The 72,089-nt window shown below is 34.9% G+C and overlaps 1 protein-coding gene across 4 annotated transcripts; it reads left to right on the top strand.

Moving 5' to 3' along the window:
• Positions 1-35,653: 35,653 nt before the first annotated feature.
• LOC124960571 (caspase-1-like) lies at positions 35,654-63,070 on the top strand. Of its 4 annotated transcripts, none has more exons than XM_047519425.1 (9): positions 35,654-35,685; positions 36,331-36,597; positions 40,466-40,572; positions 41,666-41,839; positions 45,791-45,863; positions 47,136-47,279; positions 48,697-48,803; positions 57,056-57,159; positions 61,297-63,070. In XM_047519425.1, exons 1-8 carry the CDS (start codon positions 35,679-35,681, stop codon positions 57,152-57,154), a joined length of 978 nt encoding a protein of 325 aa, XP_047375381.1. In that variant the 5' UTR covers positions 35,654-35,678; the 3' UTR covers positions 57,155-57,159; positions 61,297-63,070. The 4 variants fall into 4 exon arrangements, with proteins under 4 accessions (XP_047375381.1, XP_047375380.1, XP_047375379.1 ...); XM_047519424.1 differs by having other exon boundaries at positions 45,629-45,863; positions 57,056-57,080; XM_047519423.1 differs by having other exon boundaries at positions 45,629-45,863.
• The last annotated feature ends 9,019 nt before the right edge of the window (positions 63,071-72,089 follow it).

Genomic DNA, 72,089 nt, shown 5'->3' with positions numbered 1-72,089 from the left:
CTCTGCACTCTATGTGATTGTATCATCTCTCTTTGAAATATATTAAATATTAAATATATTAAATGGTACATATATGTATATTTTTCCCCTGTATGTGTGTTGTGCTACAGTCCTTGAAAAGTTTGTTCTCTGTCATGTAAAATGTATGCTGGTGAAGAATAATAGAAATATCCAAACTGTTACCATCTGAATGTGTCCCCACAAATTCGTATTTTAAAAGGTAATTGTCTGGCATTTGCAGGCTAATGGATGAAACTGGAGAATATCATGCTAAGTGAGATAAGCCAATCTCAAAAAACCAAAGGAAGAATGATATCACTAATAAGTGGATGATGACACACAATGGGGGGTGGGAGGGGTTAGTGTTGGGGTTGGAGTTGGGTTTAGGGAGGGGGGCAGGAATGGAGGAAGGAAGGACTGTATAGAGGGAGGGGAGGGGTGGGAGGGGTGAGGGGGGAAGGGAAAAAATGGCAGAATGAATCAAACAACATTACCCTATGTAAATTTATGATTACACAAATGGTATGCCTTTACGCCATGTACAGGCAGAGAAACAACATGTATCCCATTTGTTTACAATAAAAAAAAAAAAGGTAATTGTCACTGTGTGAGTATCTAGAATTGGGACCCTTAGGAGGTACTTAGGTCACAAAGTCCACCCTCAGGAATAGAAATAAAGTCCTTATAAAAGAAAAAAAATAAAAATATAATCAGAATCTACTTTATCAGGCTTATAGCAAACTTAGCAGGAACCATCTCAACTTTTTTCTAAGTAGCTGATGAACCAAAGAGAATTTCCAGTATTATTTTTCATCTTAATAATCCTCTTGCTCTTTTCCAAGAAGAAACGTCGAAGTGACTTACTTTAGCGTATAGTGAAACTGTACATTGGTAATAAGTGATCTTTCAATTGTAACAAGGCACCAGATGTTCATAATAATGTGACTTTGAATTGGTGCATATCAAATGGGTTCAAAGATGATGTAGCAATGCCTGCATTTTTTATTATAGATGCCTTTTTAACCTTTGCTCTCTTCAATTGCTCTGGAACTTTACTCTGTGTATGTGTGTGTGTGTGTGTGTGTGTGTGTGTGTGTGTGTGAGTGAAGGAACAAAACCTCCAAAAATTAGGAATGCTTTTGATAGGAATGTAGGCAGGAAAGAAAAATTAAATTATTATTATTATTCTCCTTTTTTTTGCTCATTGTACTTTTTTTTGCTTTATAGCTTAATTCTAAAAAAAGCAGTATAGATATTATACTCATTTCCTAGTATTGCCCTTAAAAAAAAATAACAAGGAAATTGATTGCTTAAAATACCATAAACTTGGGACTGGGATTGTGGCTTAGTGGTATAGCACTTGCCTAGCATGTATGAGGTATTGAGTTCGTTTCTCAGCACCACATAAAAATAAATATTCATCAAAAACTAATAAAAATATTTTTAAAATATCATAAATTTATTATATCACAGTTCTAAAGGTCAGAAGTCCAAAATCTAGGAGTTGGTAGCTCATACTTCCTCTGAAGACGCTAGGGTGGAATCCTTTCTTGCCTCCAGGCACTCTTTAACCTGTGCATTACCTCAACCTCTATTCCCATCTCCCTATGGCCACCTTCTCCTCTGCACCATATGTTTTCCACATCAGTTTTTTTATAAGGCCATTGATCATTGGACATAGGGACTACCTGGATAATCCCATGATGGCATCTCAAAATCTTTAACTTAATTAAAACCTTCCTTGTTTTTCCAAATATAATCATGTTCAAAGGTTCTGATATTAGGTTGTGGATAGATCTTTTGAGGAATGCCATCATTGGATAATCTTTTAATCAGATTGACAGCTCAAGTATATGGCTAGAGGAAAATATTTTCTACTTCTCTGGGTCTGGTAACCAAGTTCTCTATGAATGTCCTTGCATGACAGAGGTCATGGATAATTCTCTGATCACTCAAGAAAATCTCAATTAAAAATGTAATCAAGAATCAATAAATGGGGGACTGGGGATATAGCTCAGTTGGTAGAGTGCCCGCCTCGCAAGCACAAGGCCCTGGGTTCAATCCCCGGCACCGTAAAAAAAAAAAAAAAAAAAAAAAAAAAAAAATCAATAAATGGGATGGACTCAAACTAAAAAGCTTTTTCTCAGCAAAGGATACAATGAAGAATATGAAGAGAGAACATCTTTTCCACTTGCACTTCAGATACAGCACTTATCTCCAAAATTTATAAAGAACTTACAAAACTTTACAACAAAAATACAAAGAACCCAATCAGTAAATAGGCCAAGGAACTGGACAGACAGTTTACAGAAGAAGACATACAGGTAATTAATAAATATATAAAACAGTGTTCAACATCTCTAGTAATTAGAGAAATGCAAATTAAAACAACTCTAAGATTTCATCTTACTCCAATTAGAATGGCTAATGTTGGTGTGGATGTGGGGAAAAAGGCACACTTTTACATTGCTGGTGGAGTTTCAGATTGGTGCAATCACTCTGGAAAGCAATGTGGAGAATCCTCAGAAAATTTGGAACGGACCCACCTTTTTATCCAGTTATTCCACTCCCTGGTTTATACCCAAGGGACTTAAAATCATCATACTACAGTAACACAGCCTCATCAATATTTATGGCAGCTCAGTTCACAATAACTAGATTGTGGAACCAATCTAGATGCCCTTCAACAGATGAATGGATAAAGAAACTGTGGTATATATACACAATGGAATATTATTCAACCATAAAGAAGAATATTATGGCATTTGCAGGTAAATGGATGGAATTGAGAATATCATGCTAAGTGAAATAAGAAACCCAAAAAACCAAAGGCTGAATGTTTTCCCTGATAAGTGGAGAATGATATATAATGGGGGTGGAGAGGGAGAGAAGAATGGGGGAACTTTAGAATATGCAGAAGGAAATGAAAGGGAGGGGGGTATAAAAATGGTGGAATGAGACAGACCTCATTACCCTATGTACATGTATGATTACATGAAAGGTATGAATCTGCTTTATGTACAACCATAGAAAAGAAATGATGTACCCCATTTGTGTATAATGAATCAAAATGCAGTCTGCAAAAAACTAAAAGATAAATTAAAAAAATGTAATCAACTGCTGCTTATCTTCCATTGCTCTGATGCACTAAATGTCTTGATCATTCTGTTTTCTTAATGTGTACAAATACTTTCACTATATTTTGTCTTTTTTATGTCTTTCTCTTTGCTTCATTATTCTCTTTCTTATATTTTCTCATAGACTTTAAGGTTACCGTAGCTAGAGAGAAGAAGACTAAAATTTCAATTGCATGAATATTATCTCCTGCTTCAAATCTAAGTCAAAATGTAGTCACCTTTCAAAGAGAGAAGGAGGTTAATAATGTGCTGGTATGTATGTGCACAGAGAAGTCAAGAGGAATTAATAGAGAAATGAATTGACAGATACTAAAGGTGCAAAATGCATGTATAAATTCTTGTTTGAAAATTGCATGACCTAAGAAGACAGATTTGTGTCAGAGAGGAATTATGTGAGTGCTAGAACTGTTGATAAGGATAATTAATGGAAAGGGAAATCAAGTGAGAATGAATCATTTGACAATACTCTTCCAAATGATCTGAAGAAATCCAAGAGGAACTGAGAAGTTCATAAATTAATCTATCTCAACTTTCACTGGAAAATTTATATGTAGAATTTTGCACTTCTGTAAACATTTGTGGGGTGCCTGCTGTGTGCCCACTTCACTTTAATACATTAAATCTGTCTCACAGAGAAACCATTACATTATATTCTAGATATGTGTGTAGTAACCTGAATGAAGCAAGATGGGTTACTGACACTAATTCCAGACCCCACCTCACCTCCTCACCTTGGTCAGCTGAGTTGACATGAACCTAAAGACCTCCCTTTCATCCTGTCCCATTGCTGTTGACAGAGGAACTAACTTCCCAAAAGTGTAAACTATATCCTATTGTTCAAAATATTGCCCCCAAATTTGACCTAGAAACCTAAGAAAGGAAAAGACCCTGTTTAAGACTGCATATTACTTCCATCTCATACATCTGATTTAAAACCTGAGAATGAGCATTTGGACACATGCCCAATTAGCATTATGCCACATGGATCTGTCTATCACCCCTCACTTAGCATAAACAAAAAGCCTAGTAGCAAAAAAACTGGCAAAGGTGAACAAAGAATTCAGAAGTGCATGTTATCCTAAAAGCCCTCTGAGTCTGTGGACAGACATCTTTGTCTTGTCTCCACTGCACCTTAGCAGTGTGTCTCCCACCAACAAACTCTCTTAACTGCTTCTCCTTATCTTGGTGAATTCTTCTCAACACCCGCATATCACTATTACCCAGGTTCTGCAACAGAATCTGCAAATTCCCAGTTCCTTAGCTTACACAATAGAATATAGCATATAATAGAAAACAAATATTTAAAAAATTGAAACAAACATGTATACAAAGAACTCTAAAGTGAGTATTGCAAAAGTTGTACTAAATTGAATGTATACTTGGATTGTTCAGGATGTTTGAAAATCACATAAATGTCAGATCTGTGTTTTTTCTCTTTTCAAAATAGTTTTTTCTTCACAGTGCACTTTTTATAGAGGTTAGATAACAGTAGCAGTGCTGTTGGGGACCAATAAATGGACTTTAATCATGGAATATAAGGTGGTTGTATACACATTTTGAAGTATGGAAAAAGAATGCTGTGATTAAGAAGACACTATTTCTTGTCATGGATGTTAGGTAGAAACAATTTTCAGAATGTATTAAAACTTCAACAATATAAAGTATTTCTAAATGGTTCTCACTCACATTTTTAATTTTTATTAAATGGATAGGTAATTTCAGCTTAAACCTGAAGTCTGCATTTTAGCTCAAGTGATAAGCACATAAAAGTCGTTATTTTCCCAAAGAGGTAAAAAAATTCAAATCAAGGATTAATGTATGTATTTTCTATCATTATTGTTTTTCTCTGTGCCTTAAATTTTGTTCTGTTTTAATCATGGTACTTTCTCATCTCACTGTTCCTGACACTTTAATTCTTCTTCCACATTAGGCTCTTCCTTTCGGTGCATTTAATCAAGTTTCCAAGGCAATTAACTCTCCTGATCCCTACCACCATAAGTATAAATGTTCTAACTTCTAAATCATAAACACACTTGCTAAATCTTCACTCTGGGCACTAAGATTAAATCTTATGAAAAGCAAGCTTTTATCTGAAAAGTAATTTCAATGTCAACTAGCATCATAACAGCCCAATTTACCCTTCTCTTTCGGCTCAGAACAGTCTGAAAGCCATAACTGGTGAAGTTTGTTACTTATGTTCAGAGTTAAATGATCTCTGGGAAGCATACTGGGTAAATTCCCATAAGACCAGGAGCCTGACAAGTTCCTGTTCATTGGTTTTGGTTCCGTTTGATCATAAGCTGAAGAAATATAAACTTCTATAATACATACTTCCCCAGTGATCTTAACAAGCAGTCTTAATGTCATGTCCCTGTACTACAGGAGACTATTGTTTTGCTGGAAAATCTTTTTGCTGTTTAACATGGAAAATAAACTGGAAGATAATGATAGTATGATGGGCTTTAGATAGATCACTGAATGATAATAAATAAATGAAAAGAAGCAGTGTGTATTTTTAGAAACATGTTTTAAAACAAGTTAAAAATATTGCATAGTTTTCCACTTCCATATGGCTCATTGAAATCTCAATACTGCCTATTGTCTGCTAGAGACTATACTTCTTTAGTTCTTTATAAGATTCAGAGCTATTTCTGGATCTCAGTTATGAGGCAGAGGCTGAATCATTCACATTCTTTCTGAAATTGAGGTTGGCCCAAGGCCAAGTCCTTCAGGGGAATTTCCATTAATCTTATTTTGGTCCTATCTTCATAAAAGGTGATGAATTATCTTAATGGAATATCTGCTAAAGAATAGTTAGGTGAGATCTTAGCTTTTACTTTAATAACCCACTTGAAAGAAAATACAAGTGTAAAGATGCACTCTTTTGAAGTGGTTCAGATCTTAGGCTCTGGATTCAGACCTGCATTGGAAGTCTCACTTTGGCAATTGTGACTTTAATAAACCTACATGACCTTGGTCACAGATTAGTTTTTTTTTTTTTTTTTCATTTATAAAATGAAGATATGGAAGCTCACAATCACACACAGCTATTTTGACCATTAAACAAGATCATGTCTATGGAACCCTTAAGTAAATTGCTTGATGCAGTGTACAAATAGGTATTAATTAACATTAAAAATCAAGTCCTTACAAGAATCACATTTTTTGAGAAGACTTCTTTTTAGTCTTTGACATAACGTGACTTGCTGTATGTTTAGATAACCAGTTTTAAGAGATGAGCAAATAAAGAAACTGTGGCAAAACTGCTAGAAAGGGATATGCACAGACCCTCTCTCTTTGGTTAACGACTCCTACCAACAAGAGCAGAAGATTTTTTCCAGAAAAATCTGGTGGCACAGCTATTATGTTGTATTTTTACTATAAGTATTATTTATTTCACTTTTAAAATAAGCACATTTCTAAAAGAAGGAAACAAAACTAGCAGAGATGGCTGATGTGAAGGTGATTTTAACAATTAAAAAATGTAAAACCCTGCAAGAACATACATACCACTTCGCTGATATTTCCCTGGATGTGTTCTTGACCTACCTCTTTTTCCTATTTCACTCCAACTAGGTTATTCTGGACAGACCGCTAACATGATAAATGTGTAGTATGAGTAATTTACTATTTGTAGGACTAACTGAACAAAGACCAAAGACTTAAAAAAAGTAACCAGCTGCTTTTGGGGTGTTTCATGTCCCTAAACTTGAAATATTAATGAATACCTTAAAGAGTTACTCTTTATTTCTACTCCTACACAAGCATAGGAGCAATATAGTTCTGGGGATATAAGTCTGATTTTCAATAATACATAATTTAATTCTGTTCATACAGTTATGCTCTTCACATTTTGTGAAATTTACCAGTAAATGCACAATCATCAATTTCAATAGGCTCTGAGAGGTGCACAGAATTGATCTGATTCTGATAAAAAGAACACCAATAACCTACTGGCCTAAAGGAACTGCATGAATAGTAGGAAGCAGAGTTCAAATATTGAACTTTTATAAAATTGACTAAATAATTCCTTCCCTACATTATTACAATAAATGTGAAAGTCATTACAGAAATCACCCGAAGTGTCATATCCCTTTCTTTAAATATTATTTTGACATTGAATATATCATATGGTTTTTATTTTACTTTCCTAGAGTTTTATTGGTTTCATATGAGCATAAATATCCTGAGATACTCATGAAATTATGTCTGAGACAAACATTTTTAAAAGGGCCTATAAATTCTTATAAAATAATGAAACTAGGTGTAATGTTTTGGATAAGAGCTTAAAAATGTGTCATTTGTGGATAAATCAATAGGGATAAAATCTTCAATTTAAATATTGAAGTAGAAAAACTTATTTATAGACAAAACTAGTATGCACATTACTATTCCTTGAATTACATTTAATATATTATAGACATATATTCAATATATTGAAATCCCTTAATTAATTAATGTTAGGTAGATAGATTGATAAATAGTATGTTTTTATCTTTTAGGTACTTTGCAATTCTTTTTGTTTGATGCATTATAATATACATAACAATGGGATTCATTATGTCACATATGTGTATGCACATAACATAATATCAACTAATGTCATTTCCCAGTACCTACTCTTTCCCTGCCTTTATCCTCTCCCTGATCTACTTGCTCAAATCTACTGATTTCCCACTATTATTACTATTATTATCATTATTATTATTATTATTTTAATTATAAAGTCAGGATTCAATGTGCATCTACACTTTTTTAAAATTTATTTTTATTGTAAACAAATGGGATATATCTTGTTTCTCTGTTTGTACATGAAGTAGAGGCATACCATTTGTGCAATCATACATTTACACAGGGTAATAGTTTTTGATTCATTCTGTTATTTTTTCATTCCCCCCACCCTTTCCACCACTCTTTTCCCTCTATACAGTCCATCCTTCCTTCATTCTTGCCCCTCTTTTACCCCCCATTATGTGTCATCATCCACTTGTCAACGAGATCATTCGTCCTTTGGTTTTTTGAGATTGGCTTATCTCACTTAGCATGATGTTCTCCAATTTCATCCGTTTGCCTGCAAATGCCATAATTTTATTATTCTTTATGACTGAGTAATATTCCATTGTATATATATATATATACACCACAGTTTCTTTATCCATTCATCCATTGAAGGGCATCTAGGTTGGTTCCACAATCTGGCTATTGTGAATTGAGCAGCTATGAATATTGATGTAGCTGTATCTCTGTAGTATGCTGATTTTAAGTCTTTTGGGTTAGGAAAAAGAGGCTGAGACAATTAGCTCTTTCTCTCTTTGTAACTTTAGGATTGTGTCTTAAATCCGAAATACATTGATGGAACTATCAGGCTCCTCTCCAAATGTTACCTGTCTGTAAGAAGTTAATCTACCATCTCTTCTACTCCTTTCACCTAAAAAGAATTATTATACATTATTTGGTCACATATTAAATGGTAAGAAAGAATGAAGAAAATTTCCCATTCAGGTCAGGGTAATAGGCCAGAGAGTTCTCTTCAAGGCAGAAGGGTTTCAGTGCACAGATCCCAGCACATAGCCTTGTCTTCTGCTCCTTGCTTCGGTCTCACCCAATGGTTTGCCAACCTTACAATGCATAAGAATCACTAGGAAAATATACACTGTGCTGTACATATTCAACTTCACACACAATTTTATAGGATATTCAAATATAATTATGACTAGCAATATGTTTTTTGCCTTTTCAAGGAAAACTTAGCTTCTAGTCTCAGAATTGTGACACCTTTCTAATTGTAGAATGATAGAGAAATGTTTATTATACCATCTTCATTGCAGATTCCAGTTGCAACTTTTCAGCCCAATCTGTTCATGTAACTGAAAGCAAGTAAAAAGTACTATGTGTGATCTCTACAAACAACTATAAGTCATTAGGTCTCACGAAAAATAAAGCTTCTATCTCTGTTAGGGTTCCAACTTTAAGACCGAGTTTAGCAAAAAGCCAATCAACAGATGCCAACATGCAGGTGACACAGATGTCAGAATTACACAACAAGGATTTAAAGGTGTCCATCATAAAAATGCTTCAACAAGCAAGTAGGAACATGACTGAAACAAGTGAAAATATAAGCATGAAATGGACAAAATGTGAAAAATGAAATTAAAAGTGAAATGCTGTGTACAACCATAGAAGTGAAAAGTTGAATCCCATTTGTGTACAATGAATCAAAGTGCAGTCTGTAAAAATAAAAAGCAAATAAAAAAAACTAAATGAATAAATAAATAATGAATAACAAAGGGGAAAAAAGTAAAATGTAATTTGAATTTACTCAACGAGAATGAATAGTTCTAAATCTGTCAAAACATGAACAGGAATTTGGATGCTAATACATAAACTACAACCCACTGATGGGAGAAATAAAAGAAGGTCTAAATAAATGAAAACATATACTTGGTTATTGATTGGAAGATTCTAATAAAAAGGTATTAAATCTCTCCACATTTTTATATATCCATATAGGAATATGTTCATATACCTACATATTGATACAGATATAGTTTTATGCCATTCTAGTGAAATCCCCAGAAAGATTTTGTGGTAGATGTTGATAACAGTTATTCTTAAATTTATTTGGAAAGATAAATGAACTAAAATAGCTAAAACAATTCTGAAGATGATGGAAAATTGGGGTAGGAATAACTACCATATTCAAGGCTTAGTACATAGTTATAGTAATCAAGATTGTGTAATAATGACAGAGATAGAAGCAGAAAACAAAGGAACCAAATAAAAATAAGATCTAGCTCTCATGTAAGTAGAAGCATCTGATTTATTTTTACAAAGGTGTAAAAACAATTTAACGGAAGAAGGATTGTGTTTTCACTAAAGGGTACTGAAATAATTGACATTCATAGACAAAATAAGTAAATAATAAGGATTTACTAAACTTTAAAACTTATAAAAATTATTCTAAATGGATCCCATCATTAACCATTAATTATGACTTTGTAAAACCTTTTGAAGATAACAGGAGAAAAATTTTAGGATGTGGATTTTGGGAAGAATTCTTAGACATAAATTCAAAAGCATGATCTAAACGAGGAAGAAATTGATCGAATAGATTTCACTGAATTTAGGAAAATAATTTACCATGCAAGACTCTATTCAAGAGCATAAAAAGACAAGTTATAGACTATGCAAAAATATTTGCAAAACACACATTTGTCAAAGGATATAAAAAGAACTCTGAAAATTCTACAGTAAAACCCAAAATTCCAATTTATAAAATAAGCAACAATCATGAAAACATATTTCCACAAAGAGTGTATTTAAATGGAAAAATAAGAAAATAAAAATATATTTAACATTACTGGTCATTGCAGGAAATGTAAATTAAGATCATCCTGATATATAATTATGTACCTAGCAAAATAGCTAAAATGAAAAACATGGACAACACAAATATTGGCAAAGATATGAGATAGCCATATCTCTCATATGTTGCTGATGGTAATATAAAATGGAACAGCTAGCCTAGAAAATATCTGCAAGCTTCTGAAAAATCAAACTTACATTTACTATAGAATCCAATAATAGCACTATTGAACTTTTATTTCAGAAAAATTAAAATTATGTCTATGTAGAAATAAAACATTTCATTATATATCCCTAATACAGAATACTACACAGCAGTAAAAAGGAACAAACTATTGATAAATATTACTTAGATTCATCTCAAGGGCATTGAACTGTGTGAACAAATTTTCAACAGATTAGAAAAAAAGTCAATTTCAAACACAAATGACTAATAGTAGTATTTGCCAGGGTTTAGGAAAAGGAAGGTTTGTGTGAGAATTTGAGGTGATAGAGGAGTTTGTATCTTGATTGCTGTGATGATTATAGGTTCTGCATATGATGGATTCATCCATACACCCCCTCACAGGCTGTACAATGCCCGTTTCTAGACTTTAATAAAATTATAATTTTGCAAAATGTAACCATTTGGGGCAACTAGGTAAAAGATATAGAGAAGTCTTAGTACTATCAATGCAACTTTCTAAGAATCTATATTTTCTTTAAAATAAACTTATAAACATTTTAAAGCATGTTGTATGAAATAAAAATGGTAAGGTAGTATTGTATACTGTAGTCTAGCTCCAAGAGTCAAATATCTATTAATAATTATTATTAAATTAAGTAAGAAAAAATTTGTGAAAGAAATTTTTGTAAAGAAAAAATATTTTAATTAACTTCAGATTTCTAAACATCTTTCATTAAAGAAAACAAATTTTTAATTTCTTCTATAAGAAGAAAATGGTGACTAACATGCAAAATCCAAGTATGAAGGGAGCAAAATTTGGCTAGCCAAAAAATTTCCTTTGTTTCTTTTCTTTTCTTTTTTCTTTTTTTCTTTTCTTTTTTTCTTTTTATTTTTTTCTTTTAATTTTTTTGTGGCATTAGAGATTGAACACAGGGGCACTTTACCACTGAGCTGTATCTCCAGTCCTTTTTATTTTTGTTATGATGTAGGGTCTCACTAAGTTGCTGTGGGCCTTGCTAAGTTGCTAGGTTGACCTCAAATTGTGATCCTCCTGCCTCGGCCTCCCAAGTTACTGGGATTATAGGCATGCACCCCTGTGCTGGGTTTAGTCAAAGCTTCATTTATTTGGTACTAGAAAAATGTATAAGGAAATTACACATTAAAAATGTCAGTAATATATATATATTTAATAAACAAAGTTGAATAGACATGGGAGAAAAATAAAACTTTGAACCATTTTTTAAAATTTAAAATTGCCAATAGATAAAAGTTAAAATGATTTTCCAAACTAGACTTAAAAAAACAAATGATCCAAGCCTTGGAGAACATGCAAAGATAAATAAATATACTCTATCTCTCCATGTAACAGTCACTTATGTTATCCTGTTTTCTAGAAGTGAGCATTAGTTTTGTTTTGGATAATACACAGTGCTTGTTGAACAAACTGGTTTTCTACATTGCCATTTTTGTAATAAAATAAGTTCTTTTGAGGCCTCATTTCCTTTTCTTATATTAAAAGACATATTTTCTTCCACTTTCAAACCCATTGTTTTAAAAACAGAGGTTTCCATTTAGACAAATAAACAATTGTTCTGACTACATAACTGACACAATTTTACAATAAATTCACTTTAAAAGTTTAGACAAGATATTTCCAAAATTTGGAGATAACTAAATTTTTATGCATAACTAATTGTTTGAAATTAAAAAAAAAAACTATCTCAAGTAATAATTAGAATGAGTTTTTTGTTTGTTTTATGGAACTGGTATAAAGACAGAGTAAATACTTTTAGGTAAAATATAGAGTCTGTACATTTGCTGTTAAATGGATGGAACTGGAGAATATTATGCTAAGCAAAATAAGCCAGTTCCAAAGAACTGAAGATCAAATATCTTCTCTGACATGCAGATGCTAATTCACAATAAAGGGGAAGGGAGGGGAGAATAGAGGTACTTTGAACTAGACAGAGGGGAGTGAAGAGAGGGTAGTGAGTATAAGGGTAGGAAAGACAGTAGAATGAATCAAACTTTATTAACCTACATGCATATATGACTACATGACCCATGTGACCCTACATCATGTACAACCAGAAGAATGAGAAGTTATACTCCATTTATGTATGATGTGTCAAAATGCAATCTATTGCCATATACCTAATTAGACCAAATAAGAAAATTAAATTAAAAAATATAAAAAGTACAAAGCTACTCTAGAAAATCTACACTATTTATATTTAATCCTTCTTTTATAACTAGAATTTATCTTCTAGAGCAGTTTTAGGCTCCTGGCAAAATTGAGCACTGACATACCACATGTCCAGTCTCCCCCTTTATCAACACTCCCCACCAGAGTAATGTATCCTTGAAAGTGATGAACCTACATTGACACTTCATGGTCAGCCAAAGTTGCTAGTTTGCATTAGGTTCACTCTTGGTATTGTTCATGCAATAGGTCTTGATGAATGCATGACATTTATGCATCCTTATATTATTATGTGGAATGCTTTCACAGCCACAGAAATCTCTATTTTGCATATTCATCCCTTTTCCCTCTACTCCATCACCATTCCCTAGTAATCACTGACTTTTACCAGTCTCCAAAGTTTTGTTTTAACCAGAATGGCATAAAAGTGGAATGGTGTAATATTTAGTATTTTCAGAGTGGCTTCTTTCACTTAGTATTAGAGATTTGTTTCCTCCATGTTTATTATGGCTTAATAGCTCACTTCTTTTTAGTGCTGAATATCTTTTCATTGAATACACTACTGTTTATTATTAATGCTTAATTCACCTAATGATGGAACATCTTGGTTGCTCATGCATTTGGGAAATTATGATTAACACTGCTATAAATATCTGTGCACAGAACTTCATGTTGATATAAATTTGTAACTCCTTTAAATGAACACCAAGGTATGTGATTGTGACAATGTATGTTAAGACTGTATTTAGTTCTGTAAGAAATTACCAAAACATTTTTCCAAGTAGCTGTACAATTTTGCATTCACATGGGTAATGAATGAGAGTTCTTATTGCTCATATCATTATCAGCATTTAGTATTGCTAGTGTTTTAAATTGTAGCCATTCTAAAATGTATGTAATGGTATTTTATTATGGTTTCGATTTGTAATTTTCAAATAACATGTGACATGAAGCATCTTTTCATAAGCTTATTTGTGATCTGGATGCCTTCTGTTGTGAGCTGTCTCTTCAGGTTTTTGCCAGTTTTTAGTTGTGTTGTCCATTTTCTTAATCTTGAGCTTGCATAGGTATTTTTGAGAACAATCCTTTAGCAGATATGTCTTTCACAAACAGTTTCTTTCAGTCTGTAGCTTCTGATTCTCCTGACCACTATTTTAGAAATATTCTCTTCATATTTCTTTAAAATTTGAAATACTAATATTTAAGAAATAAGTCTTCCTATACCAAGCATAATATCTACAATTACTTAAAAAAGCACTTCAATTTCCATGGTATAACATTTTCATACATGAGTTTTCTACAAAATTGTTCATTAAAAACATCAACAAGGAAAATCCTTGGCGTTTTATTATGTCTAAGACATTCAATTTGCTCTTTCTTTTTCTGTCCTTGCTTCCTTTCTTCTCTCCTTTCTACCTTCTTTACTTTTATCTTTAAAAAGTATGCTTTATTTCTTTTGTAGTTTTCATAAAATGACTTTTAATCTTCAAAATATTAGTAATCTTAGAACTTTTCCCATGGTTTCCCTCTGCCAGTAAAGTTTTACTTAGAAAAAGTTATTTGTCCTAAATTTTATTTTCCATTGATTTTAATGATAGTTTGAAAACTTTTTATTCTTGTATGTGTTCTAATATTTTAATAGTTTAATTTTTCACTATCTTTGATTTTCAATTTTTAAATGATTTTTCTTCTGGATAAATTCGAGTATCACCTTATTTGATTACTCTAAAATTTTCCTGGGGTATCATTAGAATTGTAGCAGTTCTATACTTTAATTTGGGAGGAATTAACACACCTCTGTACTTACTTTTTAAATCATTATAGAGGAAGATAGCCAATGTTAAAAAATAATAATGAATATCATGTAAACATACTTGCTTCCAAATATACAGTAAATATTACTTAATACAATAAGACAAGAAAAAGAAGTAAAAGTTACAAAGATTGGGCAGGAAGAATGAAATTGCATCTGTTCAAAGGTGATGATCATCCATATAGAAAATTAATAAAAATCAACAAAACAAACAAATAAGCAAAAATCATGACAACAACAAAAAGAGAAACCTCCTGGAACAAAATAGCAATCACGGAAAGTTTGCAGGATACTAATTAATAATATTTAAGATTAATTCACTTTCCTGGATAAAAATAAAACCAACAATGAACAAGAAGAAATTTTAACTAAGTGCAATATTACTTGTATCACTGCATCCCAAGTGAAATGCTTTGCTATAAAGCTAATAAAATATGTATAGCATATTTACATGCTGGAAAACTCTAAAACTCATATGAATGAAATCAAAGAATTAAACAAACGGAGACATACCCATGCTCACCGATAGGAAGTCTCAGTATTATCAAGATGTCTATTCTTTCCAATTAGACATACAGATTCAATGAAATTCATATCAAAATTCCAGCTAATTATTTAATAAATATTTAAAAAGGCTAACATATATGGTGAGGTGAAGGATCCAAAATAGATAACACAATATTGAAGGACAAAGTTAGGGGAATATCACTACTGACTTCAAGACCAACTATAGAGCTACATAAATCAAGACAGTGTGGTATTTGTAAAACAAGAAACAGAAAAATGGAACAGAATAGAAAGCCCAGAAATAAAGCCACATTTAAATAGCCATCTGATCTTTGATGAAGGGGTAAAAACAATATGATGGGAAAAGGGCAGTCTGTTTTCAACCAATGATGCTAGAACAACTAGATATCCACAAGTAAACAAAATAATTTAGACACAGACCCTAAGCCCTTAACAGAAATTAACTCCTAATGGATGTAGAACCAAGCATAAAATACAAAATCATAAAATATTTATAAAATTGCATAGGAAAGTACTACAAAACCTAAAATAATGTGATGACATTTTAGATATAACCAAAGGCACCATCAATGAAAGAAATAAAGTTGTGTCATTAAAATTAGAACCTCAGTTCTGCCAAAGACAATGACAAAGAAGGACACATGCCACAGGCTGGAACAAATATATGCAAAACACATATCTGATAAAAGACTGTTATCCAAAGGGTACATAGACCTCTGTTATGGTTTGAATGTGAGGTGTCCCCAAAATGGTATGTGTGAGAAAATGAAAGAAGGTTTAGAGGACAGATGATTGGGTTATGAGAGCCTTAACCCAATCAGTGAATGAGTCCCCTGATGGGATTAACATAGTAGTTCCCTGATGCGATTAAGGGTGTGGCCAGAGGAAATGGGTCATTGGGGTTATGCCCTTGGGGCATCTGCTTGGAATCTGGTCAGTGGTGTTGATCTTTGCTTTCTGATCATCATGTGAGCCACTTCCCTCTGCCACACTCTTCCACCCTAATGTTCAGCCTCACCCAGAGCCCAGAGGGATGTAGCCAGTTATCTATGAACAGAGACCTCTGAAACCATGAGCCCCCAAATAAAGTTTTCCTCCTCTAAAATTGCTCTTGTCAAGTCTTTTAGTCACAGCAGTGAAAAAACTGACTAAAACATCCTCTTCAAACTCAACAATAAGAAAACAAATGACCTAAACAAACTGTTATATCTTAGAGTACCCTCTTGTCGAAGAGGAGCAAAACAGTGAGTTATAGTGCCTGGCATATCAGGCAATTTTAAAAAAAGGTTTAAATGAAATCTCAAGATGAATGAACACTGTTTATAAAAATATAGTAATACACCCCTTCTGAAAATGTCTAATTATCTGTCTCCTTATGCATCCACAAGTAATGTTGAAGGAAAGACAGAGCTTTAAGAGAATGACCCTACATTCTCATTAGATGCTAATTACTTTCTCTCTTTCTCATAATGAGTGTTAAAAAATCCAGAAGTCAGAAAGAAAATATCCCTTCTCTGTTTCATCACAAAATTAAATTCACTGTGATGTTCATTATCGCTATGGGACCCTGACCTATGAATTTGTTCCTTGGGACGACTTTTATATTAATAAGAACAATACAGAAAGACATCTCAGGACAACAAGATACACACACACACACACACACACACACACACACATATTTACTTTATGATGTAAAATTACATTCATTACAATATCTATGTTATATATGTTTCTTATCACGATTGAAATTGTTTGAACCATATCTCTATCTAAAAATATCAGAGATATTTCTGATATTTTACTTTTAAGGAGAAGAGAAAAATAGGCTCCATATTCTTCTTTCAGTATGTTACAATTAATTGAAAGAATTGTTTAAATTTTATATCTTTGTCAAAATATTGCCTCTAATCCAAACTTCCCTTTCTCCATCATTGCTGTGAACACTGAATCCTGAGGGCCATTAACTTCAGACCCATGCTGAGATTTAACAATGGAAATCGCTGGTCATCTGGTCTGGCCAGCCACCTTTTTGGTCAATAACATGACCCATTTGCTTCTAGTAATAGTTAGCAATTACTCACAGAGCTGCAGCTTGCATTTTTTTTTTTTTTTTTAGTTCCGATGGAACAGAATCAGGAGAGGAAAAGTGCTGCTAAAAACTGCCTACAGTTCAGAATGTCCTTTTCTAATGAAGAAATGTTAGTTACCTCATCTGCCTTTTAATCTTTGACAGTGCTTCTTAGAGACTCAGAAGATTAAGATTAAATACCAAAATTAAAGTGTCTTTTGCAGTTTTCAAAGTGGGAATTATCACATATGTTTTTATTTCTTTTAATGAGCATTACCTATTAATTAAAATTAATAACTTTAGACAGATGATTGGTTATTTTGGGGATGTGGATATTCTGTATTACTGAGTGAAAGCAGAGTTGAAATTTTAACACAACTGAAGGAACAGTGAGTCTGTTTAAAATGAACTGGGAAAGTCAGCAGGGAAAACTTTTTTTCTCTTATTAGCCAAATAATCAAACGATTAATGCCATTCATTTGTTTAGAGAGTCATTTGTCCAACAAATATGCATGGGTGTTAATTATATGACAACATCAAACTTTCTCTCAAGATTAAAATCCAGTGAACAATCCATTGAACTATGATAGGTATTCTTTCTTTTTTCTTTTCTTTTCTTTCTTTTTTTTTTCTTAACTATGCTGGGGAATGTGGACAGAGGTCAGAAAGTGATGGAAAGGGAAGGAGGGAGTGAGTATCTGTGTCCTGTGAAGGCTATTCTCACCCACCTTCCTATCTTCTCCCCCTCCTTCCTCCATATGCAGAATAGGATCATGTTCCTAAATATATCTGGTTGCACAGTAACCTTTCACTTACCTGGAGATTAGAATTCCAGCAACTTTTATACGGAGTCAATAGTAATCAACAAAGTACAAGAATTCTTATAGGTCACGACCAAGAATCCCCCACACAAAGCTCCGTTAAACCAAGATTGAAAGGTAAAGTAATCTGAACATCTACAGTTTTTAGTCAACTCAAAAGGAGGGAAAAGAAATTGTACTTCCACAATAGTTCAGATGTACATTCCGTGTATTTAATTACATGATTAGAGGTATTCGGTACTTCAGTGAGGCCAAGTATTGTCACTGTGTTGATATCGGATACTGAAAGCCTCAGAAATGGTAAGGTGAAACTGAATCTGAACTTGTGTGTGAGCTAGATTATCTTTAGATGATTGCACTATGACATTACCTGTACATATTTATGCAATTGATTATGGGAACCCTTTTCATATAACTTGAATATTGAATCAAATTATGGAAAAGAGCAATCAATGCTGAGGAGGAAATTGGAGATTTAAAACCTAACTTGAAAAAGAGAAATAAAAGTGAGTTTAACAAATTCAGCTGTTGAAAATTGCTTTCAAGTCTTCACAATTTTTGTTTTAGTATGGAGCACATTTTTTCAAGGAACACGGAGCTACTTATATAGCCAGGGCCTCTCGCCGGCCCGGCCTTCTCTTTTTCACTTTATTTGTAATGAGTTTAGAATGCTGGAGTCAGTGCCTTGTTCCTGAACAGGACAGGAAAGTGTCAGTTCAAGATAATCCCAGTGTGTGGCCTACACATATTTCTTAACCTCCTGAAATAGGCACACAGGAAGGTTTAGAGGACATCTTAGTATCTTTCTCTATTACTTAATTTTAACTATATATTTTTCCTATTATAGTATTATCGTTTTGTGTTATGTTTATAGAATCTTTTGCATATAAAACAAGAAGAGGATAGGAAAATGTCAATCATTATTTTTATTTTTCTATCAGATGCCAAACCCTACGTGGGATATCAACTATAAGAATATGCTCCTCTTGGTCCTTAGTACTTTTTTCTAGCTGCTCTTTGCGATTCTGAGCTTCTGTTATATCTTTCTTCCTCTTCCTTGGAAGTAGTTTTACAATGTGCCTATTGATTTCTCTGACTAGCAGGGTATGTTTTATCATATTAATTTAAAATCTTTTTCATTTCTGTAGAGTTAATATTGTCTATTTGATCTATTTCATTATTTTAGATTTTGCCCAAGGTCACATTGCAAATCTAGAGGCCATAGACATGCAAAATGTTATTTCCATATTATAGTTATGTCATGTAAACCAATACATTTTTCTTATGTGCTGTGAAGATAAAATTGAAATGACAAAGTGATAGAGAGATGGCTATGTTCGACTTGGTCTGGATTATAGGACCATCAACTTTGTTTTGCTTTTTGTGGGTTCAGGCAAGTTTTCATTCAACTTAAGTGATTCCTTCTGTTTCTTTCATTCACTTAAAAAAGCAAATCTTAGTATTTTCGTAAAACAATAAGACCATGGTCTAAACATATTAGAAGTCAGGTAAATCAAAGAAGAAAATCTAGGTTACTAATTTCAGTTCAAATCAAATTAACACAGCTAAGAGGAATTAAAATGTCATTTAATACTCTGTCTTTAGCACCTCAAAAATCATTATAATTTCTGGGTGATTGTTGCATAAAACTTCTGTGGTAGGCAAATGTCTAGTTTAACTTATGGAAGGAAAGCAAAAGAAAATGAGAAGATCAGCCTGAACCACTGAAAAAATAAAAACAAATGTGTTTCCATTTTCTTCATGTTTCTTTAGTTTTAATTTTACAACATTGAATTTCTACTATGTATTATTGTTTTCTGACTACTATTTTCATATGATTTCACTTATTCAACCATGGAGAAGTCTCCACACAGTATGTATAAAAAGAATGCAGTGAATATGTTTTGGTAAGTTTCTAATTTTGGAACTGCTGCATATATGTGCTTAGAACTGATGTATCATTAGTATAACAGTCCTTACAATAAAAATTAAATGCAGCTTTATTGTGACATGCAGGAAAAATAACTATAAAGCAAACATATATGTGCACATTTTGGAAATGCAGGTTGTCTTTCTTTTCTATTTAAAACTTCTCCATACTTGTTCAGTGCTTGAGTGTAATAAAAATTTCATGATCATAATATCATTCTTTGTGTTAAAATTCTTGCTAGAAATTATCTACTATAATAAACATAACTAACAATAAATATATAGATCATATTAAAATTTAAAAAGAATTTTATATTTCTAAACTTTTAATTTGAAATTTTATCCAGACTCTCTCTGTATTATTCACTATAAAAGTGTTTTTAATTTAAAAAAGCACACAGTAAAAGGTTAAGGTACAGACTTGCTGAGAAATTCGGGCAGATAAGAGAACATTAAGAGTCAAGTCACTACATCTGAGTAGACAAGACAAGGATGAGGTATTTGTCACCCAAAGGATTTAATTTCCTGACTTCTGAATATATTGTTGAGAAGCAGAAAGAAACAAAATCTGGTTGCCAGACATGCTGCTTAAGTTGCCATCCAGAGCCTTGAGACCCACAATCTCAATTGCTTTTTAAGGGAACATCCTGTTCAAATAATGATTATGTGTTTCAAATCCATCCTCCTTCAGGAAGAAGTTTCTTATGACTCATTTATTTTCTTGGAAAAAAAAGTCTATTAACATCTCAACTATATTACACTGAAATGAATTAAGAAATAAAAAAAAAAATGTCTGTAATACAAAAGGTCCTGCAGTAGCACAGTGTTTGCAAACAAACAGTTTAACCAATTTTTCTGCTAGGAAATATTAATGGGTTTTCAGACCAATTCTGCTCCAGCACCCACAGCATGAATCTTTATGCTCTCAATTAGTTAAAATTGAGTAAATATGTTAGTGGGGTCACTGAAACACATGGACAACATTCACATCTTTCTTTTCTAATTAATGTTAAGTTCTAACACAAGCCACGCAAGCAAAGATGGAATTTCTGTCTAATTCCTGGACTTCTTCTTAATCTACATGGTATTCACACAATAACTGAAGTGATTATCAGATTTGCCACTTAAATTTTCCCTCTAGCTCTGTAACTCCTGAGATAAATTCAATTCATAGGTCTACCATGATGTACTGATCAATCATCTTTTATCAAACCTGTTTTTCTTTCTGTGCATAAAAGCTAAAGTCAGGTACTGTTTTCTTATCTCTTATAATTCTTAACTCAGCTCTCTCTCATGTGTCAGGTTAATTAATTAGCTTCTAACCCCAGCCTCTTGGATTGTATTCCTGGCCCTCTGCCTTCTCTCTCATTGGGACCCAGGGAGTGGTCTCCTTCCACCACTTACACATATCAGGGAAAATGATTCTGAAAAACTAAATCTAAGAGAGTTTCTGGTATGCCAGTTTGCAGAACCGGTTCGTCCTTTCCAAAGGACAATGTTATCCTACATAAGATTGAGCCTGGGGAGAGAGAAGGAGCATGCTGAATGTAATTAAGAAGTAGGTATGAATTTGCTTAATTTTCTATTCCACAGGAGGCCTAGAGTAAAAGGGTAAGAATATATAAACACTCTGATCAAAAAGAAAGGGAAAATACTCTTTTCCTTAATTTCTCCTTTACTTTTCAAAGAGCTGTGAGCAGAGTCACAAATGTGAGCCTTTACTTTCTAAAACAGCTGGTATTCAAGAATATCCTTGAGAAAGTTAATGTCTGCTTTCAAAATCACTACTCCTGGTAAGCTGCTGAGAGCTGGGAAGAGGGAGGGAAATTGAGAGTAACTAAGATATGGAAGTAGGAATGCCCTCACCAGCAGAAGCTTATCAGACCAGCTTTGCTTCTGGCTCTTGAGGTTCTGCGTACCCTGGCTAATGAGGGAGAACAGGGTGATGAACCAAGTATCCTACTGTGCTTTTGAATAGGATGACAATGTCTGGAAGGATCTGAATTTCACCTCCTCCCTGGTTCTTCGAGTTCTTGGATGCCTCATATTTTACCAAAGTCAATTCTTTTGCATGGCAAGAACACCATGGAAGGCAACCTCATATGGAAGTCCTTGGGAATTTATTCCTCTTCTATATGAGATCAGGAGTAGGTCTCATGAACCCAAGGACTCTGTGAGGTAGAGAGTTAGTGAAGCATCCTGAAATATGAATCAGATGATGAGGAGGATCAAAGAGAGGGTTAAACACATTCGTGCAAATCCAGCTGCCCAGTTCTGACATTATTAGAATACAAGGAACAAGTTTGCAAGAAAAAAGGAAATGAGAAAGGGGAGAGTCCAATTGCAAGTGGGTTATTCTTGCTTGCCTCTGAAGTATGATAAGAGACTAGACAATGCCTCTCATCATGTACATGACTTAAGGCAATTTATTGCTTTCAGCAATGGTTTCTTTTATTGAGTTAATGGGTAAGAACATAATCCATAGCCTGTTAGAGGTCATAGCACTAAATTAGCAGGAGATATAAAAAGGTGGAGTTAAAAATTATACAGCAATGGACCTAATTGACCTTTACCTCTAATTGACACTAATTTGCAAAGGGTACCAGGTCAGCCAAATTTTTATCAACTAAGGTATTTCGGGAAATGTCAATGTCTTGCTAATAACCTAGAATTCTCTTCAAATATATTTCATTATATTCCTTAAAAGTGGGAGGCAGTTGTCACAGTTCCTTGGACCCCAAAATCCAGTTCCTATATTATCTCAGTGAGCTTACAGACCACTCAGTTCCCTGGTTCACCCACCATCTCTTACTATCAGACTCCAGTTTCTACACCTACCACTGTCACACTGTACTCTGTGCTCCTCACTCCTGTCACATACCTCCTAGGTCCCTTTCTCCTGCTTGAAGCTTAATTTCTGTTTTCAGTCTGGTATATCTCCATTTTTTGAATTTTAGAAACACCTCAAAAATTTCATCTTGGAGTCCTTAATAGCCCAGGAAAAAAAGAAACATGACAACTTTTTCATTGGTCACTTTAAGGTTAGAGTTGAGGAGAGACAGTCTGAATAGGTTTTGACTTTTCATTCTCCAATTACATATATATTTTTCTTTCTTAATGCCAACAGATTACCATTGGAGGGTCAAAGAAAGACTGTTGGCAAAATTATAGTGAAAGAAATAAATATCCAATGATAGAGGGTATTTAGGATCTTGGGGTTCTCGTGTAATTGCAAGCATGTTACATCAAGTTGGTAACAGTTTACAGGTTCAATATGGAATGTAGATGTGAGAAAGAAATGAACCATATTTTGCTATGTGATGTGAACAAAGACATACTACCCACAGTGAGGCAAGTGGGGACCAAATGGGGTCTACATGGATATGCAAAGTGCTTCTGCCAATCAGTCTGACTTAGGAAAGAGGTGGGGGACTCTGTCTCCCATTACCTGTCTCATCTGCTTAGCTGGTGTGGGTCATGTTAATTTCTTTAGATACTTACCTGTTTCAATGTCTTCTTAGAGCTCATACCTGGGGTTCTAGAATCTCAGTTAGCTCTTCCTCATAGTAGTTACTTCCTCCAAAAAGTGGCTAGGTAAATTCCATTGGTGTTCCAATCACACAGCCTTGGATCCCCTACTTGAAGGCAATGATCTGAGTCCTGCTGTGTGCAAAGTGTTCCTGGAGAGTAAAAGGCATATTCTTGTCTGATCTAATATAATTAGCTTCCTTTGTGCTCATCTCACTGAAATATAACTCTTATTTCCACTTAATCTGTTTCTTATTCCCTTTAAAGATTTAAAGAATGAGCACTGCCCTCTCCATATCCTTCCAAGAATACAGAGTATTATTATTACAAAGCAGATAGCCTTAAGATTCTATTCTCTCTCTGGCATTAATTTGTTCAGTCACTTTTTATATATGTTACTTAAACTCTTAAATTATAGTCTTTTTATCCATAATGTGGGGGTGATAGAAGTATTTACATTATAGGAATGTTGTGAAGGTTACATAAAATAATGCTTGCAAAATCTTAGTATAGTGTATGGTGTATAATAGCAGCTTAAACATTGTAAGCCTGCACTCCCCATGGAGAATAAGTATGAAGTGCTCCAGCTCCCTCACCCTTCTGTGGTAGATGGCTCACTGTTTATACATGATTCCTTACACTCCATTGTATATCCAGGCACTGTTTGTAATGTACAAAGCTGCTCCCCCGCCCATCAGGTACAGCCATTTTGCCCGCCTCCCAACCACTTGTCAATCTGTGAACATCCTAGCTAGCTATTGGTTCATTAGTCAGCTTGCAAGTATCCTTCTCCCATATTGGTCCCCTGTTAGCCCAGCGGAATTCAACTGTTTTACTGTAGCTTCCCGCCATCTTTTTCCATTCTTCTGTCTGTCCTACTCACTTTTCTCTATCCTCCTGGCTTTCCACTCTCTCTAGCACACACCCTTTCTTTTCCTTTCTATTTTCTTCTCATTTTCTCTCTTACCCTGCAGGGAGACACTCTGTTTGCTTAATAAATTCCCTTTTGTGATTTCCCATGTCCGGCGTGGTTTCGTGGAATTTCCTTACACTGTTGAACTCAGGAGGATTCATGCTTCCACCAATAAAAAGTGAATGTAAATGATGGGTGTCTCTGTAGAAGCTTTAAGGGTCAGAAAATAGCTGGTCAAGTATCTTTCCTTTTTATGATGACTAAGAATATTCTATACAAAAAAAAAAAAAAAAAAAAAAAAAAAAACCACCCCTTCAGTCTAGGTTTCGGAGTAAGGTTGCAATGAGGAGTTATAGCCATGTCAAACAACAATGGACACAGGCCATGAGTGAAATGTAAACCATCTTGAGATTTGGAAGTCATTTTTTTCTGCAACATTATCCACCCACCTTCACTGGGAGAAAATTAGACTTTCCCAATTCTTTCCTTTGACCTCTAATTCTTTTCTGAAAGTTATTTCTTTTTCATCTTGTCCACATTCATCTCACTGTATAAAAATATGTCTGCTGTCCCTGGTCCATATTATATATCTTCAGATATAGCAAGTAGATTGCATGATAAACTAACTTGAAAGTAAAAGAGCTGGAAGAGACCTCATGATGTTTACCTTTCTGCCAGAAAAAAAATGACTCTCTCCAGACAATAATAATTGCTTAACTGGTGGAAATTCCTTACCGTGATCCACCTGAATCCTACTAATGGAATGCAGAGAAGCTGATTTTGATTTTATGACAATGCCATGGTGGCCTGCGTAAGCCCTTATACCCTACGAGGCAAATGACACTATCTTTATACCATGCAATAATTCTACCTCTGGGTAAGAAGACTTTCTATGGGATAAAGAACTGCTAATGTGCAGATCAAATCCTAAAACTTTGGCTTCAAGTAAAGTGATGGATAGGTTTTGGTTAGGGAAACAATGCCAAAATCCAAGCCTAGAATTTATTCTCTGACTCATGCATGCTTCGTGATGATCAACATTTTATTAAAATAACTAAAATTTCATCTTCTTAAGACTCACCAATCTTATCTTCTTCAAACTCACCAATATTTTGAACTCAAGGAAAAATTAATTGTGGGAATCTTATGAGACCAGAAATTTTTGTTCTTCTGGCTGGAATGAAGGCATGTTGAGTTGAACTGAAGTTGTTGTTTTCAACAATGACAAAGAAGAATTGTTTCATCCTCGACACCCTGATGAATTAGCCCTGGTACACTTTTAGGCTCAGAGTTATAATTCAGAGAAAAGTAAATGATACCTTGTTCAAACTGCTGAAATGTGGCCTCTAACAGTTGAATGTGTACCCTAATCAGATAAGGTTGCCTTTGCCTCGGTCCTCTCTCCAGAGGCACAGATCTGCTCTAGCTCTTTATCTTTGGCACTTACGGGGCTGAAGTAGTCAACTAGACCCAGTTCATGAGCCAGCTAACATGAAGTACATTTCTGTAGAGGCCACTGTTTTCTGAACTGTACCTTAGATTTTTGAAAACTAAACAAATTAATGAAGGGTCACTTCTGGGCATTCATAATTTAACTTCATTCTATTTAATTACCGTTTCCTCATTGACTATGGAGTTTTATCTTTTTCTCAAAGTTGAATTTGAGGTATACAGGACACAGAAATCTGAACGATCATCAAGAACTGATATTACGGGCTGGGGAGATAGCTCAGTTGGGCACAAGGCCCTGGGTTTAATCCCCAGTACCGCAAAAAAAAAAACAAAAACAAAACAAGAACTGATATTCCACCACATCGAGGGTCATTTCTTCCAATCTTTCCTTTGTCTGCAGGATCCAAAGCAGGGAAGGGATCATATGAACTAGTCTCAGATGTGACTATTCCCTTAACACATTATGGCCATTCTAACAAGAGAATCTTTTAAACTTGACAAACTTTACTAGGTTAATAAATCCATGAGGCAAATGAGAATCAGAATGCTAATGAAGCCAGAATTGGGGACAGGCAGTTAGTGTAGAAATAGGGGATCAGGTCAAATCGAGGAAATGGAGGCCATGAAAGCATCTGCCTCTGGAAGTTGGAGACTGCCCCTGGGAGAATGGAATGTCAAGGTTCTCCGGAGCCCATTGATTACCAAATTTACCTGTCCTTGTCAAGGACTACAGGCAGGGAACTGCTAATTAATGCCCCCTGGACCGTTACCTGCCTGAATCACTTTGGCCCTCCCCCTGCCATCTGATGCTCACCTTTTTTGCTAAGTCACCAGCAACTCCTGGGCTTAGTAGGCAGGAAGAAGAGATAAGTGGTGAGAGAACAGAACAAAGGAGACCCTAACCTATAAAAGATGTAGGGTGTGCTCACTTCTTGGGATTCTAGAACATCAGTCATAGCCCACTTAAATATATTTAAAGTATCACCTTTAAATAAAACCTGCTTAGTAGGCTTGCATTAGGGTACTTTTCTGATGTTATACTTCAACACCTGAGGAAGCATAATTTCAGAAAAGCCATATGACCACGGAAAGAGCACTAGGTTAGGAGTTAGAAGACCATTGTGTCTGCCTTGGTGATTGCATTTTACATACCTTATGACCCTGTGTATATGAGGGGATTGAGGGAGAGGGGGTTGCTTAACCCAGAGAAAACTCAAGGAGGATTTAGTTCCAGAACCATTTGAAGAGCTCTTGAATATAAAACACATTATTTTGTGAATTTGGCTATCAGTAGTTATAAAACATGGAAGAAAGTTTCGTACATTGATAAAGGTTCTTTCTCACAGTCTGGTTTAGCCAATGTGTTATTCTGCTTCTGAAGTTTGAAGTTTTCTGGCATAGGAAGTGTCTAAAACAATGGGTTGTATTAAGATCAGCCTGGTCTTACTTATCTGAAAAGAAGATTAATAATAAAAATGCTTAGCTTATTTATTAAATAAGCTTTTTGAATACTTAACATTCAGCATGCATTGTAATGCTCTTTGCCACTCTAAGATGGTAATGTTGATAGACAAGAAACAAAATGCCAAATGCCTGAATACTGCCAAAGATATTGATATGCCTCCTTCCTGTGAGGTTGCCAAAGGAGATGCACATGAAGGAAGCAGCCACAAAGGCAAGAAAGGCACTTGAATTTAGCTTGCATCTGGAGGAGAATGCAAAGCCCAAACCAGGTGGCCCTGAACAATAGCTCTGTCTCCAGCTCTCCAGTAAAGCCTGTCTCCTTCCTCAGGCAGGCATTATTCCCTCAAACAGAAGCATCTATTTATCATTTTAAAGTCAAGTAAGCTTGAGTAGAAAAAGGCAGTGGTGTAACAAGATTTCAGTTTCCTTCTCATGACTTGACAAGACACCTGGAGGAGACTGTCCTGGGGTACTCTACAAGATAGGAGTCCAGGGCCAAGGTTTCACATAGAGGAACTGCCTCTGACCTTCCTCTGGAGAGTCGCCTTACTTCCATTGAGTTCTGACAGAGTTCATGTGCCTCTTTCATGTAAGGTGGACACTTATGAGTTGTTTGCTGTGAATGAATAAGACAACATAAATTGTTTTACTTGAAACTTTTAGTAAATTTTGAAAAGACTTGGATAATTCTTACTATTAGTTTGATTGCATATTACCATTCGTAATTAGATTTTTAAAATGTGGAATTATTACACTACTGAAATAATAAATATCTGCATTTACCCAATTAGCTAGAGAAGAGTGAAATATTAGGCTAACTAGCTAAAAAGTCAGTGCTGTCCATGCCTATAAAAAATGAAAGAAATGTTTTCTACAAAATCTCAAAGGCTTTTGATTGTTCATTTAAATTTGTTGCTTTGTCCTAACCATGTGACATTTGATATGACATTTCAAGTGGTTTCTGTTGGTGAATCATTTTTATTTTTTTAATCTTGAAGGGAGGTCAAATTTTCCTTTTATTTTAAGCAATTGAAATTTAAGTAATACCAAAGGGGAAATATCCTAGACATATTCAATTGGGGTCCATTTTCTGAGATGCTTAGATCGCACATAAAACAATAAGTAAACAAGTAAGTGAATACGTATATGAATAAATAACCATTCCTCAGCTTGAGGGACAGAAATATAAATATATGGCTTGATATGATCAGATGCATTTGATAAATCAGATAGAGCAGAAAAAAAGAGGAAATGTAAGAACAAGCCCTCATATTAGAACAAGGTCACAAGAGATAGAATTAAGTTGGAGACATAAACTTAAACTTCTGGCCTTTTTGGAGGAAAAAAATAATCTGTCTCAGGAATAGATATTACACTCTACTTCACTGTACTTTTCCCTGAATACTCATAAAAAAATTATAACATGCAGCTGTCTGAACAAACCGGTAACTCCGAATTTTCTGTCTCTGACATGGTACCCCAGTAATCACAATCAGAGCTTAGAGCACAGTGACCACTCCTGTGTATGGAACAAGAGCAAGTTACAATAACTCATGGGTATTTTTTCCTTCAAACAATTGAAGTTATTTTTCAGAGACATTTATCTAAACTACTTTTTAAAGTATAAATATTAGACTGTTAATTGCCTGAGCTTGTTACTAGCATGCACACACAAAAAACCATAAACAAACAATAACAATAATTAAGATTATTCAAATTTAAATCCTCACAGTATATAAAAGTCTGTAAGTCCATAGAGGATTTTCAAAGCAGATAGATGTAAAGCATGCTAAAAATCATCTCTGCTTCCCAGGGTGAGTAAGTGGATAATAGTTTCTAATTCTATGGTCCATTTAGGGCAAGAAATGACAGGAAACAATTTTAGTTGTGTTTCTTCAACCAAGCTTCGTCTGAAAACCTCATAAATAAAAAGTTTTACAGTGAAATATGCTTAGAGAGAAGGGATAGTTGAAATAGGTGAGTTCTCTGCCCTGATGAAAACTTCCCCCATTAATTCAGACACCCAGTAAGAAGCCTCACACAAGAAAAGGGGAAAATAACATTGAATTCAGGTTGTGGAATGTGAGACAAAGCTCTTATTCTGGGGTACGGGTGTTTTAAAACTGATTTTTAATTCAAGAAACCGAAAAAGATGCTATTTCTAAATGTGTCTCTAAATGTGATGTCTCTAAATGTGTCTGAATGAAACTTTATAGATTTTTAGTGTAAATCTTTAAAATGGTAATCTAAATCTACATTTTTAAGGGCAGCATTTAGGGAAAAATTGGTTTCTTCTTTAGATTTGGTAGACCCCTACCTCTGAAGGGCAAGGCAGAAATATCACAGAGGTTCACAAGGATTCCTCTTTGTGTAGTAGTTGTCTGTGGGCATAACATTCAATATCCTTGAATGTTATGAGTTGTGAGTTTTTGTTGGATGATTTATTTCTTCCCATCTCTATATTAACCTATTTGTGATTCAGAGCTTTTATCTATAGTGAATTGAAATACAAGATGAAGACCTAAAACAAAAAGATACTTCACTCTTCCTAAGCCAACAACTGACTCCAGAGGCAAAAGGAATGAGTTTGCTCAACATGGCGGGTTGCAATGGAGAATCCATGAGCTGTTCAGGCTGCCTTCCAGGAAGTGATGAGCACTCACTCCATTGCCCACTGCAGAAATATGGGAAGAGAAAGTTAGAACATTTACACAAAGAGAAGCTAAGTTGGCTGTGCCCCTTGACCTGTCATGCCTTCCTTCTTCCTCAAACCTCATTGAAAGAGAAGCCAAGAGGGAGTTCTACCCTCAGGACAGAGTCACTTCCCACCAATGTATGCATGTGGTCACACTGATATCCTGGAACCCTGCATCAGGTTCCAGGAGAGGAGGAGAAGGAAGGGGAGGAGGAGGAAGAGGAAAAGTGGGGAGGAGGAGGAAGAGAAGGGGGGAGGAGGAGAAGGGGAAGGAGGGGAGGGGAGGGAAGGGGAGGAGAGAAGGCCTAGGAAAGATTTATCTGAGCTATAAATAAATAAAGAGAATCTTTAAATAAATAAAGCTATAAATAAAGAGAATCTCCAACTTCCTCTCTCACATACACATGTGTTGGGATAGTTATCTTAGTTGTCCACATTTCTTACTGTTGATTCTTCGCCTTAGTAGCTCAGGGGAAAGATCCTGGAAACAGGAGGTTAGCAGCATAGCCAAGCTCTCTATCATTTCTGGGAGGACACTTTCCTGGTCTACGCTTCTACCTACAACTACAATTCACAGTGAGATACTGCTTTCAGAAGTTACCAGGATCATTCTGGGTTGATGCTTAATTAAGGGGGTTGAGTTTTCCCCCTAAACGAGAATTTGCCTTCTCTATTTTCCATATTGGTACATGTGTGCTTCCTATTGTCTTACGCTAAAGGGTCAAATAAAAGGCATGATAGCATAGTATCATCCACAACAAAATGTCTGAAATTTGGAGGCTGTTAATCACTAGTGCCCATATTTCTATGGATAAAGTTGACATATTAATATCCCCTTACCATTAGGAAAGTAAAATACATGTTTTATACGTCTTTTACTTCATATCTCTAACTGCAACCCTGAAAATCATCCCAATCCTGTCTAAAGTGCCTGATTCAAGTGAGGGTCTTTCATTAACAGCTTCATTTGGAGCCAGTTTCCAGTGTAGGTTTTTCATTAACTCCAAAGTTGAGAGCAAACCAATTCTAAAATTCTCATGAAATCCACTCACTTAAAATTATGAATAGATATTATTACAGTACCTCCCCATCCTCCCCAATTTAGAAAAAAAAAATACTCAGTCAGTATAGTAGTTTATGATTTAAGAATTGAGTCTATCATCTGAGTAGGAATAACCATAACTCCATTATGTATTTTTGCTATAGATTTAGAGAAAGAATGGCAAGGAGAACAGTACCAGTGAGGACAACAGGAAATTAGGAAATCTTGGTTTCCACTTCACAGGAATGCCAGGGGAGGTTTTGTGGTATATGTTATCTACAACCCATGAAATTAAATTCAAGGAGATGACAGTTCCATCAAAGAGTTTATTGCACTTGAATGTCCTCCCTTCTCTCTCAGAGAGTGACTGATTAATGAACAGTCTTTTCCTTTGAATTGCAACTGTTTTAGTAAATACACAGATTCACCTACTCAGTGAGACTTGTCCAGGTCTCAATTACCAGCACCTGTTGCTTGTTACCTTATGTAACAAAAGGGGCTTTTCAAATATGATTAAGTACACTGAAATGGGCAGTTAACCTACATTGTCCGGGGAGGCCAACTTAATCGAAAGAGTCTTTAGAAGGAAAAAAGAAGAATAGTCAGAGAAGCAGATGGGAATAGAAGCATATAGGAACAGAGTGACACAGAGCCACGTGCCAAGAAAGTGGGCAGCCTCCAGAAGTTTCAAGAGGTGAGAGGGAGGATTCTCCCCTAGAGCCTCCAGAAGAAACACAGACCTGCCCACACCTTGATTGTTTAGCTCCATGAAACCCACATCAGACTATGACCTCCAGAAATGGAAGACACTAAATTTGCAAGGTGATAAGCAATTGAATTTGTGGTAATTTGTTAGAAAAGCAATAGGAAATTAATCCATCTTCTATATATGTCCCTTCATGGTAGACACTCTAATTACAATTATTTTATTTATTGGTCTATGGACTTATTGTCTCCTTCCTAATAGCAAATAGCTTTATGAAGTCAAAACTCTATGTCCTTATTAATTTATTTCATTCTCCTTGAGCACAAAGTATGATGTTTAATAGGCTCGCAAAAAATATTTTTGAGTGAATTTAGATGAATACAGGCTAAGATTATATTGTGTTGTCCTAGTCCACATTAAACTTATGAGATGACAAAATAGCCCAGGACTTTTATTTCCCATGAAAGCTATTGCCAAACCTATTCGTATAACCATGGAGCAATGAATTACAAGCATTACCTGCCTACATTGTGCAGATTTCAATTATGAAGTATCGATTGTGCTTTAATTATTAACTTACATGTCTACATTCTTTAGCAGTCAGCAACATCCTTAAGAACAAAAACAATGTTGTACTTTGGTTTTGAATTCCTAGTTTCTTAGTCATGCCTGGTATTTATTAGACATACTATCAATATATATGTAAAGAATGAAAATAAATGAGGAAATGTATTATTATTAAATTAATTAATTCATATTAATCCTGATTACAATTTTGTTCATGACTTAATTTTGAATTTTAAAATGATTATCCTAATTATAATATATTTGTCTAAATGATTTTTATTCACAAATTTGCTATGTTTGACATTTATTATTCCTTTCTAACATTCACATGTTACAATTTATACTGGTTTGTTCTCAACATAGCAATCATTATTGTATGTGGTATGGTATATAAATGCAAAGGAGATGGACAAGGATACTCTTGGGAACTCAGTTTATAGTAGAGAATGGCAAAGAGCAAATAAGTAATTGAAAATATCAGTCAGTGATAAGTGCTTTGTAAAGGAACCAGCTTACCTCAATAATCTTGTTTTCATTTTTCTATATTACAGGCATTGTCTGCTTGAAAGGAAACAGCTTTATTTCATTGTCCTTGTTTTCATTTATGGCATTCTGATTTGCATGCTTAGGATTTTATGCTGTTCTATAGGCCTAGGATGTCCTTCCCTGCCTGGCATTTCCATGTGAGATAGCTTGACTTTTGAATTGGAGGAGTGAGTTTGAATTTGATCTCTTCCTAGTGTTAACAGCTGACTTCCTATCAGAGTTCTAATGTGAGTGAGTCCAGTATTCCATCTATAAAGTGGGAATTTAGCACTAACAGCCTTTTCACAGGGATGCTGAGTGAACGATGTCCTATTGTTTATAAAACATCCACCACAATGCCTGGTACATAGTAGGTTCTCTTTAAATACATTTCCTTCTTTTTTTTTTTTTTTATTTTTGTACATTCAAAAGTCATTGAAAACCCAGAGCACTTTTAAATCAATCTTTCTCTGAAATCCCATTATAGTACTCTTCATTTGTCCTGCCATTTAGTGAATTTTCTAGTGCCTTCTATTGTCATATATATTTTCCTCTGCTGATGCTTTTGTCCCTCAGCCCATCATAAGCCTGTGAAAGTGGACCCTCCCTCAATATTACCTGCCTTGCCTTCTGACTGGGCACAATGCTAGCAAAAGTGGCGGATGTGATATAAGAGAGCTGGGCTGGGAATGAGAAAAACTAAATTTTCCCTCAAATTCATCTCATCCTTTGGGCAAATATGCCAGTTCGTCATTCACTAGAGGAAGCTACTGCTCCTCTCTTGTGCCTTCTAACTCCCAAGGTACTTGTAAGTACACAGAGTTTAAAAAGTTGAAAAGAACATACAGCCCAACACCTGCTTTCAGAACTGTATAAAATAATAACAGTAGTCTAACAATCAATACAATGTACTTAATTCTTATTACACACCAGATCACCTGCCATCAATTCTGCATCCAGTTTCTTAGGAACAACCTGGCATAATGATGAGCCAAATTCAGTAGCCACACCACCTGGGTTAGAATTCTGGATCTGCCACTTACTTGCTATGTGACTTTGGGCACATGCTTAAGCTCTGTGCCTGTGCCTCCTTTTTTTGTTTTTGTTTTTGTATTTTCATCTATAAAATGATTTTAATAATACTACCCACTTCATAGGAACACCACATACATTAAATCAGTAAAAAAATGAAATGTGTATGTATATAGCATGATATAAATGTTTGTAAAATATTTTAGAAATTTAATCCACACAAGAACATATTATTGTTATCCCCACTTTATAGTAAAGTGGCTGAGGCTACTATCCAAGGTGACCAAACATCTAAGCAAAAGAGCAGAGACTTAAACATCCATGTCTAACTCAAAGTCAACAGAACCTCAGCATGAGGTGAGAGAGACTTAGCAAAGTCTGGAGACATGTTTGGTTGCCACAATTAGGAGAGTTTTACCAGCATTTAGTAGGTAAAAGCTAGCAATCCTGGAATGCAGAGGACACCTCCCATGACAGAGAATGATCTGGCCCAAGTGCCATAGTGTTCCCAGAGAAGATACAGGACATCAATTAAACTTAAATTTCAGTTAAAAAACAAATGTTTTAGCATAAATATGCCCCAAATATTTAGTTGAAAGAGGTACCCCACAATATTTGGGACATATTTAACTATGAATCCTGTATTTTTGTTTGCTAAATCTTTTAAGCTATAAAATAACTCATGAATTCCCCTCTACTGGTGACACATGTGATTCCCCCTATTTGTAGGGAGGAAAATGAAACTCAAAAAGGATGTTATTTGTCCATGATCATGGAGATCAAAAGTGATAAAACTGGTCTGTAATTCCTAGACTAATGACATTTGTATACAGTCAATCAGCCTGTAGTTTATTAACTTAGAAATTTGGTATATGATACATGGCAACAATTACAGAGAAACAAGCGGCTCATAACTTATAGAACATTGTTGGACTTAACCCATGTTACAAGTGGCCTTTGAAGCCCTGGAATGTTTCTGTGTGTAGAGAAAACTGCAGTAGGCATCCCTAGTCATCTGAGGTGCCAGGTAACAGGTTTGTCTAAAGACTTATCCTGCAGTTTTTTTCAGAATTGTTTTTGATATTTTTTTTGACTAAAACATAGACAAAGAACAAGAGAAAAATTTATATTTTAAATACTTCTATTGATCATGGGGTCAAATGATTTCACAGGGTTCTTCTCAGGTGATAGAACATGCATGATTATGGTAGAGAAGAACAGAGACCATTCCACAGGCTATATATATATATATATATATTCCATATGATTAGGCAGCCTGCTGAATATTGCCTGGAAAAGTAATTTAAATATGGCTCCTCTAATGTGAATAGGAATGTCAGAGGGACAGGTTTTAGTTCTGGAGTGTCTGGGTGCAGATAACCCTTATGTAGGTGCTGCTGGGAGTCTCTCTGGTGACCAGCTTTCACACTGGGATGAGGGGCCCATGGGGTTGGGGGTTTGTAGTAAATGCAGTTGATTTAATTTTCAGCTTAGCAATTTCCCAGATCAATGTTTAATTCTACCTCTCTCTCTCTCTCTCTCTCTCACACACACACACACACACACACACAAACACACACACACACGACATCCATATGAGTCATACAATAGCTCCATTCTAAATTGTACTCATACCTGCACAACAGGAATATCCTGTTTGTTTTCAGCTTTTTAGTTTCTTTGCTTCTTCGTGGCCTCATAAGAAGAGAGCCACAGAGGCCATGGCTGGTAAGGCTTCTTCTTATCACATTGATGCATTAGGAGAGATATTTGAGGGGATAAGGATATTGACTCACTTAAACTTTTATTTACTAGACTCTGTATAGATTGTGCGAACAATATTTAGCTAGAGGAGAAAAGAAGGAGCCTTCCTTCCCTGAGTTATATTCTATCAGGCTCTTATAGAAGACCTAGTAGGGAATGAGCTATGGATCTTTCCTGAATGCTCACATTCCAAACTGAAATTCAGAATATGTTTAGTAGAATTACTAAGAACGGGTGTCCCTAAATAAGAGAAGTAAACATGACATAATTCTGACCATTATTGACTCTGATTCCATGGATATATTTATATTATCAAAGAAATAGCACAGTTGGAGCTTCTTAGGCCTTTCCGGGCAACTCACTGAGCAGAACCAGAAGAACCACTGGTACGTAGAACCTTGTTTTGAGGGAGCTGGGCTAGACTTCTAGGAGCAGCTGCCCATCAGATGAGAAGAAATAGCAGGGATCTTAAATACACTAAGTAGACTATCCCTTGGGATACGTGAGCCACAAAGAGGAAATATAGAAAAAAAGGGAGGCCTAGTATTGAGGTGATGATTGTATTTCTTGAGCTGGTTATCAGTTTCAACATTGCTGTGCTTCCAACAGATAAGAGACTAAAGGAGGAAAGGAGAACATTTATTAGCTCAGTGTCTGAGGATACACTTCATAACTTGCTGGATGACGTACTTACTGAAGAGGTGCTGAACCAAGAGGAGGTCGAAAGGGTGAAAAAGAAAAATGCTACAACTAAAGACAAAGCCCGTGATTTGATTGACTTGGTAATTCCGAAAGGGTCCTGTGCCAGCCAAAAACTTATTGATTATATCTGCAAGAGAGATTCCACCCTTGCTTATAAATTAGGATTTTCTTCAGGTAAGATTCCAAGATTTTATGATTTAATCGACAAAACTATAGATATTTACAGTATAGAATGCAGTGTTTTTGTATGTATATCAATTGTGGGAAAAGTAAATCAAGTTAATTAATGTATCTATCACCTCACATGTTTATCCTTTTTGTGGTTAGAACACTTAAAATCCACTTTCTAAATTATTTTCTAAGATATATTATTATTAACTATAGTCACATTCTCAATTTTGTTTAGGGATATCCCAACTTGTCCTTGTATCTTGGCAACTAATATATGCTATCTTACTTACCTGCCAGAAAACAGATGAATCAGCAGCTCTTAACCTAATATGTAATCACCCTCGGGCTGCCATTCATGCTGACCTGATCTTCCTGCTCTTCTTTACTTTGCTAAAATAAAATTCTCCTAGTTTCTGTTTCACATGTGGGCAATATCTTACCCTTCACTTGAAGTACCTTTTTATTTATGGATAGTCATTTTGTCCTTCAGAAATAATTTTGAAGACTTTTTTTCTAGTCTCTCCAAATGAACAAGAGACAAAGGTTTTTACTTTGATCATTGATGTAGACCTTTGTAATTCATTAAGACTCCTGAGGACACATTAGAAATGTGTCCTTCCCTTCCTCTCCATTTATTTGATTTACACACATTTTTTTCAATCCATTTTTCTTGACAACTTGTCCATCCTCAACTATGTTACTTCGAGTTTTCCAATAATGACAGTCAAAACATCATCACTTCTGCATAGGTAATGTGGAATGTATCAGTCATTTCCCTTCTTTATTATAATTAGAAATATTAGAAATACGTCTTATAGTCTTTTCAGTGCTCAATCTAAGAGCTTTTTCTTCAAGAAAGAGGCTAAATACTAATGACAATTAAAAAGGTAACAAGGACCAATATACAGTAATCAATGAAATGTTCCAGATGAAATACTTTGCCCATTTACTACCCTACTAATGTCCCAAGAATAATACCTACTGTTCTTAATCTGACACACACTTTACATATCAAATTCCAATGCTCTGGTACATTGGATTCCTTCAATTAGAATGCATTCACTATCATTTCAAGGACCTTAGAGTGATTGATACTAAGACCGAGATGTCCTGACCCATGACTTGCCAGTGGTAGACCCAGTTTGTGAAATAATTTAATTCAAAATTTATCCTGAATTGCTGGAATTCACCAATTCTTTCCTTGTTTTTTTCAACACAAATCTTCACTACAGTCAATTGCTCTTTTGAGGGTTGGACATATATAGCATTAAAGTAAGACATGAATTTGAGATTCTAGTGGGTAATAGAAGGTAGTTAGAAATAAAACTATATATAATGATTGCAGATACTCATGAGAGTTCAAAAAAAGAAAAGATTAGGAGGAATAATAGGATAAGTTAGGATAGAGAATGAGTAGAAGTTGAGATGATGCTAATGATGTGAATAACAAAAGCCAGTCCTGCACAGGTAAAGGGAGGAAGGAAGCTCCACTAGCAGAAGGACAATCATCTCTACTGTCCTAAGGCAGTGCCAGGCATGTCATGTTTGAGAAACACAGAAAATGTAGTGTGTGTTGCTGAGCAAGACTTGGGAGAATGTATAGATAGGGACTTGATTGTTCAGGTTCTCAAAGGCATGCTAAATCCACATGAATATTATTTTAAGTATAATGAGAAGCTATTAGGGCATTTTGTTCAGTGCCAAGGTCAATATAAGTGCTCAGGTCACAAAATTAATTGTGGGGACAAAGAATCCATTTATATCCCAAGTATTGCTCCAGAGGAAGGATTAAAACTTGTGAGATAAATGCCCACAATTATGACCCAAATTTTATTCCAGAGGATATTTAGACTGGTCTTTTTGTAAGTTCTTTGCTTTCAAAGATACTAGAGTAAGAACAGGAAATCAGCTTCTGAAGTGAAGAAAGTCTCATTAACCTTTGTAGAAAGGTCATTCTGATCACTATTAGGAGAGTGGTATGTGGTGGAATGAGGTGGCAGGGGAGACATGAGTGTGCAGCTACTTCAGGGATCCATGCAGGAGACAGCAGTGGCTAGGAGTGGGAAGGCATGAACTGCAAGAAGAATGTATTTTAGTTTTAGATTTTGTCTGGCATGCTGATGAAATGGATCTGGGAAACAAAATGGACTGAAGGTGAAGGAAATACTGAAATCAAGGGAAACTTCAAGATTTTGAGCTTGAGCATGTGAATGGACAGATAGTCCATTTATTAAGAAACCAGTATATGAGAAAATTGATTAAGGGATCAATTTTTGGTAGCACGCATTAATTTCAAGATGCTTGTTATAGGAGATATTAAGGAAGGAATTGATTATGAGTTTAGACCTCAGATGAACTGAAGACATAAAATTATGATATCCATTTGAAATCATGGAACTGGATAATATCAATATAAGTAGACAATAAAAAGAAGCCTAAAGCAAAGCAGTAGTATAATTTCAGGAATCTCAGGAGTCAAAGATAGCATTAAACTCTAGATGAGAATAACTCATCTTCACTGCAGAACCAATGGCAAATAGGCACATCAAGGCTTTGTGATTTAATGTGAACCATACATGTGTATACAATACCAAATTCTGATTTCATTGTTTTCTAAGTTCACTTTTTAATTGTTACAGTTAGAGAAAAATAATGATGTTAACACTCACATAAAACTTCATATAGCCATTCACTGTTTCAAGCACTTCCTGTGTGTTAAATCACTAAATGTTCACAAAAATCTAATATGTAGACTGATATTCTGGTTCCCACTCCCAACTGGGTATGTTGGAAATGGGACATTAAGTAATCCAAGTTCATATGGCTGCTATATGGTAGAATCAGGATTAAAGTGCTTCCAAATCCCATCCTGAGGACTATCAAGCTATATTGTGTTGTGCAAGCAGGCCTTTTTATCCAGTGATGCCAAATCAGAGATCTGTGGGGATACTGTTCATTGTGAACCTGCATCAAACATGCCTCACTCTTCTCTGAGTTCAATCAACCAAACGAATCGAAAACCCCAACATCTGTCCACACCATTTTTTTTTTTTCTTCTTTTGAGGCTTATTTAGGGCTAGAATAAGTATTTCCCAAAGAAAGAATCAAAGGAAGAAATGAGTATCAATATCTCCAGCCTGAGCCTGCCCTTTTAATGACCTTCATAAACATTGGGCAGTTAATGGACCTATATTCTGAGTTCTGGATCCTCAGCAAGGACAACTGCCCACCACCACCCAACCCACTGATGCCCTGGCATCTTGGTTACTCCATGATGTGAAAGGAAAGGACGAATAAGCACAAACTGTCCTCCAGTTTTCAGTAGAGCCAAACACTCAGCTTTTAAAATTAGCCTTATAAAAATATCAAGGAGAAGCAAGAGTACAATGTTGGTAACTACATGTAACGAGGGAGACTTGTGATAGTTATCTATCCAAAACAAAGAACATTCTAGTTCTACTTGGGGACCAGCTAGACAAACCTTATAAATTTGAGATTAGGTTCAAAGGAAATTCTTAATGAATTTTTCAGAATTGAGGCAGATCAATAGAGACTTATTAGACCTTTTGTTTTCTAGTCTTCATCAGAGTCTCATGAAAGTACTGTTGCATTTGGAGTAGCTCTCTTAATCAGTTAACACTTCTCACAGAGGAACTGAAACTCTTGCCTAACCCACAGTTCACCTAAATTAACAGGAAGTTGGGCAAAACTATGTTTTACCAGTTAACAGTTTTCCTACAAAGTTTTCTTCTATATTCCAAGAGAATTAGTACTCTCTGACAATTACTGGGGTGATTTAGGTTCTGGGACCCAACAACAGAACCACGGTACCAGATATCACATTGTGTCATGTCTTCTGAAATTTTTGCAGAGACTATTGATGGAAGACCAGAGTCAGTATCTGAAGAATTCAAAGGCCTCCTCAAGCTTTGTCCTCATCAAAAATTCCTGGAACAATGCAAAAAGGAGGCTGGAAGGGTGAGATGGAAAATGAATGGAATAGGGAATAAAATGAAGTAGAAAAATTCCCTAGATATAAATACACAGAAAACCTAAAAATGATTATATATTTTTATACATATATATATATATCCACATATATATATATATACACACACACACACATATATATTATTTATTTATTCATTTATTTATTATTTTTTTATTTTTAGTACCAGAGATTCAGAGATTGAACCTAGATTGAACCTAGGGGTGCTTAACCCCTGAGCAACGTCCCAACATCCCCAGCCCTTTTTATTTTTTATTTTAGGAGAGGATCTTACTAAGTGCTTAGGGCCTTGCTAAGCTGCTAAGGCTGGCTTTGAACTTTCAATCATCCTGCCTCCAACTTCTGAGCCACTGGAATTACAGGTGTGAGCTGCCACACCTGGCTGATAGTATTTTTTTTTAAAGATATGTGAAAAAAACCACAAGGGTTAAAAAATAACTGTAGGTGCCTATTCTTATTTTAATATGATCTTAACAGAAGGTATTTTATTCTATCAGGAAAACTAGATGTGCAATAATGAAATAATAATGCTTTGCTGCATGATACATTGATGCTACTATGTATTTATACAGATGCTATAAAATAATGCCCCTAGGGGAGATTAAGCATTGTTATGATCAATGTAAACTGAAGTAGGTGGGGAGCTATTTAAGTATTCAAGAATTTTTAGATGGATCTTCAATATTAGATAAAGTTTGGCTAAATATAAGGAAAGGGACAAGGAAGGAGAGAACATATTCCAGTCTACTCCACAAGATCACAAGAAAAAAGAGAAAGTATTCTAGTCTACTCCACAAGATCATTGAATAAACAGCCCAGTTCTCTTCTTATTTACTACTCTGGGATTTTTATTGTAGCCTGGTAAGAATGCTTTCTCTATTCCCCCTCTTCTTTCTGCTTTCTTTCTAAAACTGTTTTTTACCATTAAAGGACAGAAAGAAATGGTTCTGGCAAAAGTTAGCGGATGAACAAGTAGCTATTTCATGTCATTGAGAGAGTTGGCTGAGTATACCGTGAGTATGTGAGAAGTTTAATTGCATGTAACTTGCCATTGTTCTGCAGATCTATCCCATCAGAGAGAAGGGGGACCGCACTCGCCTGGCCCTCATCATCTGTAACACAGAGTTTGAGTCTCTCCCAAGGCGTAATGGGTCTGAACATGACATTCAGGGGATGGAGAGGCTGCTTGAAGACCTGGGCTACACTGTTGTTGTGGAGAGGAATCTCACAGCACAGGTAAGGGCCCATCCCCTATTTGGTACACATACTTATATGTATCTCTAATAAAGAACCAGCTTTGTAATTTGAGGGCCATTCGTCTAATTTATCTAGGACTTGCTCTTTCAACTGTTTCTTTCTTTCTTCCTTTTTTTTCTTTCTTTGTGTTTTTGTTTTTTGGAACTGGGGATTTGATCCCAGAGGTGCTTTAACACTGAGTTAAAGCCACAGCTTTTATTATTTTTTTTTTATTTTTTACTTTGAGAAAGGTTCTCACAAACTTGCTGAGGGTCTGACTAAATTTCTGAGTCTGGCCTTGAACTTGCAATCCTACTTACCTCATCCACCTGAGTTGTTGGAATGGTAGGCATGTACCACCTACCTCATCAAGTTGCTGTTTGTTCAGCTAAAAATGTAATCAAAGTCATCATTGATACTTACCTATATTTCCTTTGAGCTGTAAATATAAACACACACTGTGTGTATAAGCATACATATAAACATGTGTTTGTGTGTGCATATTGCCATATACATGTATATCTGGATATACAGGTATATATATACATATATTTCAGTCACAGTGTTGTCAATTTGTTGTTATTTTATTATTGTTAAACCCCAAACTGATTACTTTACTTAGGAAGCACACACACACTTTCTGCCAGCATGTGTTGAGAGCTGGAGAAGTGTTCACACAGAAGGCATTGTAGGCAGAGAAGATAAGTTCCCCCACAACTGTGGCAACTCTGGAGCTTGTAGGCATTGACTTTTTTCTACTGCTGTTTTCCATTCTTCTCTAGTCTTCTGCTGGTGACTTTTTTTGGCCAAAAACAATATGAAGTTTGTTGACAACAGAACTCAACAGGTATTGTCTGTACAGACACAAAGCAAGGAAAATAAGAGCAAAAAGTTGATCTGAGGATGAAAATTTAAAAAGTATTGCAGTAGAAGGATATCAGGAAAGTTGGTAGAGTAAGGAGCATCTCTGTACCTTGGAAATTATATTGGCAGAAAGCAACTGAAGTTATTCTTTGGACTCTGGATTTCATTTGAATACTTTCAAGTTTCTAGGGAACAGACTGACTAATAAGTTGCAGTTAATATTGGTGATTAGCTATCCCTTATCACACCCCCCAACTTGAGGCAGGTAGCCATGGGGATGGCAACCTGCATTTATGGTGCAACTTTCTGGAGGCAGGGTGGGAAAAAATTGAACTTGTCCTTCAAATATTGGAGTTACGTGTTTCTACTGTGAACTGTGGGCATTGAAGCTTGATGCCACTGTTTGAACCCTCACCAAATAAATTGTTTCAGACATTTAAGTGACTGGTCAGGCTTTTTAAAACATTTTAAAACAAGAGTTTGTATGAGGGAATTTAGAAAGCCAACACATATGCCCAGGCTCAAAAACCACCTGAGGAGACCTTAAAGTTTCACCTCAGACTGATTCCTGACACAGAGATATATTAAAACAAACAAGAAAAAAACGTCAAATTCAAAGAAAGGGGAATCCTGAGTTCCACCATTGCAGTTGGCCCTTGGTATCCACAGGTTCCATATCAACACACTCAAACAACCACAGATTGAAAATATTCAACTAAGACATGCATTGGTAGGCCTTTTATCTTGTTTTGTTCCATAAGCAGTGAAGTACGACAACTATTTGCACAGTGTTTATATTGTATTAAGTATTATAATCAATCTAGAGGTGATTTGAAGTATTTGGGGGGGTTCATGTAGATTATATGCAAATCCCATGTTATTTTATATAGAAATTTGAAGGTAACGATTATATAATACTCAAATATCCAGTTAAAAAAATCCTAAGGCACAGAAAATTGGGAAAGTGTGGCTCATTCAAAAAAGCAAAATAAATCTAAAGAAGCCATCCATGAGGAAGCACAGAAGAATTATTAGACAAAGTCTTTATGTAGATCTCTTGAAGATGCTCTGAGAGCTAACAAAAGACATAGGCAAAAGCAAATAAGATATCTTAAAAATGAGAATATTAATACAGAGATAGAAATTATAAAAAGGAACAAAAAGAGATGCTGGAGCTGAATAGTACAATAATTGAATGAAAACAGAAAACTAACGGGGAAAATAAATAAACTCTTAGTTCTTTAAAATGAACCACAAAATTGAGGAGGAGGGAACAAATAATTAAAATTGGAAATTAAAAAGAGAACATTACTTTCAACCTTATAGAGATGTAAAGAGTCTAACTATGAATAATTACATGCCAACAAATTGGATAATTGAAATGAAATGAATAGGTTCTTAGGAACACACAGATTATCATGACTGAGTTATGAAAATAAATTTGGAATAAATCTATACAAGTAAGGAGATTCTATCAGTAATCAAAAACCTCACAACAAAGAATACTGGCTTAACCAATAAATTCCACCAAACACTTGAAAAATTAATTGCAATTTTCTCAAACCTTCCAGAAAGTTGAAGATGAGAAAACACGTCGTAACCCATTCCATTCTATGAGGCTAGAATTACTCTAATCCTAAAGCTGATAAAGAAATCACAAGAAAATAAAATCTCAGAACAATATCTTTCATGAATAAAGAATATTCTTGACTTTGACCAAGTGGGATTTATCCCAGGAGTGTGGTGGTGTTTCAACATAAGAGAAACAATTGGGATAATAGATCACATGGACAGGAACAAAAACAAAATAATCTGTGATCACTCAGATTGATAGATACAAGGAATTTGACAAAATCTAACATGTTTTCATGAAGAAAGTTCTCAGAACTATGAATAGAGGGGAAATTTCTCAATCTCATAAGTAGTATTCGTGAGAGACTCAGATAAAGTTTTTCTCCTAGATCAGATAACAGGGTAAGAATGATCTCTTTCATCAGTGCATTCAACATTGTACTTGATGATCTAGCCAGAACTATTATAAAGAAGAAGTAAGAAGCATCCAAACTGAAAATGAAGAGGGAATGCTATCTATTTCACTGTGGAAAACATTTTGGGGGTTTCTTAAAAGGTTACACTACTATAGGGTCAACTGATTACATTCCTAATTACATTTATATGTAAACAAATTAAAAGCAGAGACTCAAGCAGATATACTTGTACATCATTATTTACAACAGTATTACTCACAAAAGTTTGATGTGAAAAACTCAAGTGTCCATCCACAAATGAATGGGTGAGTAAACTGTGTTATATAGATAGAATGGAATATCATTTGGTCATAAAAAGGAGTGAAATTTTGGTATAGTCTACATGACTGGGCCTTGAAAACATTGTGTTTAGTGAAATGGAAGGATAAATATTGTGTGTTTCTGCTTATGTGATAAACAGTATAAGCAAATTCATAGGGAAAAGAAAGTGGTAGAGTTTACCAGGAGATAAAGAGGAGTTAAAATTAATGGATGCAGTTTTTGTTGGGGATGGTGAAAATGTTTTGGTACAGAAATTAGTGATGGTTATACACATCAATAAGAATGTGAAGCTACTGAACTATACAATTACAAATTATTAAAATGATAAATAATGGATTATGTATATTTTACCACAATAAAACACTTGCCTGTCTATTATGAATGAATTAAGGGAAATTTATAGAATTAGAGTATTGAAATATTTTTCCTGAATTACTACAATAACATTAATAGCAACAAAAAAATCATAATAATAGTTGTCATTTCTAAGTATATTTTGTAAATTAAGTTCTGTAATATGCCAGGCACTTGATGTTTATCCTTTCTATTCTCAAAGCTTTAGTGTGGGGAAGTATGGTGTTGAAATGTTATGATGATAAAATGTTTACTCTATCAGGCCATGAAGATAGTCCTAAGAGATTTTGCTGCCCGCCCAGAGCATGAGTACTCAGATAGTACATTTTTGGTGTTAATGTCCCATGGCATCTTTGAAGGAATCTGTGGGATCATGCATGGTGGTGAAACACAAGATGTGTTGCCTTATGATCCCATATTCCAGATTTTCAACAACCACAACTGTTCCCATTTGAAGGACAAACCCAAGGTCATCATCATCCAGGCCTGCAGAGGGGGTGAGTGGCAATGGGGCTCAGAGATAAGAGAGGTATGTGTCATGCAAGTTGAGGCTATACTGTGTGCTCTTTATCTAGTAAAAATGCTCTGAGCCTTACTTTTGTGCCATTATAACAAGTAGATTTCTTTGGAAAGAGCATTTAGGGGTGGCGATAGAGAAATGCTATACAACTTAAGAGTAAATGTCATCAGTTTGCAGTGAACACAGTTAAGTGGTGATGATAATATTAATTCTAAATTATCTTAACATATAATTATTAAAATTGTGGGGTAAAAAGGGTTTAATTTCAACTTGTGCTATTGGAATTTTATGATCTCTGCCTGTGAAGTATTTCACATGAAAGTAAGGCATCCAAATTAAAGCTGGGGAGAGTGGCATGTACCTGTAGTCCCAGCTATTAGCAAGGCTGAGGCGGGATGACAACTTAAGTTCAGGAGTTCAAGACCAATAGGAGCAGCATAGCAAGAGTTTGTCTCAAAAATAATTAAATAATGTAGAGTGAAAGAAGCCAGACTCAAAAGACTGCATGCTACATGATTCTATTTTATATGGCCTTAGAAAAAAGGCAAAAATATAGGGATAATAACAAGGTAATAATTGCCACAGGCTGAAGATGGGAGGTTTATTCTATGTCTTGATTACAGAGAATATCAGCATGACTGTAAAAATGCTAAAATTAAATTGTGCACCCAAAATGGCAAATTTTACTGTATGTAAATTATACTACAATAAAATAAATGAAATTATTATGGCATTGCTTTTTCCCATAACATTTTTTTTTTTAACTTTAATGTAAGTACATCACTTGGGGAATGGTTTAGAAGGAAGAAGTAGCAATTAGGAAGGAAAGGAAGGGTAAAGGTGGGTTTAGAATTTAATGTCTGTTTTTTCACAGAGTAGTTATTTCCTTCCTTGCCTTTGAATTATTGTCATTTTACTGTCATGAAACTAAAAATGGTTCTCTTTACTTAGGCATAGCCCAATGTATGTTTTTAGTAGCATTACTGCCTCTGCTCAGTGGGTATCTTCCAGGTCCAGAATGTGATTGCTATTCATTGACATCCTATTAGATATGAGTAGAGACAAGGCTATTTTAGACCCATACTGTGTGTGTATGTGTGTGTGTGTGTGTGTGTGTGTGTGTGCACGTGTGTGTGTGAAAGAGAGAGAAATTAATTGAAAGTCTTCATAAAATTGTATTTATTAAGTTGTCAAAGAACTGCTAACATGTATTCAGCTGTGAATAAATAATGGAATATTGTCTCCATAGGAAACACAGGAGAGGTGTGGATCAGTGACTCTCCAGCAGGCTCAGTGGATAGCTCTTCACGGTTTTCTGAGAACCTGATGCATGATGGTGTCCACAAGGCCCATGTGGAGAAGGACTTTGTTGCTTTCTGCTCTTCAACACCACGTATGTGTTTCATTGTTGGGTTAGGATGTGTGGGAAGGAGACCTGTCTGTCTATACAACAAAAAGTCTTTAGAAGGGAGTGGGAAAGGAATGGAGATCCCATCCATGTTTCTGTAGCCTTTTTTTTATCGTTCTATGGCAGTAGGGCCTCTTCTGCTTTATGTCCTCCCAGATTCCAGTCTTCCTTGTCTGCTTAGTAGGTCATTTGTCAGTAGGTTCACAGCAGTAATGGTTTGATGAGTCTACTGGCATGAATGCATTGCTTTTACCACTGAGGAGATTTTTTAAATGAAAAAGGAAATGTGACCTCTTTTTTCAAAAAATTAAATTTTCTAGTTAAGAATATCAAAAATCCTAAGTGTTAAATGTCATTAAAAGATCATCGAATAATAAGCAGCACCTGATAAAATAAAATTGCAACCTAGAAGTTGTAAAAAGTTTTAGAGAACCAATTTAAAAAACCGTCATATTTAAGGTAATTCCATTTGAAAAAGAAGGTAGCTTATTTCAGAGAAGATAATTGTCAGTGGCCTGAGAAAAACAGAATTTATGAAACATTTAAGTAAAAACTTATTCTTACTTAATATAGATTATTTATTTTATATATATTTATTTATTTAATATTCATCACATATCTGACAGATAAGCTTTATTATTCCTCTTCCCAGGTAGGAGACCTGAATTTTGCAAAAATCATATAAATTGCCTGAATAAACACTGGCAGCATTTGCCAGGTATGAATCTAAGTCAGTTTGACTCTGGAGTTTAGGTTATTTGAGATATACCAATGAAAACAATACACAGGCTATCTTAGTTGTAATTTTGGGCCATTTCTAGTGTCAAAAACAAACTTTTGTGCTGAGGAAAGAACTAGTAAAAAATAGAGTATTATAGCCTTAGCAAAAATCATCTCTGCCCACGACTAACATGGAAATTGAACCAACCAGTGTTAACAAGGCCAGAGTATCCTCTGTCTCCCATTGACTGCCCTGTTATCTGCAGAGGATACCCATCAAGTGGTATAACACAATCGTCTGAGCCAGACAGATGTGAGTTCAACAACTCTGTCACTGAGCAGCTATTCTGCCTTGAACAAATTTCGAAGATTAAATAAAAGAATATCCATTAAAAAATGTGACCTATACTACCAATTTAAACATATCACTTTCATATTCTGAACCACAGAACCATGATTCAAGAGCTCTCCTCCTGCACCTGTGATGTTACAAGCCTCATACGATGCCCTTTATGGTTCAATCTAATCCCGTTGTGTTACCCTTTGTATTTAAAGTCAAGCACAGCTATCCAAGTCTTTACTTTCCTACTTCCTTAAATCTGTCTGAAGTTATTTATATTCTCTTCCTGTTTTGAAAGGATGAAGTCTACCGCTCAAGATTTCTCCTTGTCTTTACTCACAGATAATCTTTCCTGGAGGAAAAAAAATGGTTCCATCTTCATCACAGAACTCGTAAATAATATTCAAAAACATTCTTGGTATTGTCACCTAACAGAAATATTTATGATGGTAAGATCTATATTACTCATTACATTCATTAAGCAAGCCAAAACAAATGTACATAATAACCTAGTTACTTATATCATTCACAGTACAGCACACTTTGCTTTCTAATTATTTTTAAATTACCTCACTCTAATAGGCAAAAACATTTTGTTTCAAAATATTAAAAATTTGGGAGATGAGTAAGGATAGGCTGTATTTATTTATATGAGAAAATATTTATAAGAATATAATCTGTGATATGGAATGATATTTATTTAAATATTCAGATTATGGAATGTCTTTGGTACAAAACTTTTTTTATTTTTTACATTCGTTGAGTTCCTGTTTAAACAAGAACTATGACTTCCTGTTGCAGATAATGTAATAAAAATGAGCAGACACAGTAATTACTTTCATAGCTACTATTCTAGTAGAATATATAGATACTAAAAAGCACATCACTCAAAAATAGGTCCTTTCATATTTTTAGAGAAAAGAATAGTAGAGTTTTGTGAAAAGAAGAAATGAGTCCTATGTTAGCTGTAGTTGTCCATATAGTGAAAACTTGATAGAATAGGACTATTAGTATGGGTTTGGGTGTGGGTGGGTTTTTGTTGTTGTTTTTGTTTGTTTGATGTTTTATGTTATTTTGTAGCAGGGATTGAACCCAGAGGTGATAACCACTGAGCAACATCCCCTGTTCTTTATTTATTTTTTGTTTTGAGACATAGTCTCACTAAGTTGCTTAGAACCTCACTAAGTTGTTGAGGCTGACTTTAACGTTATGTTCCTCCTGTCTCAGCCTCCTGAGTTGCTGGGATTACAGGCGTGCACCACCATACCTGACTGGTGTGCATTTATGACTGACATAAAAACTGGTTTTACTGACCAATGGAAGAGGTATCAGAGGGAATGGGAACAAGCAAAAGAAGAATGTGAAATAAGATTGTAAGGGTCAAAACACTGGGATTCGAATCTTAGAGGACTGAATAGAGCAGGTCTTGAGAAGAACTGAGGGAATCTCCAAGGATTAAGACTCCAGGACATAAACCTTGAGGGGAAATTTGGTACTTAAAATTTAGAGATCAGAGACGCTTCTAGCCAAGTTAGGTTAACACACACAATTTCTAAAATGCACACACAAAGTAAAAAACTTACATGAAGCAATAGTAGTCAGTGTACTGGACATCAGTCAATGAAGAACCCTATGGGAAGTAAACAGGGTGAAGCCCTACATTTATCTTGCAATTTAATAATCTTGAAAGTTCCCAGGGCATAGCACTGGAAAGTAGAAACAATATAGACTATGGTAGACTCAAATTTGAAAAGACAGAGCTGAGTTCAGGGAGAACAGGTAGTTAGAGTTCATAGCACATGATAATAAAGGGAGAGAGTTACACAGAGAATTGCAGAGATCTTCAGCAGAGGACTGTTTGGCATGTGCACAAGGAAACCACTTTAGTTAGGGAAAAGAATCACACTAAAAGTCGGGTATAGTGCCTGTAATCCCAGGGGCTTGGGAGACTGAGGCAGGAGGATTACAAGTTCAAAGCCAGTCTCAGTATCTTAGTAAGGCCCTAAGCAACTTAGAGACACTCTGTCTCTAAATAAAATATAAAAAAGAGCTGGAGATGTGTCTCAATGGTTAAACACCCCTGGATTCAATTACTGTACCAAAATAAATGAATAAGTAAATAAATAAATAAATAAATAAATAAATAAATAAATAAAAATCACACTATAGGGTTGCCCGAAACAGTACTAGGCTATTCATAAAGAAACAGGAAGAGTGCCTATTCCCACCAGCCAACCTCAAAAAATCTCATAAATTACCTGCTGAGGGCTCAAAATGCCATGCCTAAATTTTAGAAAATAAAGAGCCCCCCAATAAATAATTCTCTGGTCCTGCCTAAAAAATCTTAAAAGCAAGATCCAGATGAATCCAATTAATCCCAAATAAGCTTCTGCATGCAAAAACAAAACATAATTGAGTGAGTGTGTATATATGAGCTATATGTGTGTATGAATGTTATTCAACATCCATTTACTAAAAAATCAGGCAACCAAGTAATCAGGAAATTAAAACTGATTACTAAGAGATCAATGAATCAAAATTGACCCATACAGATGCAGATATCAGGATTAGCAGAAAAGGACAATATAAACAGTTATTATAAATATACTCCACATTTTCAATAGATAAGTAGAGTCATGGAATATTTAAAAAGACCTAAATTGAATTTTGAGGTATGAAATCTAGGATATGTAAGATAAAAAAAAGTAAACTGCATAGGATTAGGAGCATATTAGATATTACAGAAGAAAAATTGATTTGAAGAAACATTATAAGATGAAGCACAGAGAGCAAAAAGAATACAAGCACCACCACAAAGTGACCAAGACATCAGTAAGTGGTGGTAAAAATTGAAGAGGCCTAATATATGTGCAAGTGATGCTCTGAAGTTGAAGGAACTAAACCATTGAATAATGATCAAAAATTTCCAAGTGCTACTAAAGCTATAAACCCATAGATCAAAGAAAAGCAACAAACCTGAAATATTAAAATGTGGAAAAAGGATGGCAAGACCTGCCTGAGTCCTATTCTTTTAAATTATTGTTAAGAAAATTCTAAAAGAAAAGTGAAAGTAGGTGAATGCTTCATGCAGAAAAACAAAGAAAAGAATATAGAAAGAATCATTGTAAGAAAAATACATGCTAGAAAAGTGACCAACAAGAACAATGAAGACATCCTAAAACTCCAAAGCTCTTTATTCAGAAAAAAAATTTTTAAAAATCTTTCAAAAATAAAGGTAAAATAAACATTTTTTCAACCATAAAATAACTGAAATATTGCTTTGTCATAGACTTTCACACCACCAAGTGTTAAAGGAAGTCAATCAGGGAGATGGAAGGCATTACCAAGTAGAAACATAGATCTGTAAAAGTGAATACAAACTTTGGAAACAGCAACAATATACGTATACATAGTGTATACAATGTGTATGTATATGTGTATATGAACATACAGATATACTTTTTTAAAGAAAATCAGTTGTTTAAACATATGCAGTAAAAATATATCATCAGTCATACAAAAGATGTAAAAGTAAAATATATGACAACAGAACAAATTCTGGGAAAAATAGATATCTGCCGTCATAATGTAAACATGATAGGTAAGTGGCATAGTAACACTTTTGGTAAGATAAGATTACGTCATCGGAAGTCAAAGTTATGTGAAGGTAAAGTTGTGTTCTATAAGCCCTGAATTAACTACTAAAATAAAATCAGGAATTATAACTAATAAGTATAAAGGAACATGAACATAGCATAACAATCCAAGAAAATCAGAATAGCTGGAAAGGTGAAAATGATCTGAACACACAGATTAAGTATCAGATATTGTCAGATATACTTAAGTACATGCTGACTGTAACAGATCAATTTTAAATGCAATGCAACAATTAGGTTAATAGTATAAGGATAGGAAAAAGTTTATCAAGTCTACACTAATCAACAAGTTGAAATGGGTTATTAGACTCAGACAATGTTGTTTTCATAGCATAGAATACTTGAAGGAATAAAAATGTGTAATACCATAAAAATAAGGGAATCTATTCAATAGGAGAACATAAAAATATTAAATTTGTATGCACCTAAAAATAGTTTTAATATGCAAGGAGCAAAACTGGACAGAAATGCCATTAAGAAATAGACAAATCTCCAATTAGAGTCAGAGATTTCATTACCCTTCTCTAAATTATAGAGACAGGACCCAACCTCAGAAATCAAAAATGGAAAAGATATGAACAAGATAATCAATACAACTTGTCCTTGTCCCAAATTGGCATAGAGCATTTCAATTAAAGAGAGCAGCAGAGACACTCTGCTCAAGGGTACATGGAATATTTACCAAAATAATGGATATTTTGAGCCACAAAAAAGTCTCAATAAATTTAAAATGAGTATTCATTAAAAATGTGTCCTATAAGCAGAAGAGACTAAAATTTGAAATCAGTAATAGAAGGGTGTCTAGAATATTTTGAATTAAATAATGTATTTCTAAATAACACATGGGTCAATAGAGAAATTAAAATGTAAATTAAGCATATCTAAAACTCCCAGATGTTACTAAAATATTATTTAGAAGAAAATGTAAGCACCGCAGGATGAAATTAGAAATCAAAAAAAAAAAAAAAAAATGCCTTAAATCAATGATCCCAATTCCACCTTAAGAAACTGAAAAAAATCTCAGTGGACTCAGAGGTGCATAGCTGTGATCCCTGTGACTCTGGAGGCAGAGGCAGGAGGATCACAAAACAAAAACCAGAATCAGCAACACAGTGAGACCTGATCTCAAAAAAAAAATAATAATAATAATAATAATAATAAAATAAATAAAAAGGGCTGGGATTGTGGATCAGTGGTAGAGTATCCCTAGGTTCAATCTCCAGTACCAAATTAAAAAAGAAAGAAAGAATAAAAGAAAGAAAAGTGAAATTAGAAAAAGAAGAGTCAATGAAAAGAAAACTAAGCAAGATAAAAATAACACAATAATGGAGATAACAAACTGGAAAACATTTAAAAATAAAGAAGAGATAGTATTTTTAATACATAGTACTAGAGCAAATGAATACTTATATGCTAAAAACAAAAAGAGACAGCAAGAACTAATATTCACCCTAGATCCACATGTGAAGAGCAACCTCCTATGTATCCTAAATCTAAATTTAAAACTTATAGTTCTAAATCTTCTAGGGGAAAAATGAGAAGAAAAATTGTGTGACTTTAGTTTTTGCAAAGTTTTGATTAGCCAAGACACCAAAAGCACACTCTGTTAAAAATGATAAACTTGACTTCATCAAAACCAAGATTGAGCTCAGCAACTTAGCAGGGTTCTGAGCAACTCAGGGAGACCTTGTCTCAAAATAAAAAATAAAATGGTCTGGGGGTCATGGCTCAATGGTTAAGCACCCCTGGGTTCAATTCCCCATACAACAAAACAAAACAAAACAAAACAAAACAAAACAAAAACAAAAAAGCAAGATTGTCTATTCTTCTAAAGACATGGGAGAGTGAAAGGACAATGATAGATCAGGAGAAAATATGACTTTTATACAAAAAACATAAGGAATGTGGATTCATCATATATATATAAATGTTATGTTATGTGCAATTTAAATATGTAAAGAAAAATATCTCAAGATAGAAATATAAAAATACTAAAAAATTGCAAAACATTTGAACACATTTCACATAAAGTTCTCATGGTAAATTAGTACATGAAAATATGTTAAATGTTATAAATTATGAAAGAAAAATTTAAATTAATATCTATAAGAATCAATAAAACTGAAAAGACTGAACACACCTAGGGCCAGGGTGTATGTGAAGAAATCATAACTCTTAGTCACTACTTATGAGACATTAAAATGGCACATTATTTTGGAAAATATTTTTTCAATTATTTAATTAATACTTATTTAATGCATCATTCAGGTTAAATGTAAGAAAAAGCCACAATTTTATTTTGCATATGTTTTATATATATATTTCATCAGATCCTCATGCATAAAATATGTATGTCTCTTTTTAAAACTTGGAATATATTTTACCTTTTCAAATACGAATACACTTTTATAGTTGTATCTTTGTTTTTATTGTTTAAGCTGGTCATATCAATGATGCATTTGGTGCTATGATTTTTTTTTATTTTTACAGACTGCATTTTGATTTATTGTACACAATGGAGTACAACTTTTTGTTTCTATGGTTTTACTCCACGTAGATTCCTACCATTCATGTAATTGTACATGTACATAGGGTAACGATGTCTGGTCTCATTCCACCATCTTTCACACCCCGCCTCCTCCCCCCTCCCATTTCCCTCTACTTAATCCAAAGTTTCTTCATTCTTCTCTTACCCCCCACCCCACCACCCCCATTATGTATCATCATCTACTTATCAGGGAATACATTAAATTTCTAAAATCATACACAACTTTACACCAAAAATACAAAGAACCCAATCAATAAATGGGCCAAGGAACTGGACAGACACTTTATAGATATACAGGTGGCTAACAAATATATGAAAAAGTGTTCAACATCTCTAGTAATTAGAGAAATGCAAATTAAAACAACTCTAAAATTTCATCTTACTCCAATTAAAATGGCTATTATCAAGAACACAAGCAATAAAAGGTGTTGGCGTGGATGTGGGGAAAAAGGCACACTTTTACATTGCTGGTGGAGTTGTGCAGTCACGCTGGAAAGCAGTATGGTGAGTCCTCAGAAAACTTGGAATGGACCCACCTTTGACCCAGTTATCCCACTCCTTGGTTTATACCCAAAGGACTTAAAATCAGCATACTATAGTGATGTAGTCACATCAATGTTTATAGCAGCTCAATTCACAATAGCTAGATTGTGGAACCAACCTAGATGCCCTTCAACAGATGAATGGATAAAAAAACTGGTATATATACACAATGGAATATTATTCAGCCATAAAGAAGAATAAAATGGCATTTACAGGTAAATGGATGGAATTGGAGAGTATCATTCTAAGTGAAATAAACCAATCCAAAAAACAAAGGGCCAATGGAAAATATGTTTGAAGTTTCCTAAATGACTAATTACATAACTACCACAAGATCCAATAACTCCTGTTCTAGATATTCTAACAGAAATTAAAATATATGTACTGAAGTCAATTAAATTCCCCTTCACTAGTGTGTATCTACCTATTTCTTGTAACTACACTCACTAGTGTGTATCTACCTATTTCTTGTAACTTCCATTTTATAAATGTCTAAACTAAGACAGTAATCTCTAGTTTTTTGTTTTTAGTTATTCTGATTTTTAGAAGGACTTATATTTCTATTCTAATGATTGTTTTTATAGGTGTATCATTATTTTAATAGTCTTAACTATTTCCTTAGTTAGTTCCTTACTAGAAGAAACAATGGAATATTTTTTTCTTTCCCCTCTTGTGTTTCCTAGTTCCCTTATATAGTTCAGAGATAAAACACCACTGATAATCAATAACCATTATTACTCTTTTCTAAAAATAAAACACAATAAGACATACACACAATATCAAAATATACATCTATGTTAACACAAATACGTCAACATCAATATTCATAACAGCTAAATTTGCAAGAGCTCAAAATTAAAAACAACCTAAGTATCCAGCAGCAGTTAAATGATAAATGATTGTGGTCTCTACTCAGCAATAAAAAGTAATACAACTATGGATACATGCAACTTCATGTAAACCTCAAGATAATTCTGCTGAGCGAAAAGTGTGGGACAAAACAAGACTTACTGTGTGACTTTATTTATATAAAATGCTTTAAAATGCTAATAAGTCTATTGTGATAGAAATCATATCAATATCTGTTGAGGGATTGGAGGCACTTTGGAACAGGAGGTTTTACAAAGGTTCATGAGAAAACTTTTGAAGATGACATACGGTATTATCTTGTGTTCTTAAATATGGTTGGTCATGATTTGCTTGTATATACATGTCAAAACTTATCAAAGTGTTCACTTTAAATACATAATAATTCTGTCTCAGTAAGACATTTTTACTTGAAGATTGGAGGTAGAATTAATTAGATTGGTATATTAGTTTTCCAAGACTGTCATAACAAAGTACCAGAGTGGGTGTCTTAAACAAAAGAAATTTATTTCCTAATAGTTCTGAAGACTAGAAGTCCAAAATCAGTGTCAGTAGGTAAGATTCCTGCTAAAGAATCTCTCCTTTGCTTGCAGATGGCTGCCTTCTTATCATATGGCCTTTCCTCTGTGTGTGTACATCCCAAGTTGTACATCCCAAGTCTCTCTGTGTGCCCAATATAACTCCTCATAAGAATACCATTTAGATTGGATTAGCATCCACCAAACAGCCTCATTTTAACTGGATCACATCTGTAGAACTCTATCTCCAAATTTAGTCATATTCTAAAATACTGGGGTTATGGTTTCAACAGGAATTTGGGAGAGACACAATTAACACCATAACACAGAAGTCTTGAAATTAGAATTCGAAGGTGACTTTTAGTGTCTGACTTAGGGCATCAAGTGTGGGTACCAGTGGGGAGCTGTTAGTGTAATTATAGGTTTGTCTCTTCTCAAAGTTTTTATAACTCTTTTGCCTTCACATCTCTGCATGTGCCAATCCCAATCATTATCATGTCATCTTATGGTGGAAGAGGTTTTCTACTTCTCCATAAAGGGCAAGACTCAATGCTCTTTTTTATTTTTAGGTTCAACGATCATTTGAAATACCAGGTGAGAAAGCTCAGATGCCCACAATTGAAAGACAAACCTTGACTAAATATTTTTACCTCTTCCCAGGCAATTGAAATCAGTAAGTATCTATAGATGATGTTAATAAATTGTGACGTGACTGGAGTAGGAGATAGGATGGTGACAGGTTGTGTCCAATTGGGCTAAACTGTGTTTTAATTCTTCTATTCTTACGTTCTTCTAAAATCTATCAAAAACAAAGGTGATGGTTGTTCTTTGGATGTGGACAAGTAGCTGATAAGTATAGTCACAAATAAGTAAAAGATCAGGGAAAAAAATTGAAACAACTATTTTCAAATCCTGGACAATGGGAAGTAGGACTGCTTTCATTGAGAGAAGAGAAGCATGGAAGATGAAATTACACCTATACTGTGCATAGTTTTATGCCAAGACAAAATTCTAGTGTACAATTCAGGGTGAGGTAATTTAAGCAAAATAATGACAATTTCACTAAGTTGAGAAGACAGAGAACAGAACTCAGGTATGCTGAGGAAGAATTAATCTCTCTTAGAATATCCGGAGATAGAGATAAGCAAAGAATTCCAGAAAGCTAAAAAGTGTACCATCAAGTCTTTGAATATCATTGTGCATACTCATGGGATCATTAGGACCCAAGGAAAAAAAAAATAAAAACACTGCTCTGCTAAGATCAGCAAGTGAAAGTTCACACAGCATGGGCAAATGGTTGATTTCTAACCAAATCATTAACAATCAGAATAATCAGTAGAGATCTCAGTGAGGTCATGGCTTCACAGGTGGGAAAAAACAGTCCTGGAACAAAGGCTACTCTAAACCTTCATAACACTTAAAAGCAAGTCTCTGTAAGAAAAAGCAGAACAACTGGGCTCTGTAAAAATTCTTGCTCAAGATACCATTCAGGAAATTAAAAGACAAGCAGTAGTCTGGAAGAAAATACTCATAATACATTCTTGTTGACAAAGTTCTTACATCTATCATCTTTAAGGAACACTTTATAATTCAATAATAAGAAAACTATTTAGGAAAACGGGGCAAATGATTTGGACATTTTAGGAAAGAAAATACATAAATTGCATGAAGTGATGTTTAGCATCCTTAATTATCAGGAAAATACAAATTAAAATGACAATAAAATATTAAGGTAGTCAAAATCTGCATGTAACTCAAATATCTGTCACCATGCAAAATGGGTAAGGAAATTGTTATGTATCCATAGAGTGCAATGCTACTTACTAATGAAAGGGGATGAACTTTCCCTATACAAGAAAACTCTCCAAAGTATTTTATTGATTTAAAGAATATTTAAACAGTACATAATACTATATAATTCCATTGACATACAGTATATATACTGTATAGCAAAACTAACATATTGTGACAGTAATCAGATCAGTAGTTTCCTTGAGCCAGGGGTTGATTTAATTGATCACAATTATTCTTTTTAAGATAATGGAAATATTCTATGAGCGGACTTCTGTAGTTTGTACATTTAGCAAAACACACTGAACTTTACACCTAAAATGGGTATATATTATTGTATGCAAATTATCCCACAATAAAGTGAATTAAAGATAGACAAAGGTAAGCAAATCAAAGAACATTTTCTATCTGCAAGAGTTAAGGGTTTAAATATTGGTAGTACATATAATTTTGAATAGGGATTCATTTATACGCACAAACCCAACTAAAGTTGTGCATATGTGTTATTACTATGAATGAACTTAGCATCAACTCTGGTGAAGCCAATTGTTCAATGAACTGAAACTCAGGTATTAATAGGTAGCATAAGATACACCAGGGTTTCTTTAGTCTTTGCTTATGTTGATGGTACTCTCGTGCCACAAACTCTCACGCAATGAAACTCAGAGGTTATTAAGTTAAAATCTATGCAGAGAATTTTGTATGAGTCATTTTTTCAATTACTTATGGTAGCATATTGAATTTTCTCTAACCAAAACCCTTCTAAATATGTATGACTCAGAAGTTTATGCCAACAGTTCTTATTATATTGAGCAACAGAGATATTTCATTGTGCTTAAATGTAACAACATACTTCAGAGTTTTATTCTGTAATAAACTTCAGTTATTACTTCTATTATCACCAAAATTCTTCCCCATCATATCTACTATACCAGTCATTCAAACACATATTTAACCAGTCTAGCAAATAAACTTCCCCATCCTGTCAAGATGTTTAGTTCTCCCTGGCTAGAATTGTATAAGTACAAGCCTATGATGGAAACAGTCACAAACTGCTCTTCTCATTCTGTATCCTTCCTGGATGAATAGAGATATATTTTGGAATAATGGATTCACCGTGATTGTGTTGAAGCTGTTCATTTTCTCAGGTACTATTCCTGAGCAATTACTGTCGCACCTTGTGCCCTCTCCTTTCTCTTATCTTTAGAAAGTAACAGAAACCACTCCCATGTATCTTTGTTTCTGAAAGAAACTTAACAGTCTAGTATGATTTTTACAATTTTTTTGTTTTCCAATAAAATGTAAACAAATGACTGGTATGTATTCAGTTACTTTTTTGTGGCAAACAGTTTTCCATGAAGAAGAGGGTTGGGGCAGCCTAGAGAATAATATTAAGAAGTAGAAGCAAAATTAATGTAAGTGAACAAGCTTCATCTCTGATAATGCCACCATGGTTCCTATGGGCCAGACTTCATAACTCTGGATTTCCTTTAAGACATGATGTCAGTATAGAAGTACTGCTTTCATTCCTAAAAGTCTGAATTTCTGTCGATTACTTTCTAGTGTTGTAATTTTGTAGTACCTCAGAGTAGTTGCATCATAACTCATCTACTGGGAATTTCCAATCAGCTGCATCATATTACCAATATTAAATACCTAGAATAGCTCCAGGTTTTAAAGATAAACTCAAGATTAACATTATCCAGGATAGCTTGTAGAATGAAAAGTTGCATAGCATTTTAATGTAGGGAGAAAATAAAAATAATTTGCAAATTTATCTTTATACAATATTTTCTAATTACCTGTGCACCTTGAGGGTTTGCCACTTGTGACCTGCCTTTTGTGTGTGTGTGTGTGTGTGTGCTACACTCTTCTTCCAGTGAACATTCATGTAGAGAGTGTGTTTACTCCTCTATTTTACTACTATGAAAGTACAAATTTCTGAGAGTAGACAGTCTCTGTGGAAGCTCAGTATCTATTCTAATCTTTATTCTTAAAGGTTTTTTTTGTGTCTGTAACCCACTGTGACAGATATGAATCATCCATTGCCACCTAACAAGGGGTCCTGAATTTTAGTGTCTTCAAAGAACAATGAATTGGTCAAAAACTGGATGTTTTTCCTGATAAGTGGATGATGATATATAATGGGGGTGGGGGGTGGGGAATGAGAGAAGAATGGAGGACCTTTAGATTATGTAGAAGGAAATGAGAGGGAGGTGGGGTATGAAAAATGGTGGGATGAGACAGACATCTTTATCCTATGTACATGTAGGATTACACGAATGGTATGAATCTACATCGTATACAACCACAGAAACAAAATGATGCACCCCATTTGTGTACAATGAATCAAAATGCAGTCTGTAAAAAATAAAAATAAACAAATAATTTTAAAAAATAAATTAATTAAATTAGAACATGAAAGAAAGAACAATGAATTGATATCTCACCGTCTGTTACAAAAATCTAGGCAATAGGCAACCAATTGATGATGGTTCATTATGTTTTAAATGTATTGTTGAACTAATTTTGTAAGTATTATATTGGGGAGTTTTTCATTCATATTCATGACAAATACCAGTCTATACTTTTGTGTGTAGGTGTATTTATTAGATTTTGGTATCAGAGTAATACTGGTTTCACAGAATGAGTTTGAAAATGTTCCTTCCCTTTCTGTTATGTAATGGTTTGAGGAATATTAGAGTTAATCCTTTAAATGTATGGTAAAATTCAGTTGTGACTCCATCCAGTTCCAGGCTTTTCCTTGTGGAAAACTTTTCATTACTGTTTGAATCTCATTTCTTATAATTGATCTGTTTGATTTTTATATACTTTTAGTTCAGTTTTGGTAAGTTATATGTACCCAGAAATTTGTCTAATTCTTCTAGATTTTCTAATTCATTGGCATATAATTTTTCAGAACATTTTCTAGTACTCTTATGATATCTGTTGTAATATTTCCTTTTTAATCTCTAAATTTATTTATTTGGGCCTTCTCTCTTCTTTTTTTTCATTTCAGGGATGCAAAGATGGTTCAACATACACAACTCAGTGAATGCAATATAGAACATAAATAGGATCAAGGATAAAACTCACAAAGGCATCTCAATTGATATAGAAAAATCCTTCAATAAAATTCAAAATAATTTCATAATAAACCCCTAAAAAAGCTAGTCACAATATATATATTGTATATATCAATACAATAAAGGCTACATATCACAAATAGCCACCATCATCCCGAATGGGGAAAAACTTAAAGCATTTCCTCAAAGATCAGGAATAAAACAGTTGTGTCCACTTCATCATTCTTATTCAACATAATGCTAGAAATTTTAGCCAGAAAAAAAAAAAATAGAAGGGATACACATAGAAAAAGTAAAATTATCTTTTTATATATGTATAATTGTATATGTATAATTGGAAACATACATGTAATATGTATAATTGGAAAACACTAAAGACACCACCAAAAGACTCTTAGAACTGATAAACAAGTTCAACAAAGTAACAGTGCACAAAATCACCATGCAAAAATCAGAAGTGTTCCTGTGCACCAATAATGAAGTTTCTGAAAAAGATATGGGGAAAGCAATCTTGTTCACAATAACCTCAAAAGAAATAAAATACCTTGGTTGGGCTAATAGACCTAACCAAGGAGGTAAAGCACAGGTACAATGAAAATTATGAACACAGAAAAAAATTAATTAAAGAAAAAACTAGAAGGTAGAAAGACTCCTCAATGAGCTCATAGTTTGGGAGAATTAATGGTCTTTAAATGGCATTATTACCCCAAAGTGATCCACAAGTTCAATGAAATCTCCATGAAAATACCAATGATATTTTTCACATAACTAGAAAAATAAACCTAAAATTTGGAAGACCCCACAAAATCAGAGCAACTCTGAGCAAAAAGAGCAGTTGCTGGAGGCATCGCCATACTACAGTACCATGGTATTTTTTTTAAAAAAATAGGCACAATATTAGCAAAACTATAGACACTTTGAATGATGGAATAGAATAGAAGATCCAGAAATGAGTCCACACATCTACAACCATCTGGTTCTTGATCAAGTTTTCAAAATCATAAATTGGAGAAAAGAGCTTGTTTAAAAACTGGTACTGGGAAAAATGGATATCCACAAGTAGAAGACTGAAGTAGATCCCTACATCTCACCCTGTGCAAAAGTCAACTCAGAAGGGGTCAGACCTAGGCCCAAAACTTTAAACAACTATAGGAAAACTAGGGAAAACATTTTAAAATACTGGCATACGTGACAATTTCCTTAACAGAACTCAAATAGCTCCAGAAATAAAAACCAGAATTAAAACTGAGATTACATCAAATTTAAATGCTTCTATGCAGCAAAGGAAGCCATCAGCTAAGTGAAGAGACTTCCTACAGAATGACAGGAAATCTTTGCCAGTGATTCATCTGACAGAGGACTAATATATAGAATAAATAAAGGACTAAAAAATTAAAATAATAAACAATAAATATATGAAAAAGGGCTCAACATCTTTAGTTATTAGGGAATTTAAATTAAAATTGTATTGAGATTCCATCTCACCCCAGTCAAAATAGCTATTATCAAAACAATAGCAACAAAGTAGCAAATTCTAGTGAGGATGCAAGGAAAAAGGAATCTTTGTACACTGTAGGCAGGAATATGTATTAATACAGCTGCTGTGGAAAACAGGATAGATGTTCCTCAAAGAAAAAAAAAACTGAACATGAAACTACTTTAGGGTCCAAACATATCATTCCTATGTATATATCCCAAGAAAATGAAGTCAGCATATAAAGGAGAAACCCACTTATCCAACACATTCACAATTTCTAAGTTATGGAATCAGCCTAGGTATACAACAATAAATACATGTATAGAGAAAATATGGTATTTATACACAGTGGAGTATTTTTTAACTATAAAAAAGAATAACATCATGTCATTTGCAGGTAAATTAATGTACTCATGGTCATCATTTTTAGTGGAAAAAGACACAGAAAGATAAGATTGCATGTTTTCTCTCACATATGGGAAAGTAGAATTTTAAAAAAATTAAAACATCCAGAAAGTAGTAAAGAGTTTATTAAGAAAGGAGAAGGGGACTAGAGAAGGGGAAAAGGAGAGTGAAGAAGAGACGCTAAGAGAGTGCAGTAGGGAGGGTGTATGTAGTCAGAGCCCAATATATGCATGTATGGCAATGTCACTACAAAACCAATGTATTTTTACAATTAATATGCATTAATAAATATAACAACATATTTGAATAAAGACCTAAACTAAAACAGTAAGTCTCCTAACAGAGAAATATCAAAATATGGCAGAATCATTAAGTGTGAACATGAAAATAGAGCAGATACACTTTAAAATTTAAAATAATTATAGTATCAAATTCTCTTATAATGTTGCAAGTGCAACAAATCTTTTTATTTTTATTTTTTTGCAAACAAATCTTGAAAAGCAGAGAGAGACAGAAAGAGAGAGAGAGATTAAACCTCCCAAAATTTTCAACTACTGCTATCTTTCTCTTCTCACCCTCAAATGCAATTTTTTGCCAAGAACCTAGAAGGGTGGAATGCTGGTCAAATTGAACTACAGACAAGCTATGTTTAATCTGCATAGTGTTTTTTATTCTTTTTTTAGTTGTTGAAGGACCTTTATTTTATTTGCTTATATATGGTCTGAGAATGAAACCTAGTGCCTCACACATGCTAGGCAAATGCTTCCACCACTGAGCCTCAACTACAGCCACTGCATAGAGTTTTAAATAATAGGAAGTCAATTGAAAAAAAAATGGTATTGGAGATTGAACCCAGGAATGCTTTAGTATTGAGCTATATTCCCAACTCTTTTTATTTTTATTTTTTATTTTATTTTGAGACAAGTGTTCTCTAAGTTGCTTAGGGCCTCACTAAATCTCTGAGGCTGGCTTTGAACTTGGGATTCACCAGCCTCAGCCTCCTGAGTCCCTGAGATAACAGGTGTACACCACCATGTCCAGACGATTGAAAATGCTTTAAAATATGAGCTAAGGTACACACAAAATGAAAGACAGAGTAAGCTGGGCAAGGGCAGTTGGGTCTGAGAAGCACTGCCCCTTCAGAGAGCAATAGTCACATTAGTTAGGCAAAGGCCTCCAGTTACAACTTGCTTCACTCACTTGGGATATTCCTGGGCTCACACCTGGACCAGTGGGTCAACCCATCGATGAAGTTAGTACCCTCATGTTCCAATCACCTCTCCCAACCCCCACTCTGAACATCACTTATTTGGGAACCAAGTCTCCAATGCATAAACCTTTGGGAGAAATGTTAGATCCAAACTGTAATAGTGGGCATATATGTCTTTTCTACTATAATTTAAATTGTATTATGGCAAGGATTTTTGTCTGTTTGGGTTATCACTATATTTCTAGCATTTACAGTAATGTCTGACATGTAGAATTGGTCTTTGGTAAATTGTATGTGGAATATTTATGTTGAATGTATCGATGAGATGAATAGAGTTGTTACTTGGACACAAACAATTACTATTGTAGAACATTCTCCATGACAGGTACTATTTTAATGACCTGTATTGATTCATTAAATACTCACAAAGACACTACAAGGTAGGAATATTTGTCAAATGAAGTTAACAGATGGAGAAACTGAGGAAGTTAAATTTCTTTTCTGAGATTACAGTTAAAATATTATCTGAAGCATTCTGGCTTCAGTCTACTAACTTAATCTCTGTGATACTGTATTTGTTTAAAGGGATCAGTTGAAGAGAAAAACATTTGAATAAGAAAACATTTTCATTATAAAAAGCAAATCTACTTCATAGGTATTCATGCCATTCTTTTGTCGAGAGTCCAGAATTTGGATGAAGCACAATTTAAAGGAATCAAGAAGGCTCAGTCCATCTTACACCCACTAGGATTGGTATTATCAAAAGACTGGAAAATAACAAATATTGACAAAGATGTAGATGTATAGAAAATGACACATCTTCTTAGAAAAATAATATGGTGGTTCTGTAAAAAATTAAAAATGGAATTACCTATGCTCCAATAATTCCATTTCTGGGAAAATAATTGGAAGCAATCTCAAAGACATATTTATATACTTATGTTCATAGTGAAATTATTCATAATAGTCAAAATGCAGAAGCAACCACATCCATTGATGAATGAGTGGTTAAACAAAATTTGATACAGACTTAAAGTAGAATATTATTCAGTTTTATAAAGTAAGTTGTGATCCATGCCATAACATTGATGAACCTTGAGAACATCATACTAAGTGAAATAAGTTAGTGACTAAAAGACACAGATTATATGATTCCACTTGTATGAGGTACCTCAAGCATTTAAATTCATAAAGACAGAGAGTGGATTGGTATCTGACAGAAAGGGAAATGGTGAGTTACTATTTGATGGAAACAGAATTTCAGTGTTCCAGGATAAAAAAAAAAAAGTGATAGAGAGAGATGATAGTGAAGATTGCACAACCATGTGAATGAATGTCTTTAATGCCACTGAACTGATCACTGAAAAATGGTTAAATGATAAATTTTGCATTTTTATGTTTTATCACAATTACTTTTAAAAGGCTTTATATTTGACTTAGGTGGAAAAATTGCCCTATACTCTGGTTTGATTTTCTATTTAAACCTCAATGAATTGAAGTTTCTTTTTGTATGTATTTAACTCTGTATATGCTTTCTCATTTCTTTCTTATTCTCACTTTGTACCCTCAAGGAATTGTAAAACAAATTTCTTATGGGCAGAGTTCCTGCTATAATCTAAGATTCTGTGACCTGAAAGTACCTTGGGAAATGAAAATAACTAGAAACTACTTAGGAAATAATACTAGTAAACACAAATAAGTAGGTGTAATCATTATTTCTCAACCTGTGAACATGCCCTGCCTATAAAATAGGACTGCCTTGCCTGTCATTCCAACTGTACACCCAGTGCTAATGTGAGAGGCCATGGCTGGTGATTCTCGGCCTCAGAGGAGAGGTCTTGGGGACGAACTAATCTAAGAAAGAGCTGTCTTTCTCATTACTTTTGGTGACGATTCATGAAAGTGGCCTTGGGATGGCAGAAAAAAATGGGAGAATTGAGGGAGGAGGGGAGAAACTCAGCAAGACTTTTACTGAATTCTGAAGAAAATATAAGGCTGAGAGGAGTCTAGGACTCTATTGGTTGCTTTGCTTCTCTTATCTGAATTCGAAGAGTCATGAGTTAGCTGAGTATTGAGAGTGGACATAAGATGTGAATCAACAGCTACTGTTCCCAAAGGAAAATGCTTGTCAACCCATCTAAGAATTCAAAACATCAAGGAGTATCAGAGCAGAATGACTTCTGATATTCAGGAGGTTAACAAACAAAAAAATTATGTGGAGTAGAAGCCTCAAAATTCAAAGGTGTTCGATCATACCTTGAGATTTCTGTTCCTTGTGGAGAGGAAAATTTGACTAGAAAAGACAAAAGTAATCACTTTGATGTTGGTGAATTAAGAGTGAAATTGTCCTATGTTCATTATTTGAGGGATTTTGTTTTTTTTCACTCCCTAGAGATAAGACCTGAGTAACAAGAGGCTGTTGATCTATTTGGTGAGCAAGGTGCAGTTCATGCTGGCTGCATGACCTGTTAGAGACTGGAGTGATTTGCCAGGAGACAGACAAAAGTTAGAAATGATGCTGCCACAGTCACAGAAAAGGCTCCATTCTTGATTGGCCCTGAGATTAGAAAAGGAGGTCAAGCTTGCCACATCAAGTACCACTGTGAAGAGTAGCCTGGACTTGCATGAAAGATGGGGCTTCACTCAGGAAAGGTCCAGGGGTTCAACCTCACACCTAAGTAGTGCCTATATCCTGAGTCTAATTACTGTTATCCTCTTTAGTCTTGCCAGTGTAGAAAAGGCTTCCTATCATCTCAACCTCATATTCTATTCCTGTGTGTGTGTGTGTGTGACCCTGGTGCATATCTCCTGCCTCTCCTCCTCCGGGTCCCTTGCTCCTTATCTTTCCTTTTTCTCTGCTGATTACGATGCATCATCTCCAGTTCTGGGTAGGCAGTTGCTCATGATTGTGGTAGCTCATGCTCAGAGTCAGGGTGTCTTCATTCTCAGTCCTTCTGAAGTCCCTGGGGACTAATGTATAATCTCGCCCAGAGCCTAAGAAGCTGATGAATTTATTGATATACAAATTTAGTATAATCTGTTTCTTGTTACCACCTTGTTCTTAACCTATATCCCTATTAGGTGCTTTTCAGAATATACAGTGATAACGGGTTTGTCAGAAAATAAAGTAAATACGTACATAAAATTTTGTGTGTATTAAATAATCATACTTGCATTAAAAATTGTGCATGAAAAAATGTTCAACATCCCTAGTAATAAGGGAAATGCAAATCAAAACTACCCTAAGATTTCATCTCACCCCAATTAGAATGGCGATTATCAAGAACACAAGCAACAACAGGTGTTGGCGAGGATGTGGTGAAAAAGGTACACTCATACATTGCTGGTGGGGTTGCAAATTAGTGCAGCCACTCTGGAAAGCAGTGTGGAGATTCCTCAGAAAGCTTGGAATGGAAACACCATTTGACCCAGCTATCCCACTCCTTGGCCTATACCCAAAGGACTTAAAATCAGCATACTACAGAGATACAGCCACATCAATGTTCATTGCTGCTCAATTCACCATAGCCAGATTGTGGAACCAACCTAGATGTCCTTCAGTTGATGAATGGATAAAGAAACTGTGGCATATTTATACAATGGAATATTACTCCGCAATGAAGAATGATAAAATTATGGCATTTGTAGGCAAATGGTCGAAATTGGAGAATATCATGCTAAGTGAGATAAGCCAATCTCAAAAAACTAAAGGACGAATGATCTCGCTGATAAGCGGATGAGGACATATAATGGGGGGTGGGAGGGGCTAGCATTAGGTTTAGGGTTAGGTTTAGAGTTAGGCTAAGGAGAGCAGTAAGAATGAAGGAAAGAAGGACTGTGTAGAGGGAAAAGAGGGGTGGGAGGGGTGGGAGGGGTGGGAGGGGTGGGGGGAGGGGAAAAATATAATAAACATCATTACCCTATGTAAACGTAAAAAAAAATAATTAAATAAATTAAAAAAAAAAATTGTGCATGGGTTCTGTTCGATGGTCAAATTTTTTACTTTGTGTATGTGTGTGTATATAAATGGTCTCTGGCACGGTCCCAGTCTATGGGCCATTCTTTGAAGCCTGCTCTCTCTGATTATTGTTCTGGCAGTAGAATAACAAGACTGGAGATAAAAGGCAGAAAAGTCAACTCAGCTTTTGAGATTATATGGTCAGCAGAAAGAAACTGGAGCCACGCAAAGCAAAGTCACAAAGGCAAGGCCACTGAGATGTGGCAATAGTCTGTCCCACACTGAAAACAATATCAGAGACTTATCCAGATAATAAAGGGCAAATTCCAGGTGGAGAGGGGCACACACATACATAGCATAGCCTCTTAAGTAACCCATAGTTAACCTTTACTTACCAGCATAGTAAAGCACACCCCTTTATGTGGAAATTTACAGATAGTGAGACATGCCACACATGAAGAGTCATAACAAAGAGTACAGCTGCAAGTAAAATCCCACCTCTACATGGGACCACATCAAGAAACCAAGGAGCTCCTGCCTACCCTGAGGATACCATACAAGCTGCACAGCCTGTCCTTTGTGTGAGCTGGTCTGATACTCTGGGCCCACACTGTCTCACTTCTGAATCGAACAGAAATTCTCAGTAAAGCCTTGACTATATTAAATTCTTTCTGGGTCCAGTTTTCAATGACTAACTCTCAACCTAAGGACCTGAGTACAGTAACAAGTCCACAGAGTGAAGGTGGGATGACTGGTGAACTTCTGACACTTTCCCAAGTTGCTTCAGGAGGAGAAGATGTTCTTATGAGAGGAAAAAAATAATTTGCATCAGATATGAAGCTGATTAGTGTCAACAGTGATTGCATATTTTGAATAAATCTCTTACATTGCTTCTTTGGTGTTTTTCCCCTCCCCATTCCAAACAAGGTCAATTCATCTAGGGCAATGAAAGTCATGGATGATTGCATTGTAGCTGAGTCAGTTTCTTCTATTCCCTTTGGTTTTTGCTCATGATCCCCCTGCAATCCTGAAGACACACAAACATACCACTTTAATGCTTTTAGCACCAGGGATCTGCTCTGAGGAGGGGAACCAAATGAAGCCCCACTCAAAGTTTTCAATAGCATTGCATCTTTCTAATGCTTTTATCTATCCTACTGTAATGCTCTTATCTGCTTTTACAGAGCCAGAACTACAATTATTCAATGTAATAAACAAACCTTTCTTGCTGGGAAAACAATAGAGAAGACCCACGGGTAGATATTTCATTGCCAGAAACCAAACTTCCTCAAACAAATGTTCATGAAAACACTGATAATAAATGTAGCCTTTCTAGTCCAAATGGGCAGCTTGCAACAAGATGTGGCTTGCTGCCTGAGGAATGAAGACCGGTGGAGTCAGCACAACATGCTGACACCCTGTGGCTCTGCACCCTTCACGGCAGGAAATAGCCATTAGTTCTGCTTAGGCTGTCTTTCCCTTGCACACATAGTAATAAATAATGAAGTATTATCTTCTTAAAGGCTTAGGAGGGCTCCTAATTTGTTAGCTCGTGCCAATTCCTAAAATTTCTGGCGTAGACTAGAGCAGAAGTTTGGGTGTCTGGAATGAAAAGAAAGTATTTACTGGATGTTTCAGGTTGGTTCACTTTATTTTTAGGGGATGGACACTGGGGATTGAACTCAGGGGCACTCAAGCACAGAGTCACATCCCTGGTCCTTTTTTGTATTTTATTTAGAGACATGGTCTCCATAAGTCGCTTAACACCTCACTTTTGCTGAGGCTGGTTTTGAACTCACAATCCTCCTGTGTCAGCCTCCGGAGCCACTGGAATTACAGGCATATGCCACCTTACCCAACTGGTTCACTTTTGATAGGCTTTTACAAAGCTAAAATGAAATTTAATGTGGTTCCTTTCTTTTTTTAACTTGCCAGTCGTAAACTGGGGAAAAATCATTGTGGGTTTACACCAAATTCAGGAAGTCAGAGCTTTCAATATTTTCTTCTGCAACAAAGCCTATACCACTGATGTGGAAGTTTATATGTACCTGTGAGGTGTCAGAGCTCAGGGCTCTTTTTTAGTAATCAGATGGTTTCTTTGAGGAAACACTCTTTGAGGATGGTTTGTCTGTATGTTCATTGATAAGAGTACAGGTTGAGGTCAAGGTAGGTCTGTCATAAGCTCTATGATCATTTGAAAAGTTTCCTGATCTTTCTCAGGCACAGTGTGTTTTTTGTGTAAAGTGGAATTGACATAATCCACATGGAATCCTTGACAAAACCAAGTGATCTTGCAAAGGCTAAGCCTAGTGCTTGCCAACAAGTGAAAAATCAACGTAGTTTGCTGTAAGTAGAATCACTTTATTGCTACTTTTATTCATAGAGATACAGAATCATAATGAAGTAAAACAGAGAAATTCCTGGGCATAAGAATCATAACCCAAATTGTAGAGTTCACAATTTTTCTTTGACTTCATGAATAGTATGAAACGTACAAATAATCGAGTCAAGATGGTGAAAACTTGTTTGGTCCATATGATTTATATGAGGATTAAAGGAGCAGTTAAAGCAAATTAAGGAGTCCAGGAACAACCAATCAGCCCTGAGGTCTGAGATGGTCCCTGAAATGACTGATTTAAAGGAGTAATACCTCGAGGCTGCCCGTTTCCTACCTTACCTGACTTGATTCCTGCAGCTCAGAAACCCTCAATCACCCTAGTTTACATATATCTTCATTAAATAGTAGAACCTGGAAACACACACACACACAATTTTTTCTGTTTTCCCCCATACCCTGGTCAGCTCTGAGCTGGACAGCTTCATGCAGGAAATACTTATCATGCAGTGCTGCCCAGTCTGGGATCCATAAGAACATGCCTATTTCAACAGATGAGTTTCACTTTAAGACATCAATCAGCAAGTGCCTTTGTTTCCAGGTAATCACACCTTGAAGTGGATCATCAGTCAGCCTATGAAAGGAATTGTCGCTGACAAATACCCAGGGTATTTGTGAAAATAATCTTTAGGACTGATAAGTAACTGTTTTAATAACTTTAATCCTCTTAATCTAGAAATTATTCTCCTTTGCCAGAAATAAACGTTGTTTTCAAAGCAAGCGCATCCTTTGGAGTCCGTGTCCTTAAGTATTAAACACTCATCCATGAAGTTGATCCATGGTGAGAGACTAATGGAGATTTCTCAGAAATTGATTCTTAGCCACACTCAGATGCTCTTTGAGCTGTCTTTTCCACTTCCATAGCTTAGGTTTTATCTACAGCCTGCTTTTTCTTGCATTGAATTCTCAAATCCAGACAACTCTCCTGAGTTTCTAGCTTCTCTCCTAACTGCCTAGAAGACATCTTCAATCACTTTAAACTCAATGTGTCCAAAGCTAAAATCCCCATCTTTCCACAAGGTTTCTCTTTTACTCAGTCCTATCTACAAATGGCAACACAACTACATGGCCTTTCATCTGAGTACTTTCAGTTAATCCCCAACTTCTCTTTTCTTGTCGCGGAAACCCAGCATTCAAGCAATAGCCAAATTTTTGATTCTTTCATCAAGTGACATGTTCCATCCCTCTGCCATCACCATATTTTACACCACTGATCCTCCAGTTTTGTGCATTGCCTCTGAAAAACTGTAATTGCATTTTTCATTATATCATTTCATTGCA

Source organism: Sciurus carolinensis, chromosome 11, assembly GCF_902686445.1.
Source record: "Sciurus carolinensis chromosome 11, mSciCar1.2, whole genome shotgun sequence".
Classification (NCBI taxonomy): domain Eukaryota; kingdom Metazoa; phylum Chordata; class Mammalia; order Rodentia; family Sciuridae; genus Sciurus; species Sciurus carolinensis.
The sequence above is the reverse complement of the archived record's forward strand: the minus strand, read 5'-3'. Positions and strand labels throughout refer to the sequence as shown.

Bases quoted from the DNA above. Each gene is read 5' to 3' on its own strand.
- LOC124960571 (XM_047519423.1), top strand. The intron at 36,598-40,465 runs GTAAGATTCCAA...AAATTTTTGCAG, and splicing joins TAAATTAGGATTTTCTTCAG to AGACTATTGATGGAAGACCA. The intron at 47,280-48,696 runs GTATGTGTTTCA...CTTTACTCACAG, and splicing joins TTTCTGCTCTTCAACACCAC to ATAATCTTTCCTGGAGGAAA.